At 39.9% G+C, this 72,089-nt stretch overlaps 2 protein-coding genes across 4 annotated transcripts; both read left to right on the top strand.

Moving 5' to 3' along the window:
- Positions 1-25,548: 25,548 nt before the first annotated feature.
- On the top strand, positions 25,549-32,487 carry ncam3 (neural cell adhesion molecule 3). The gene is given in 13 exon segments (XM_034207656.1): positions 25,549-26,321; positions 26,415-26,612; positions 26,734-26,765; positions 26,768-26,876; positions 27,038-27,181; positions 27,358-27,475; positions 28,208-28,253; positions 28,256-28,364; positions 29,097-29,230; positions 29,700-29,835; positions 30,495-30,690; positions 30,801-30,935; positions 31,247-32,487. Coding segments are annotated over 13 exon segments (1,458 nt in total). The 5' UTR covers positions 25,549-26,257; the 3' UTR covers positions 31,284-32,487.
- Positions 32,488-33,017: 530 nt separating this feature from the next.
- On the top strand, positions 33,018-60,498 carry mroh1 (maestro heat-like repeat family member 1). Of its 3 annotated transcripts, none has more exons than XM_034207652.1 (45): positions 33,018-33,146; positions 33,920-34,024; positions 34,246-34,391; positions 35,776-35,907; positions 36,014-36,176; positions 37,986-38,084; positions 38,214-38,365; positions 38,554-38,694; positions 38,822-38,914; positions 40,018-40,096; positions 40,799-40,912; positions 41,350-41,423; positions 41,555-41,677; positions 41,871-41,978; positions 43,877-44,021; positions 44,306-44,346; positions 44,760-44,901; positions 45,116-45,168; positions 45,336-45,443; positions 48,225-48,344; positions 48,468-48,590; positions 48,694-48,840; positions 49,663-49,689; positions 51,123-51,248; positions 51,692-51,771; positions 51,866-52,007; positions 52,142-52,237; positions 52,469-52,573; positions 52,772-52,907; positions 53,168-53,280; positions 53,477-53,629; positions 53,720-53,776; positions 53,908-54,005; positions 54,118-54,283; positions 54,469-54,638; positions 54,755-54,892; positions 55,436-55,550; positions 55,707-55,853; positions 56,127-56,193; positions 56,402-56,523; positions 56,867-57,016; positions 57,112-57,246; positions 57,487-57,589; positions 57,702-57,767; positions 57,852-60,498. In XM_034207652.1, the coding sequence occupies exons 1-45, from the start codon at positions 33,038-33,040 to the stop codon at positions 57,926-57,928; spliced, it is 5,106 nt and encodes a 1,701-aa protein (XP_034063543.1). In that variant the 5' UTR covers positions 33,018-33,037; the 3' UTR covers positions 57,929-60,498. The 3 variants fall into 3 exon arrangements, with proteins under 3 accessions (XP_034063543.1, XP_034063544.1, XP_034063545.1); XM_034207654.1 differs by having other exon boundaries at positions 33,042-33,178; XM_034207653.1 differs by lacking the exon at positions 49,663-49,689.
- Positions 60,499-72,089: the final 11,591 nt, after the last annotated feature.

The following is a 72,089-nucleotide window of genomic DNA, read 5'->3' as shown; positions in this document are numbered from 1 at the left end:
TTACTTCAGTAGCCAATCCTACACAAAATACAAAAACATAATTGTCTCATATATATAGGAAATTGATCATAGACACACTATGCATCATCATTTTATATTCCTGCACAATGTTCTATTATGTATTCTGAAACGGAATAAATGAAAAGGTAGCATTTTTATGTTTTTCAGATACATAGATGTGTTCAATCAATCAATCAATCAATGTTTATTTATATAGCCCAATATCACAAATGTTAAATTTGTCTCAGTGGACTTTACAGTTTGTACAAAATATCAGTATGACAATACGACACCCTCTGTCCTTAGACCCTCACATCGTACAAGGAAAAACTTCCGGAAAAAACCCACAGTTTAAAGAGAAAAATGGGAGAAACCTCAGGGAGAGCAACAGAGGAGGGATCCCTCTCCCAGGACGGACAGACGTGCAATAGATGCCGTGTGTAAATTGAAAAGATAATACATTTGCAACATAGGTAGTCCAAATGTTTGGAAATGCATGTGTGTATAATAGGAAGATGAATCCACGAGGATATCCATCCAGGACCTATGATCCAGGACCACAGCCACGACTCAAGATCCAGGGCTCGCGATGCAGGACACTGGACCGCAGGATCATCCATGACTCCGGATCCCAGCGTATAAAGACACCAAAAAGAAAGAAATTTGGGGAAGCTGGGTTAATCGGAACATGAGAGTACACAGGTATAGACAGAGAGAAGGAAGAAGTAAGATGTCCCCCGACAAACTAAGCCTATATCAGCAAAACTAGGGGCTGAATCTAATCAGCCCTAACTATAAGCTTTATCAAAAAGGAAGGTCTTAAGCGCACTCTTAAAAACGGATAGGGTGTCTGCCGCCAGAACACAAACTGGAAGCTGATTCCACAAATGTGGAACTTGATAAGAAAAGGCTCTGGCTCCCATTGTACTTTTAGAGACTCTAGGAACAACCAATAACCGTGCATTCTTGGAATGCAATGCCCTAGTAGGACAGTAGGGTATAATGAGTTCTTTAAGGTAAGATGGCGCCTGCCTATTAAGGGCTTTGTAGGCGAGAAGAAGAGAAAAAATGTGTTGATCACACAATCAGATGCACTATGTGCTCTTTTTTGTCTCTTTAGAGAGGCTTTTTTTCTACAATTTGTTTTTTAAACAGTGTTTGTTATTGAAAAAAGTTTGAGGAACATGCAATGAGAACTAGACTGTACAACAGTTCACCTGGATGATGTACAAACAGCCAGTTAAACACACAATCAGCAGAAAGCTGGTTTCTCAGAATAAGTGTTTAGCTGCAATTCAACTAATCAGCTTTCAGCCATTATCCTGCCCACCGCTGGAATCAGCTCCACCTGCAAATATAATGCTGTAATGTTTAAACCAAGCTTAACACTGTTCTCTTTTAAAAACATTTAATTAAAATAGTTTATAGTTTATTTTATTAATTAGGTTTTAAATGTATCTGTACTTGTTTTTACTTATATTTCTTACCTTTTACCATCTAAAGCCCTTTGAATTACCTCTGTGTTTCATAAAGTGTTGAATAAATAAATTACCCTTAACTTAAAGTGGACCTATCATGCTATATTTTAATAATATATTGTAGGACCATATATAAAACATGTCTGCAAAGTTTTTTTTTTTTTAAAACAAACAGATCATGCATTTTAGCCATGCCTCATTTCGCTCTATTTTCTCTTTTTTAGCCCTGTTTTTGCAAGGGCTGATTCTGAGAAGTCTTCTTCGCTGCTTTTGTGTTCGATTACAGCGCCACCTACAGGCCTGGCATATGTACTAAAGCGTCTCCAGCGCAATGGCCGTGGCTGTCTCCTCCTGATCAGAGCCATATAATAGAAGAGTTACGACAACGGAAGTCCAAAAACGGTTATCGTCACGTGGTTCATGTAGCAGAGGATCGTTCTCCGGAAGTTCATGGCGGGCAATGTGAATGCATTGATAACAGGAGATAGAACTACGATTTTTGGTAATTATTAGTGAATAAAGGTTTTGATTTGCAATATTTATACAACAAATCGATATGTGTATGTATTTACATCAATATGTTTTTAAAATAAAATAGAATTTGCTAATATTAAGTGATAATATTAGGATTAGTGTGAACAACTAGTTTACATGTTAGGCTAGCAGTGCCTTGGTTAAAGAGCCTGTTGCTGTTTATTTATAGCTTTGAATTCTTTAAAACCAATATTATCTTCTTAAACTTGTATGGTAGTCAGGAGCATCACTTTCTAATGTTTATTGATCTATTTAGAGGGAGGGGATCTAAAGTAATGCTTTAAAATTCAGATTAGATTAATTTCTACCATTTTCTTAAATTCATGGTAGTTTCAGTAATCCCATGGTAATTGAGGACACAAGTTATCTAAATGACTAATGTCATCTTTATGGCTTTCAGAAAGGACAGGAGACTATCAAAGGACTAGCAGCAGCAGCATGATGATGATGATGTTAAATGTGTTGTTTTAGGAACATCCATTGCAAATACATGGAATTCAATAAATATTGAATAGCATATCATGCAGTTTGTCTGTGCCTTTTCCTCCTTGTTGTCCTGGTTTGCTGTGCTGCCTCCCAGTCGCCACCATGATTTGCTGTGCTGCCTGGGGATGCTCCAATCGCTCAGAGAAAGGAGTACGACTGTACAGCTTCCCCACTGACACAGAGCGGAGGAAGCAGGAGCAATTTCACGACCAGCAAAACAATATGTGATTTATATACAAACACTGCATTTGCACTTTTTCACAAAACGAAAACCACACCATTGGGAAAGCTTAATGTTTTGTTTAATACAAAAAACAGGGAAAGGCTTGAAAAACACTGAGAGTTGAGACTCAGGGTGCAGGGTGAGGGTCTCAGTGCAGGTATTCAGGCTCCATTGAATCCCCCTCTGGTTCTTGTGCTGAAAGAAGGATAAACAGACAGGAGAAAGGGTTATACACACCTATAGCACACCTATTGGATGGGAAATTGCCTTGGGGAGATAAGGTGTGGTCTTTGTTCCCAACTGAAGTTATGGAACTTTATTATTTGTGAGTTTAACAAAGTATGACAAATGGCATCAGTAACATATGTGATATGAATTTCTATAAAGTTGTCTCACATTCTTGGTCATATTGTATATACAGTATGTAATGAGTATAACATGTCCAGTAAGTATAAAGTGTTTCCTAATACTGTGTATTCAACCACTATGGAATATGTATGTGGGCAGACAAAACTGAGTTGTTCTGTGTGTGAAGTAACCTCAAGTCACTCCGCAGGCACATTTTGATGCAGACCAGTTTGTCAAGACAAAAAAGGGCAAGACTAGGCTGAGAGCAGAGGCTATACCCACCATCTTCGTGCATCGCCCTGTGGTCAAAAAGAGAAGGGCCCCTGCACCACGATTCACCCCGGGACCTGTATCTACAAAGCCCATAGCTCATGATCACAGCGATAGTGTGAAAGGTGACACAGGTATAATAAGTATGAACTCTTAGTAACAAAAGTAATATTTCTTATTTTTAAGTGGTATAATATTTTAAATGTTCGAACATTTACAGTGCCATGTCTTCTACTTACATTAGTCTCAAAGATTGAGGGAAGAAGGGAAGGGATCACTGCCCTCCACCTGCCAGAGGAGCGCAAACAACAAAAACAAGCAAGGTGTCCCGTCATGTACCTGGAAGTTTGGGTTGGCAAAATGGAGTAAGAGAGGGACTTGAAAAACCTTGGTGGCTGTCTACTCATGTTGTTACAGTTGTCTTGGTTACAGCTCTCAAGTTTTTTTTGGTGCCATTTCCACATCTTTAGAAAATATGAAAAAATTGAAGTGAAATCAACCTCTTCTCTGGAGAACAAACTTCGATTTCTCTGTCTTGTGAGTTTGCAGTCTTGCAGTTTTGCTCCTCCACCTGTAACATCACTGCCCCTCCACCTGCCATACAGTAGGTTACTAACAAGATTACTTATATAATACAGTGATATAATACATGTTTAGTATGCTTACTTATATAAAACAGTAGTATTAAACTTACCTTGTGTGTTCACTCTCACTTAAGTTCCTCTCCCTTTGCCATCAATCCAAAATCAGCTGAGCTGCAACATTATACACACAGGTAATAATCAACATAATCACAAGGCCACAATATGGCTCTGCTAAAAACACTCACTCTTACACGCACCAAAGTTATATTTATCTAATATTTAACTCCCTCCACCCCCGCATACAATCCCGTTTAGAAGCCCCTCTTCTCTAATTCAACAACGTTGGACCAAATGACATTAAGAGAACGGAATTTACAATTAAAAGGCTGTTCAACGTGTGTTGCTAACTTGCTTCGGTATCCTAGCTTGATCTGTTATCTGTAAACGTTCCCTAAATCTACTAATTTAGGGATAATCCACTGACATCCTTTAATACACATGTTCAATTGAATCAGATGTACTGATAATATCCGCAATATAAATCTTTAAACTTCTTCTTACCTTTAAAAGTCCGTCACGAACGGTCTATTATGCTGCAACTCCACAGCTCTGCTAGCCTTGGCGCTAACTTCCGGGGAACGAATGAGAGGCTCCACGATCCGCCATTGCTGTAAAAAAGTGGTCCATTGGAGTGAACGGAGATGTCATAACTCTTCTATTATATGGCTCTGCTCCTGATACAGTAGGTGGAGAGTTGCCCATATAGGCGGAGCTCCTCGTTTCTGACGTCAGAGATATTTCAAATCTGTATCAGTCTGTATCAGATCCGTTGCAGCCCCATTTTTAGAGATTTGGGTATGGAGGAAAAGAGAGAGGGTTGTGTTTTCTGACACTTGGTGAGTTCCCTGACACACCGGGGACACATATTCATGTATAAAAGACGTACAAAAGTGCATTTTGCATGATAGATCCCCTTTAACTTATCTCATCATAGAGATAAACCAACATTTTAAGGAGCACAGAAACACAGAAAGTTGATGATGCAAGGATCATCACACTTGCAATTTTCATGCAAGGTTTTTCCCTGACACTCGGCATTACGCTATGAAAAACACTGAGTGGAAATAGAGGTAAAACTGACTTTGATATTTTTGTACAAGTTTGTCTTCCTTTATATCTAGCGTTCTTTTCAGTTTAAAAAGCTTAGTAAAATATCAATAACGATTTTACTCAAGTAAACACATTTTACAGCTTCTTTAAAGTCATTTAGAGATAAGATAAAATGACAACATAAGATGATATTATGATGATATATATTAAAATATATAAGAGTATATGATCTCTATGATTCAATGATCTTTATTGACTGCTAAAGCACTTAAATGTGTAATACACAGCCTCAATCATTGCTTTTGTTTGTAATTTTAGCTTGAAATTGTATACATACTTAATATTAAATGTGTGTTTGTGAGTCCTTCCCATCTCTTCCTCCCCTGAGTTCTGACACTACTTCAATTACATGGTGGCCTTATGTACTCGGGAGGGTTGGGATGTGTGTGTGTGTGTGCGTGTGGCAGACGGTGTGGTGCCTGCTGCAGGACACCCACCTCGCTGCCGCCTGGTGCCCATTGGTCCTGCCCTGGGCTGCCCACAGGATGCTAGCCAGCATTGATGCAGACATACACACTTACGCAAGATAACCAATAACTCATCAGAAGATAATCTTTTTTAAGTAAAAAAAACTCAGTCATCCAAGTCTTCTTAAGTCTGTTGACATCCTCCGCCCAAGCAACGCTCACATTTATCGGATAAAGCTTCAGTCAAAGACAACCAAATGTTTTTGATCAGTTCTGAGGTCTTCTGAGGACTTTTCCCACATGGAGCTGGATCTAAACAATGTCACTGTAACCTTTTTTTTCTTCTCATGAGCTTATCCACTACTCGCAAAAAATTACTGTTTGCATCCCAAAAACAAATAGAATACACAAGGGATCGGATAGGCAAGTGAACAAAGAAGGGTTAAAACCACACCAGTTGGAGTAGATGTGAAAATTAGCACCAAACTCCAACAGTAACCCTTGCTTTCTGGGCCAAGGTTTTGTGTATCATAATCTGCTTTTGTAAATCCTCTGGTTTAAAGAATATTTTGTTTGATGGGAAGATCAATGCCATTCTGTTGTTTGTGATGTAAATGTGAAGCTATAGCTAGGTGCAACTGCTTAGCTTAGCACAAAAACAGCATGTTTTCTTGGCCCGGTGCCAAATACATAAAATACACATTTTATCTTCTCTCAAGCTCTAATACATCTTGCTTTGTGTGCTGAAGTATTTCATGTCCTGGAGTAGCCTACTAACTTCCAACATTTTAGCTAAGTGCCTGGAAACTGCTCCTTCAAACACAGTGGCGAGCCGTGACTTGTATACCTAGGCCCTCTGACCCCCCTTCCCTCGAAAAAAAAGAAGAGATATTACGTCACAGCGTATACTTCAGCGGAATATCAAAACAGCGGCCCGGGGTGCAAAACGCATCAATGACAGCGACCCTCTACCACACAAAACAACACCATGTATATAAACACATATCATGACAGGCTCCCTTACTTACAGCGAAGTAACAATTGCAAATGAATTAAGTCGGCACGGCGGCCCACATTGAAAATGACTTAGGCCTACCTTTGATGATCAAATCACTTAAACACAAAGTCCATCCTCCTGTCCTTTTGGATGAAGCACTTGATGGCGGGTCATGCAGCTGATCCTTTGCCACTCCAGTTTATCATTGTAAATCAATCTTGAAAATGACTCGGTTAATAATTTCGCAACGATGTCATCACTATCACTGAAGTGAGCCATCATGAACGAATTTATGCTAATTATACATCTATCGATCATAAATCTATCTTTTAGATTTATGATTCAAAAATAATAAAAGTAGGGTAGACATGTGGATATTATCCGGCTGAACAAAACGTGTATTTATCTAACAGGTTCGTTTTCCACAGACCTTATTTCGAGCTATTTTCCAAAATCCTATGGAGAAATCCCACTGCTTTCTGTCGAGGGAATCCGAGCGAAACTTACTTCCGGGTTATAGGACGCGTCACTGCACCACTTGCATAGACCTCACAGCGGGCGGAACTTGTCATAAAGTCCGCGAAAATAAAGCCCGCCCATTTAGAGGAAATATATGATTGGTCAATTGTACTGTCATTTGACATTACTCTCTCGTTGAGTTACTATAGCGGGCCCTCTGTGAATGTAGAGAGGGACCAACAAGCTCTCCGGTCTTCACATAACTCGCAAAGACGGCATTTAACCCTTCACATTCCAACAGAAACTGAACAGGCAGATTCGAAGGATTTATTTCTTTGGAAATATTATTTTAAATACAATTAAATCAAGTTATTTTGGTAAAACTAATGAAAAATGTAACAACAACAACATATAAAAAAAATATTTTAAAAAAAATGTTTTTTTCTTAATGTTTTCAAATATTATTTTTTAGAATATTTAGGCCCTCACAGAGGGCCCTGACGGCTCGCCACAGTTCAAACAAGATATCATGTGTCAAGGAGTTTTATTTGTTGTTACCATTGCAACAGAGCTAGGGTTGCTGTTTCTTGTTCTATCATGTCCTAGCTAGCTAGGCTGAGCTAACATGAGAGTATGTACAATATCGAAGTGTCATCTCAATCTTCTCTGCTGACAATACATTACATTGTTACATCTCAATACTTTTTAGTGCCCATAGTAATCTCTTTATACCTGCACGCAGGGCCGCCTTAATGCACGGGCTGACCTGGGCTGAAGCCCAGGGGCCTACAGAGATCGGGGGCCTATCATGAGCCAATTTAAAAAATAAATAAATAAATAAAAAACTTCTTTTTTTTTATTTCGGGTGTTTTTTTAAATGTTTAAATAAACAAAGTCTTGGCTTTCAGAATATGAAACTTTTATTTCCAAAATCACACGATAAATACATTTTTGAAGCTTGTAAACGGAAGAAGACAGCTCTCCCTCCACTCTGCTGTTCCACAGCGCCGCTTTCCCTCCCTCCGCTGAAATTATTAATGTAAGGCGTATAGTGGCTTTCAGAATATTAAACTTGTTTCAGCAAATTTAGATGATAAATACAACTTTGAAGCTTGTAACGGCATAATTACAAGCGGAGAACAGAGTAACTTGAAACAGCCGGTGTTTCTCGTGAGTGTTTTCCCCGGGAAACAAACACAATACACACAAACGAAAAAATACACAAACACACACACACACACACACACACACACACACACGTATACACACACACAGACACACACACACACACACACACACACACACCCACACCCACACACACACTCGTGAGCTTCCCCCAGACCAGTAATCCAAACGAAAATATCTTCCCTCCTACGATTTTGATCATTGGCTCCGCTAATCAATGAGAATATGTTTCACATGTGACGTATCAAATTGTGAGTGATTGAGTGACAGATGAAGGTTGTTTAGGAGAAAATGTCGGAGAAGAAAAAGTTTGAGAGTGGCGCTCGGAAAAGGAAAAGGAGTTTCGAGACAAGCAGCTATTACAAAACATGTCGAAGCTTACAGGTTATTTTAAACCTGTAGGCCAGGATGAGGAGGAAGGACAGATTAGTTCTGTACCGAGCAGTAGCGGTGCCGGCCTCAGAGCCAAGTAGGCCGTCTGGTTCTGATGGCGATGGAGTAGCAGGAGAGGAAAAACAGACAGGATGGACATTATCTGTAGGAGGAGATGGAGAGGACGACGAGGACTTGCTACGTTGAGGGGAGCCAACGGCAACCGGACAAATACATGAGGGAGGCCCGATACGTCACTCATCTGGAGGAGAGGACCAGGCGCGCGTAGAGCAGAGTGGAGAAGTGAGATCACAGAGCCTGCCGAGGAAATGACTTTGATTTGTTGTTTAAATAGGGGGCCTACAAAAACTATCAGCCCCAGCGCCTGATGGCAGGTTAAGGCGGGCTTGCCTGCACGGTGGTAATCGTGACAGGAGTCAGGAGGAAATCAGGTGAGGGACAACATTTGTGTAGGTAGAATGGGTCAAACAAACAAGACTTTCACCCAGCTGTTCGTGTGCCAAGCGAAACCAAAAGTCAACATTGAGTTATTTAGATGTAACTACCTACTATAGGTCGTAACATACATAACTTACATCGCCTACATACCAACTAATTAATTAGTTCCTCAGACCATTTTCTTTAACCAACTGAGTACTTTTGTTGCCTAAACGTTACACCTTTAACAACATGTTTGAAACTGTGAAAGTTATGTTGAGGTATGAGGATGTGTTGACCCCCTTCATCTCGATGTTAGAAAAAAAACAACCTTTGGATGGTAGGCTAAGGGGTTGGAGGACATTTAAGGTTTTTAACAACACAATAAAGATACACACACCACCTTAAAAGCCTTAAAATGGGCCATCAATCTCCTAATTGGATTGTTATTTGTTTTGTTCTTCATTAAGCCTGCTGTAGACATCTGCAGATAGACCAGTGATAACATACAGTGTCACATATAAACATCCTGCCCTTCATTATTGTTAGAAACAGGAAAGTCATCAAGTATGCCAACCAGGTAAATGCATTACATGACATCAGTGTTTCTCTTTATTCTTCTTATGTATATATTTTTTTACCAGATACCTCAACACAGTGTTCCGACACTTATCATATTTTGCTTCAGGGATAAGCTTACTTTCCCTTTGTTGATTAATTAGGCACATATTTCTTATGTTGCTCCAGAATATTAACCTTTTTATAACACTACTAATATTGTTTTGTGACTTTCTTACTTACTTTATTGTTGCTGTGTCCTTAATATAATTTGTTTGCATTGAGTAACTTATAAATCTGTGTGATAGCAATGTAATTTGTCTTTAGATTTAACATACCATCCCTTGTATAGTTATTTCCTAACTTACGTCAGTTCAGAACTATTAAGCCAGTTTTGATGATGGGCCTTTCCTCTTCCGCTTGATTATAGACAACATACACGCTACATACATACTTAGAAAAACATATACATTATGTTCGGCTACTTATACTATCGCTCCGATCCATCTCTCCACTGTCTGCACACTCAATATAATTTTTTTCTGTTTATTATGTATGACACAACACATCACCCATATGTTTGCCCAATTACAAGGGACATAAACAGTGATACATTCAGCCATGTAAACAGGTATGTAGCATTTACAAACATGCAAATAACCAACATTTCCCCCACACACACACACACACACACACACACACACACACACACACACACACACACACACACACTTTTCAGTCACGCCCCACCCAGGGTGTCTGACGATTCCGGGCCAGGGGGCAATTAGCAGTAATGGCAGGAAGCTAGTTAGTGTTATCTGCTAACATGGCGGCCTCCATTGGCACTGACAGACCCTGGGCCGGTCACGTAGATACACAGACAGTCAGGCAGAGAGCCTGGGGGGAGTGGAGTAGGGGAGGAGGTGGATAGGGCAGAGAGCCCCCAGGCAACAGTACTGAGAGGAAATCCATATTATTCACCTGCAGGGAAGCAGAAAATACTGTATTCTATCCCATTTTATATAGGGTATTGCGATATATCGTTAAACCTTAAATGTTGATGTAATATTAATGTTATACACAAGAACACTGCCTCTAGAGGGCTTTAAGATAATGATCTGTTACATACTCATCCTGATTGGACTAAGACTACAGGTGTGCCCAGGTCTACTCATGCTCATGGTGAAGTTTAATTTAGTTGAAGCCAGTACATTTAGAGACAGACCTGCAGCCAACTGTCTCCAGTCCTGCTCCCCTCAGGCGTTACTGACAATGTGAGTGGACATTACTGTTTGAATTATGCTTCATTTATATGCCTACCTCATCCATGGATCATTTGATTTGCTGTATTATATATGTTGACCATAGATGTATGCATCTGTTTCTTTCATTTTACTGCAGTAAGAAGTAAAATGAGGACAATCATTTGACTACTGTTACAGAGCCTCCTCAAGATCTCTTTTATTTAAGAATTTTAATTGGATTACTATAACACCTAGCATAACAAATCTAATTCATTTCGTGAAATCTACTTCAATAATATTGTGTAAATAATTCAGGGCCTCTTAATTCATAGTCTGAGGTCATCAGGAACACTTTTTTACAAGCAAAAACTGCAACATAGACACATACAAAGCTATTTAACATCAATAAATAAACCAGTTAAAAAATATTGCATGTCATTTAATGTATGTTGATTAGCAAAATGACAGACTGCACCACTGCTTTGTCTGCACGGCGGCTCCTGGCTGTAGGTAATATGTTTCTCTTTTGTCTCTGCAGCACGTCTCTCTTGCTGTATGCATGACACTGCACACATGCCTCGGGTTGGGTGGCTGGATGTGTTTCGGGGGGGCAGTGGATGACGGTATAAGTTGCGCTTTAGAGTGTAAGAGGATGTGATGATCAGGGAGGCTCAGAAAAGACTCAAGAAAATAAACGGCAGAAATCCCTGAATGAGGCCCAGACACAACAACAGTCACGTAGGTCAGAGCAGCTCCAGGTCACATCGTCAGACTGGCAGGCGTTCATCACCACTGTGATTGTTCTTAATGCACCATTTATATCAACATCCGGCAGGATTGTTGTCATACAGCAAGCCAAGAACCTTCAAAGACTGAATAAAAAATAATGAAGTTGGGGTTATCATGTGCACAACAGCTACAGTGTAGTTTTGGCAATAATCATAAGGAGGCTCCTGCAAAAATTCAACATAAATAAAAGATATGCAAAATAAGGATAGTGCAAGAATAAACAGACATGGAAATGCAATAGTGCAATAAATACAACTGTGTGGGCACCATTGCAAACATTTAAAAGAAATGCTGAATGTTCCAGTGGTCTTTTACTTACTTGAATGTCAAGTATGGATTAATATATCATTCATGATGACACAAATACACAATAGTCTATAGCTTCATAAACTAAAAATATTTAAGTTAGCATAATCTGTAAAAATGAATGCATAATAATTAATTAATAAGTGCAGCCAACCTTTATCTCAATAGATTTGGTTACTAAAATAAAGTGTAACCCTTTTCAGTATTTTTAGTACTAACTTTCCTGTGTGTGTGTTACTATTAATACTCTGCTCTGTAAAGGAAGACTGTCCAGACATAGACCACGTGTTAGGGCTGTACAAGGGCGTGGAATCAAATGCACGATGCAGAGACAAACAAAGTATCAAAATAAAGTGTTTTAATGTAGACAGGTCATAACACACTGAATACATAAAGCAACAAAACAAAAACTACTAATACACTAATCTAACTCTATGGACGATAACTCTGGACAATGACAAAAGGATCTTACGCTGGAAGGCTTGGAACACACAAGACAATCTGGCAACGAGACAGGGGAAGACGAGAACTATATATATTAGACAGACAACACCAAGTGAAGACAATTAGACAATCACAACCGTGGGAAAACAGACAAGGCAGGAAACGTACTTTAGACACATGAGGGTAGACAAGACTATCAAAATAAAACAGGAACCTATCTAAACACATAACATGAAACCTAAACTAGGGAACAATCTTAGCAGAGCCGTCTACGCACAACACCAAGGAGACTGGGAAAATGTTTTCTTACATCCGCGTTTGTTTTGGACAATGATAATTATATTTAGTAACATCATTTGAAAATATAACTCTGTTTATATTCATTGTTTTACTTCTTAAAATTCAATAACAGACACCAATTTTGAAAGATCTGCAAATCATTTTTCATGGTATCTTTAGACACGTTTTTTTGTATCTGTTTTCTAATCTATACTGACTATTTGATGAATATCAAACAAAGGATTAAAGGCCCTGTCACACTGTCCCGAAATTGACACCCGATGGACACACGATAAAGGAAATGTTCAAATTCGGCTGTGATCGTAGCAACATCGGGCCATTCGTGAGGGCATCTTAAGCCATCGTATGACCGCCGGTGGAGTTTCTCACCCCCTAATCGCACCAGGAGCGTCTGCGCTGCGGCTGCGCCGCGCTGCGACTGCGCCGCGCTGCCACCTCCTCCTGCGTCATAACCCACCAGGCGCGTTTCAAAACGTTGCGGAAGCGGAGCGTCTTGTGTGCAGCCTCGCAGTTGTTGGATGAACATTCCACTTCCTGCCTGCGCCGCGTCAAAAATAGGATTCATCCTATATTTTAGAAATTACTTGCGGCGAGGAGCTTCTGGGACGCTTCGAGCCGCGGCGCAGCGTGGCGCAGCGTGTCTGGTGGAATAGCACCCATTGACTAGAGTGGCCGCGATCGCTAAAAACGCCGCAGCCGCAGCGCAACGCAGCGCAGACGCTCCTGGTGGGATTAGGGGGTCAGGCTCCGGCAGCAACTTTGTGAGCGGCAACTTCGTAAGGCACTCGTGAGGGCATCTTATCAAATCGTGTCATCTTCGTGTTATCATCGGTGCATTCACCCTCACTCTGATCGGGGCGAATGCCCGATGGCACCGATGATAACAAGATGCCCTCACGATGGCCTTACGAAGGGCACAATTGACACACAAATTCAACACGAAAATGAACCTTCGCAAGGTCCTTCGGCAATTTTTTGGCATGCCAAAGATTTTGCCACCGCTCACGAAGTTGCTGCCGGAGCCTGAGAAACTCCACCGGCGGTCATACGAAGGCTTAAGATGCCCTCACGAATGGCCCGATGTTGCTACGATCACAGCCGAATTTGAACATTTCCTTTATCGTGTGTCCATCGGGTTGTTTTATTGCACAACAAAATCATGTAAATATATTATGTAAATAACCCAATTTGTGTTCTGTGAAACTAAAAAGGATATAATATATTATTTTGAAGGACAGTTGACAGGAAGTTGTTGTTGTTATGGAAACAACATTACGGAGAAAACGTAATATTTTCTACATATAACGACGGATAAAGTAAAGAAGAAAGGCTGAAGATATCAGTACAGTATCATAGTACTGTAACATAATTGTTTTTGGTACTTTCATTGCAGTTGTATGTCTTAAATGTAATGTAAATGTTGCCTTCGTGTGTGGTTCGGGTGGTTCACAATTCCATATTCGTGTGTCCATCGGGTGTCAATTTCGGGACAGTGTGACAGGGCCTTAAATGACATGTACACAATATCACAAGTTTGTTATGAAGGTTCTGGACCAGGGGATGGAGCACTCTGGACCCCCCCCCCCCCCCCCCATCACCAGGGTCAAAGTGTGTCCAAAAAAAAGGACTCTGCATTCAATCTGTACAAGTTGTCATAAAAATATCAAATTTGCATTTTAAGACGCCCAGAGAAAGGCATTCTTTAAACAAATCACTATAAATGGGGGGTAGACACAATTCATCAAAAACATTTTTATATCAAAAAGGAGTATAAAAAAAAGCACCTCACCATTTCAAGGTATTTAAATTAAGTGCTACGATAAATTGGGCATAAAAGGGCATTATTGTTGAAAAACAACAACAAAAAACCTTTAAAAAACCCACAGGTACATGCACACGTGCAATTGTATTGTGACGTGTGCAGGCTAATCACTGATTACTATTGTTGTGTGTACACTGAGTACTTCCTGAATCTTGATGTCACAGTAATACTATAGAGCAGGGGTTCCCAACCTTTTTTCCCAATAGCCCCCCCAAATGACTCCTGTTGGAAGTTGCGCCCCCCCCCCCCCCACACACACACACACAGTAATTAAAGTTTAAAATTCTCAAAAATGCTACAACTACTGTCACAAACTGGATGAATGTGAAGTATTTTGTTAAAGGAGGATGAAAGCGTAACTCAGGATGAATTCATTTGGATTCCCGCTGTATGAAGAAATTAAAGGACGGCGCAAGTGGAAACAATTCACGAAGGCATTCAACTGTTTAAAACCCATGCTCAAAGTAAGTCGGATTTTGCCGATGTGTTTATGTGGATTCAAAAGTCGTAAAATAATCTACAAAGTGGAGGAGACCGATCTGATCGGAGTAACTGTGACAAATAATATGAAACCGGCATGGACAATGACTATGTTTTAAAAATGCGCTTATTCAGAAAAGCCTGGTTTGGACACTTTACGGGCAGAAGAAACATTTCTATTAAATAAATAATTATAAATGTCTGTCTTTTTATGCCTATAATAGCCACTAACTTCAATTTGTATTCAAATTAATTAATCAATTATTTTTTATATTTTATTGTAATGTAGAGACAAGACTTTTAGTGACAATCATGTATTGCGTTACAATTATATGTATAAAAAAAATAGGATATTTGGCCTCAAATCATCTGAGGCTTGGCGCCCCCCCTGCGATCTTTGGGCCCCCCAGGTTGGGAACCACTGCTATAGAGGGATGAAAAGTCGGCACTGTTTTGGGAGGCTTGGCCTGTTTGCTCTAAATTCTGATTTATTATCATTTAAGTTTTTAACTTTGATATTGACTTTGATATCTCTTGTCCTGTCAGCTGTATAGGTACTGTATACGTTTTTTTTAAAATAGGAGTAAAGCTTAAGGAATATTTGAATTATTGGCAATAGTATTTTCTGCATAATGCACACAAACACCACTAGTCAGAATTCTGTTAAAGTTTGATGTATGCAGATTTTGCAGATGAAATTGTGTGATTTTTATAAATTCCAAAAGGGGACAAATGTTTTGACAATAACAGTGAGAAAATACTATCACATGTGAACTTTAGACAGCACTGACTAAATAAACTAATGAGTCAATTTTATCCGCATAGCTAGGATTCTTGAGGACTTACACACACACACACGGTCTGTATTATGTTCACAAAGGGGTGAGTGAGGGAGGATTCTCTGTTGTCACGAGAGTCCGTCTGTCTCTCTCTACTTACTGCCTGTCTCCTCTTCACTTCTTCAGCTGTCACATCATTGTTACTTTGTTTTAGTATTCATTATATCGATACAAAGATACAAAAATGTGTTATATAATGTATTATATTTCAACAACATACAATGTATTTGTGTTTTGTCTGTGTATTTGTTGAAAGAGTTGAAAACAGACAGAGTAAACAAGTCCCTGAGTCCCTATGCTGAGACCACTTAAACAGAATTTCATATGTACAGTATGTGTTAACATAGCAACATAAGAGTTTTTCTAAAACATTCACAGTTAAAAATGAATCAATGAGGTTTTTAAATTTTTAAAGCCTGTTCGATACTAATTTAATTTACCAAAGTATTGGTCATTCAAGTCATTTTGTCACTTTGTAGAAAAGTCTCTGTGAGCTGTAAGTCTTGTCTCTGTGTGAATAGATGAGAGTGTCAGTTTGCTGTGAGTGAGCCTTGGGCATGCACTTACACAATGTCGACAACATCAATTATAAACATGAGTTTTGTTAATTTATTCCATTATTACCACAGTTAACAAGAGAGGAAAAAGCCACTCTAAAGAATGTGATGTAGGGCAGCGCTCAGAGTGCCCGCCCTTGTTAATGGCCCTCGTTTTCAGCCTTCATTATGAGCACACTCCGTTGTAATGAGCCATAATAGCGATTTCTGATAAAATGGCCGCTCTGGATTATTTTCAATCTCTCGACTCGTTTCAATTGCTGATAGGCTATCAAGGCGAAGGTGGGAGGGAAAGGCTGGCTCTTGGCCAATAGAAGTGATAGGCAATGTAAAATCTGCAGAAGTCTTGGCACAAGTGAAGGTTAACCCCTGTTTACAGGCTCGTCTCTGTGAACCCTATCTGAGACTCAGAATGTGAATCTAGATCCGTCCATTTGTTAAGCACAGTAATACAAACACCACTGGTCAGGGACAGTCGAACTCAAAAGAACACAGGTTGCTTGTGTTCAGTTCCAGAAAATTCTATAAAAAAATGGTATGACTGGCAGTATACGTTTAAATAATTAAATTAATTGCCCCATTGTCCCATTATCAGGACTTAATGGGACACTTTAATAGAACTGCGCCAGTGTTAATGGTTATAATACCTGTACTTTCACGGAGACGTCAACAGGCCTATTTTCAGTTTAAATGAAGTAGATTACATTTTATAAAGCTTTTATCTACTTGCAAAATTTGAAACTTTGAATCAAGTGTTTCTAAGCGTAACTTTGCAATTTATGTCAGTTCCCTCCTAATCAATTGACGACAAATTTGACGTTTCTTTTAAGTTGTGTTGTGGAGACTTTCACTCGTCAATGATCCGGAGATGTACTAGTAATAATAATATAATAAAACTGGTCCTGTCACGATCTGTCTGTGTTTTGGTTTGTCTTGTCTTTGGTTTCCTGTTTTATTTTTGAAAAGTGTTCACCCCCTGGCTGCAGTCGAATAGTCCATTTAGCTTAGGAACCTTCCTAACCGAGTGAAATGACTCGGAAGTCCCTCAGTGGCAGCCATGATAAGTGCCGTTCGAATTCTTTACATGATAGGAAAGGAGGTTTCAAACTTCCTTTATAACCTCCTTTAGCTTAGGAACCACTGGACCTCCCTTACCGAAAGAAGAGGAGAAAATGCTGCCCCACAGCCGCAGCATTTGCCGTCACACAGCAGTCGGGCCGTTCACGGAAACAACCGATTATGACGGAGAAATTATATCATGAAGTTACGGTGATTATTAAGCATTTTAAAAACGTATGTGGTAAGTTGCCAAAGTGCTTTGTTTGAACGTTCATCAGTATTATAATCAAAAAGATAAATATGAACGTTTTGGGATCATTTGTATTAATGTGGACCGGAGGGAGAGGGTGACGATCATAAGTTTCACTTTGCTTTTTTATTTCAATTCCAACTTTGGTCATGAAGAATATGTTTCTCTGTTGTCCACGTTCATAAAGCATAAAACAACAGGATCAGAGCACGGTGCAGAGTCTCTAGATTAGTTTACAGTCCCTCGTTCTGATTAAACATCCATGTAGTTCGTTGTATAGAAAACTGTAGTTTCCATAGTTTTCCCCACAGCAGCAGACGCACAAAATGACGTCCGCTGGCGCATCATAAACACGTTGGATAGTGAAAGTGCAGTCGGATTCTCTAAAGTACCGCAGTCTCTTCTCCTAAGTCCTTTTGAATTCTCCTATCCACTATCCCTTAACCCCGTGACGTTTCACTCAGAGGCCCACACAGCCATGGTTCCAGCCTCAGTCCTGGCCCCAGCAGCCATGGTTCCGGCCCCAGTTTCGGCCCCTGCTGCCATGTTTCTGACTCCAGTTTCGGCTCCAGTACTGGCTCCCCGGCCGACGCCAGCCCCCCGTGTTATGTCAGTGGTTCGGCCCACTCCAGCCCCTCATATCCTGTCAACGTTTCAAGTCACCTCTCGAGTTCCCTCCCGAGTCCCCTCTCGAGTTCCCTCTCGAGTCCCCTCTCAAGTCACCTCTCAAGTCTCCTCTCGAGTCCCCTCTCAAGTTCCTTCTCAGGTCCCCTCTCGAGTCTCTTCTCAAGTTCCTTCTCAGGTCCCCTCTCGAGTCTCTTCTCAAGTCACCTCTCAAGTTCCCTCTCGAGTCCCCTCTCGAGTCCCCTCTCAAGTTCCTTCTCAGGTCCCCTCTCGAGTCCCCTCTCGAGTCCCCTCTCGAGTCTCCTTTCAGGTCACTTCTCGAGTCCCCTCTCAAGCCACCTCTCGAGTCCCCTCTCAAGCCCTCTCTCAAGTCCCTTCTCGAGTCCCTTCTCGAGTCCCCTCTCGAGTCCCCTCTCGAGTCTCCTCTCGAGTCTCCTCTCGAGTTCTCTCTCGAGTTCCCTCTCGAGTCCCATCTCAAGTCCGTTCTCCAGTCCCTACTCAAGTCCCTACTCAAGTCCCTACTCAATGCCCTGTGCCGTTGGGGGTCCCGCCGACTACTGTTCTGCCAGGGGTCCTGCCAACCCCATTTCCTGTCCCGTTGGGGGTCCCACCGACTACTGTTCTGCCGGGGGTCCTGCCAACCCCATGTCCTGTCCCGTTGGGGGTCCCGCCGACTACTGTTCTGCCGGGGGTCCTGCCAACTCTGTGTTCTGTTCCGTTGGGGGTTCCGCTGGGAGTCCTGCCAACTCTGTGTCCTGTTCCGTTGGGGGTCCCGCCGTCACCTGTCTTGCCAGGGGTCCTGCCAACTCCATGGGTCCTGCCAACTCCATGTCCTGTTTCGTAGGGGGTTCCGCTGAGGGTCCTGCCAACTCCGTGTCCTGTCCTGTTGGGGGTCCCGCCGACTACTGTTCTGCCGGGGGTCCTGCCAACCCCCATGTCCTGTTCCGTTGGGGGTTCCGCTGGGAGTCCTGCCAACTCCATGTCCTGTTCTGTTGGGGGTTCCGTTGGGAGTCCTGCCAACTCCGTGCCCTGACCTGTTGGGGGTCCCACCAACACCTGTCCCGCCGGGGGTTCCGCCAACACCTGTTTCGTTGGGGGTCCAGTCGACACCTGCTCAGCCGAATTTCCTGCCAACACCAGATCCTGTCCTGTTGGGGGGTTTATTTTGATAAGTGTTTCACCCCCTGTCTTGCCTGTTGCTTTCTGTCTGTGTTCCCTCCTGTCTGATTACCCGATTGTGTTCACCTGATGCCCCTATGTTTTCTCCTCCCTCCTCACCTGTCTCTTGTTTCTTTGATTAGTCTTGTGTGTATTTAAGTTTTGGTTTTTCTGTCTGTCATTGTTAGTTCCTTGTTTGTCCTGACTGTGTTCACTGGGAAGAGTTTTGTTGTTATATTAGCCTTGAAATAAAGGTATTTTCTGTTTAATTCTGCATTTGGGTCCTGCCTACTTCACTCTCCCTGACAGGTCCGATGCAAACAGAGTTGTCTTTGTGGTTCTTTATTCGAAGCTTCAACAATACATGTCATACAGAGTATAGAACAGTCTACAGGAATGCACAAAGAGGTAAATGTGTGTGTGTGTGTGTGTGTGTGTGTGTGTGTGTGTGTGTGTGTGTGTGATTTATAGAGGACTTTTGCTGTGCAGACAAAGAGAGATAATACTTTCTGCTGACTGTTATCTTGCAATATTCTTTTGAGGAACAATAACTGTACTGTTCAAATGTGACCTTGGCAGGAAGCATCTTGGTGAACAACAAGTCGAACAAAGAGACATATACTGAATACAGTTTTCATCATATAAGCGTTGCATTTGGTTTTACCAAAATGTATGTTAACAAACGAGTGTGAGTGTAGTGTGAGAGGAAGTAGAGCAGCTGCCTTTGCAGCTGAGTCAGCAGCCGCATTTCCTAATGAGACGGGATCAGTGTTGCAGAGTACTTACATACTGCAACTTCAGACGGGAGTAGAATGGCATCTAATAAGCCTGCAATGAGTATATGGTTAAGTACTGGTTTACCGTCAGATTTCAAAAACGTCCTACACTTCCAGATAGCCCCAAAGTCGTGCACAACTCCGAAAGCATATCTTGAGTCAGTGTAGATCAGGGGTGCCCAACCAGTCGATCGCGATCGACCGGTCGATCGCGGGGAGATTCCCAGTCGATCGCGAGATGTGTCTAAAAATAGAACAACAATATTCTGTTTTATCGTTAATGTCCTGCAACATAATCTTCCTGTGCCAGAATAATGCACTTGAACGCATCAAAGCTTTGTGATTGGCCGGCGTGACCCCATGTGTCGGGGCGTGGCTGGTGAGCAGTGGGCAGTGCACTAGTTCGCTAACGTTGTCCGTGTCAACAGGAGTGACAGTCCGCACACACACAAGACCGCAATTATGGCAGAAGCAAAACATATATAATTTTAACTCCGAGTGGGAGGATGATTATTTTTGTATCTATTCCAATTCAAAGTGCATCTGTCTCATCTGCAATACGAGCGTGGCTTTATCGAAGAAGGGTCATTTAGGAGCGGCATTTCAAAACAGTGCACAAACGCTACGAGACGGAATTCCCTCCTGATTCTGCCCTACGCTCCAAAAGGTGAGGGGCCTGAAAGGACAGCTAAATGCACAGCAGTCCATTTTCACCAGGCCCAACAACAAGAGCAAGGCTGCTACCATAGAATCTTATCGTGCCAGTCACGTTCTTGCGAAACACATGAAGTCTTTCAAAGACGGCGAAGTTGTGAAAGAAGCATTCCTGGAGGCTGCCGATGCGTAATAAAAATAACAGAAGCATTTCAACAGGTTTTTGATATGATAAAAACTCAAGTTAGATATCGTTATTAATCAGCTGTAAGTTTGAGTTTGTTTGAACTTATTCATTATAATTATTGTACAAAATGGTATAAGAATGCAAACTTAAATTGATTATAGTCCATTATCAATTCAGGTTAAGAAACTAGTGTTGCTTGCATCCTATTTTAAAGGCATTTATTTTTATAATCTACTAAAATGCAACAAAAAAGGGTTTGATTCTATTAATGTTGTCTTTTGTATTGCACTGTTGCAGCAGATTCCTGTGTAGCTTCAGATCTGATCTTATTAGTAAGCCTCATTTATACTTTTGTAGCAACACTATCTTTATATAATGGCAAAGAAAGGGTTCAGAGTCTTTTCTTTTTTTCCTGTGTCATATGTGGCAGCACTGTTCAATGTTTCTTGAATACATTACCCACTTATAACAACACTGTTGTGTAACTTCAGTTCAATACTTGTATGTGTGTAGATTAGAAAGAGGTAAGATAAAGGATCTGCAGTGTTTTATGAAGTATTCATCGTACAAAGGTCAGTTTTATACAAGTAGAAGTGTGTATTTACCTGGTTGTAGAATGTCAGTAATGGCTACGCCTCTCTATTTGGACTGGTAGATCTCGGCAGACTGGAAACTTTAAAAGTAGCTCTCGGTTCAAAAAAGGTTGGGCACCCCTGGTGTAGATAGTTACAGATTTGCCTTTTGCAAAAGTGCAGGCCTCAGTGAGTGCTACGAGCTCTGCTGCCTGTGCTGAGAGGTGACAAGGGAGTGGTCAGGAACAGAGGACAGCAGAATCTGAAACAACAGAGAAACCCACCCGATTAGTACCCACAGGGTCGCGAGAGGCGGACCCATCAACATACAAAAACATCGGGGTTGGGCAGGGGTGCATCTTTTAAGTCAGGTCTGGGAGATACATACAATAAGAAGCTCTGCAACACAGTCGTGTTTGTCACTGTTTTCTGGGAGAGCCATAAGAGATGCTGGGTTCAGAGTGATACATCGTTTGACTTCTACATTAGCAGGCATGTGTGATACCTAAGATGACGTGCAGCAGAGAGGTGTGATGTTCTCTGTTCACAGAGGATGAGAGAAACAGCATGTGGAACCAACAGTGTCAAAGGTGCATAATCTACAATGTCACGTGCTTTTTCAGCTGCAGCAACTGCACAGAGACATTTTGGGAGGCCAGCAGCTACAGGGTCTAGCTTGGAGGAGAAATAGGCAACAGGCCTCTGTTTTCCCCCATGATCTTGAAGGAGAACTGAGGTCATACACCCATCGCGTTCATCCACTGCCTGTGTAAAAGGCTTGGTAGGATCAGGTAGACCTAGCGTCGGAGGGGATTGGAGAGCCAGCTTCATGTTAATGAAGGCTTTGTCGGCTTCTGATGTCCATATAAGGCGATCTGCAGGTTTCAAACCGGTGACATGCGTGATTGTACGGAGTGGCTGTTCGAGCGGAGAATAGTTAGGAATGAATGACCTGCAGTACGAACACATACCCCAAAATGACATCATCTGTCGCGTAGTGACAGGTTTTGGCAGAGCAGCCAATGATGCAATACGCTTATCTGAAAGCGTTTTTCCCTCCCCTGAAATGATGTGACCCAAAAATGTAACGTATGTTTTTTGTACATATTGGAATTTAGACAAACTGGCCTTGTGGCCCTCGGCTGCGAGGTGTTTTAACAAAGCAATGGTGTCGGCTTCACATTGTTCAGCTGTGGGCGCGCAAATCATAAGATCATCAACATACTGTATGAGTGCGGTGCCTTTAGAAACTTGTAGAGAGGCCAAACTTGTACACAACGCTTGGTTGTACACAGTGGGAGATTCGCAGTAGCCTTGACACAAACGTGTGAATGTGTACGGCTTACCATCATATTCAAATGCGAACCAAAATTGACTGTCTTTGTGTACAGGGACACTGAAAAATGCATTTGAGAGGTCTATAACAGTGAAAAATGCTGCAGAGGCGGGAACTTGAGAGAGAATGAGATAAGGATTTGGAACGAGCGGCGCGCGTGCATGTACGGCTTCATTTACAGCTCGTAAATCCTGCACAAATTTCCATTCGTCAGGGGGTTTGTCACAGATCTTTTTAACCGGAAAAACAGGAGTGTGGACTGGAGAATCATTACATCCAATAATTACCCCTTGTTTAAGCAGGTCGAATGCCATCAATGGCTTCACGTTTTAATGGGTACTGGGGTTGGTTGGGATGGTACGTAGACTTTGGAGTGATTACAACAGGTTCAGCAGAGCGGATTAAACCTACGTCATATTTGTGAGCTGCCCAGAGTGAGTGTGGCACATCTGAAGCGTGGCAGGAAGCTCAGAAATATGAGAATATCCCGTAAAGGTGTCATCATCCTCAACCAATACCAGTGTACGCAGGACATATATTTGAGTGTGGACTTCAGTTTTGAATACGTCATGTGACATCTACATAACCTGAGGTGTGTGTGTGTTGGCGCCAAATCAGTGACTGACTCCCATTCTTTAACGAGTGGACCCAAATCCCTCCATCTATCAGTGGGGCCCCTGGCTAGTAAAATGTGTGGGATTTGATACAACTTGTGTTGTGCGGGTGTGACAGAAATAGCGCTGCGCAGGGAGCTCCAATACATTGTTTCAAGCATGATGTTATCATTTACACATTCCAACAGAAAACCCTCTTCAAAATATTTGTCCGGACTATCTGTTACATGTGCAGTACAGTGTAAGTGATGAGAATCCATGAACACAGCTTGTGAGGGGACATTTTGACATGCCAAATGCAGCAGTTCCTGTGATACGGGAAATGCAGCAAGCCATCGGCACACAGACAGTAGATTGTCATCAAAACTTAGTTTTTGATCCATCGTTGGAGATGGGCGCTTGACTTGTAAACCCTCATTTGTAGAAATAAGGTAGAGGCCAAAGCGAAGAACAAGGTCTCTGCCCAATAAATGACAGATGATAGCAGAAAACTATGTTTTACTGTTGTGGGGAATGGGTGGATGTCATCGCCATTATCCCTGCACTGAACCGGTACTGCAAATGTCTCCTTCACAGTTACACCTGCGGCTCCCATAGTATTTACAAATCTACCGCTGAGTTTACAATTTGGCAAATTTGCCTTTTTGATAACTGAATGAGTGGCCCCTGAGTCAACCAGAAAAGTTAAATCAGTGCCCATAATTGTCAGTGTGAGTGTAGGACATTTCTTAAATGAGGCTTCGTCATAATTTACATATGTGCTTACAGTGGGTGTAGGTGCACGCTCTATTCTCTCAATAGCTTTCATTTCATTTCAAACCTTTATTTATCCAGATTGTCCCTTGAGATCATAGATCTCTTTTTCAAGGGAGACCTGCATAATATGTGTGTGTGATTTATAGAGGACTGTTGCTGTGCAGACAAAGAGAGATAACACTTTCTGCTGACTGTTATCTTGCATTGTTATTTTGAGGAACAATAACTGTACTGTTCAAATGTGACCTTGGCAGGAAGCATCTGGGTGAACAACAAGTCGAACAAAGAGACATGTACTGAATACAGTTTTCATCATATAAGCGTTGCATTTGGTTTTACCATATAAAGTAATATAAGAAATTGCCACTACAGTTGACTTAGATTTCTTTAGTTTGGGGAAACTCAATCACGTAGATGCTTTATTTCATAGCAGACGTGTTTACTTTACATAATAGGAAACACAGGTGTTGGTGTCAATATGTCAGCTGTACACATGCATGCTCAAATAGAAAAACTGCCAGTTAAATACAGCAGATATTTGTTTTACTGTTTAAAATAACACCTGAGCTTTCTGCGCAATGACATGCTGAAAGGCCTAGTATGAGAAGGCCTGTTGTGCTTATTCAAAAGCCTTGGGTATATTTGTTCATGTGACTGAATTTAATCAAAGATTTACTTCAAAGTCTACTTTGATGTGACTTTATACAAAAGTTTGAAATATATGATTAAACGTACTAAACTTAGTTGACAATCAACACCTTCAAATATAGTTTTTCTTGCAATCACTGAGTATTGGCTGTTTTTCTTCGTACAGAAAACGTTTTCTTTGTAGTAGAACGGGTGTGACTGAGGTGCGCTGATTTCAGCATCCTAAAGGATGTACATTCTCAGGAAATGTGAATGATGGGGCTGAATTTGGCAGACTGTGGTTGCAGGCTGTTTGTGTGGATCTGAACCAGAGAGGAAAAACCGATGTAGTGATAAAAATATCTTTCTCCATCTCTTACTCCCCTGGGGCGGGCTGCCTCCCCGGGCTTTCATCCGGTAGCCTGGAGGGAGAGAGAGAGAAATTAAACATAATGTGTGTCAAGGAAGAGAGAGAACTAGAACAGATAAAATGTGGGATGGACGTCATCCAGCCACAGAGTATCTCTGTTGGGGCTAAAGAAGGATGAGAGAGCAATGCATTCTCTTTCTCTCTTTCTCTGGCCCCCACCCCTCACTAATTTCCTCTCATCTCCACTGCTTTTGTGCCCCTATATAACCCCTGACACAGACCCTCTCCCCATCATACTTACAGCATGTTTGGTGGATAGGAAAACAGCAGGTCAGCCTGATACAGAGATATTTGTTATTTATAAACTATATTAGTTTTTCTCTCCAGCTGTGTTGACACAAAAACCAAGACAGACAAACTTCAGAGTTGTGATTTGAAGTCGTACAGGATTGTCAAACAGTAGTCAGGTGAACATGACGGCCCTATCAGCTCTCATCCTAAAGATGGCCTTTCTGCTGCTGCCTCTGCTGCACTGCACAGGTACGATTTGTAAATAACTCAAGGTTTTGTAAAGATACGGTTTAATACACACTGCATGGCTGAAATATGTTATTTTGAGCAAGGTATGTGTTGTATAGTGTAATGAGGAAATACATTAGGCAATAATCAATGTATATGTGTCTGTATACAACTAAAAAGCATGTTTCAGTTGGATCCTGCCTGTTAAAACAGTTAGAAAAAACGTTTTCTACATTTAAAAGTGACATCTATTTTACTGCTCTATGTAACTTAAAATATAATATTGTGTTATAATATTTTTTGTCACAACTATTCAATAAAGAACTTAAGTATGTGGATCATAAATCATTAACTTAATTGAAAGTCTCCCATAGAACAAGAAGCAGGATCACATATTGGTTTATAAATGCCTTTTGGAAAGAGCAGAAACAGGTGCAAAGTATTTATTCTCCTCTAGATGCAAAGATGGACATCATCACGAGTAAGCAAGATGTTCTGTTGGGAGAAGAGATCTTACTGCTTTGTAAAGGTGAGCCTTTTTATTTTCATGTGATCACAAATCAATCTAGATGAAATTAAGCATTTATATTCACTCTGTCTTTTCCTTCTTTCCCTCCTGAAGCTGGGGCAGAGGGAGAAATAATGTGGCTCAAGGATGGGGAAGAAATTGTTGATGAAGAGAAGGTGACAAAGCAGGATGAGACTTCTTCTAAACTGCGCATTAAGAATGCAACGATGCAGGATGTGGGCAAATATAGCTGTGTGTGTGACTTTGACAGTGGATACCAAGATGACGTTTTTACACAGCTGTATGTTTATGGTAAGTACAAATCAGCACTTGATGAACTTGTCTAGAAATGAGTAATATTCATTTAATAACAAACTCATTTTTTCCCTTTACTGCAGAAAGTAAGCATCCTTACCTTCTACTTTTTTCTTAGAGGGTCCATCATTTGGAAGCACAAACACCTACAGTACCATGAATTTCTGGAGGGCACAGATGGCATTATGCCATGCCTGGTGATGGGCCAGCCAGCCGTGGATGTGCACTGGCTCAGAGACGGAGAGGAAATCTCCTCGAATGGTAGGATCCTTCCAAAAATATTTCCACATTTTCTCAACTTGCTAAGCTTATACTGTAAACAAATTAATTGGTGAAAATAAGACTGGGAAACTAAAACAGCATTGCTGAATATTGGACTTTAAATATAACCCTTTTTTCTGTGTTCTTGTCTCTCGCTTCAGGAGGAAAGCGTGTGCGTCGGCTGCCTGACAACACAGTCCTGATTGAAAAAGTGAAGAGGAAGGATGCTGGGACGTATGTGTGCCGGGCCCAGATCAGAGGAAGGCCCATCTATCAGCAACTCCCTTTCTCTGTTGTCGTCAATGGTGGGTATCTTTCACTCATAAGGATCAAGAACTTTGAAAGATAAATTATGACACAAATAGCAAATTCTTGGATGCTCAGTTTGTTAGGCACAGGCGCATGTAGTCATATTTAGATACGAGGATGCCAGGATTAGAACTATAAATGATCAAAACGTTCTATAATTTCCCTTCTGCAGCTCCTCCTTCTGTGCGTCTGAGAGAAGAGGTGAAAAAGGTTCTGGCCGGACCAGAGACCAACGTTTCCCTGCTGTGTTTGGTGGACGGTCTACCAAAACCCAACATCACCTGGAACATGTGAGTCCTGACATGGAGACATATTTTTAGTGTCACCATAAAAAGGCATATTGTGTACCCATATGTTGATGATGTGAAATGCCTTCAAGTGACCTCAAGTTTCACGACTCAGTAATGCTCATTTTCAGCAAGCATTCAAATTGTAGTGCATTACTTTACTCGATTTCAGTTGAATAACATGTTTTTAATATATTTTGGGTTAGTTTTAAAGGGCAGACCCTTCAGGTGAAAAGGGGGAAATATTGTATTTATATATATTATAATTTTTTTTGTTGTATTGCAAGTTTATCAAATTACTATAAGTGAGACATTATTTCATTATTACACTGGAGGAAATAAAGAGAAATCAACAGATGCAAACAGACAAAGTGTAATAAAATAAACACGTAGATGTGGTTTTTTTTAATGTTTTATGTCCACTTGTCTGGGAGAAGAACTCGATTTTGACCATTATATGAATTGGTAGTGTCTTTCCATGATTACAACTTGGTTTCGGACAATCTACAATCAGCATTGTCATTATGTCTTTTAGTGTGTGTGTGTGTGTGTGTGTGTGTGTGTGTGTGTGTGTGTGTGTGTGTGTGTGTGTGTGTGTGTGTGTGTGTGTGTGTGTGTGTGTGTGTGTGTGTGTGTGTGTGTCTCCCTCCTCCTCCTCTGTCTTTGAATCCTTTGAATCCATATGAATAACAGCAATAGTAAGTTTGTATTGAGCTCTGCATATCCTCCTCACAGGCCGGTGACCTTTGACCCCTTACATCATCAGTTTAACTCGGACCGTATAGCCAGTTGACTATAAAGTTTGTTGCCAGGGGCGACTACGGAGAGTACATCTGCACCGCCACCAACAAGATCGCTGAGAGCACCGCTACATTCATGCTTCATGTTTATGGTCAGTTCAAGTGTAATCAATCTTTTTCTTCCCCGTTCAGCAAGTCCCTGAAACACAACAACAGCATAACCCAAAAGGGAATATATGAACCATTACGCAGCGTCCACACGGTGGCGTGCGTTGAAGCTTGCCGGTGGGCATGTCTGAAACTCGACCAACAACCAATCACATGAATCTCCCGTCCCGGACACACAAGCACGCGGTTTGATTGGCTAGAGCTTGTACTGGCATATTATTTGATTGGCTGACGCTTCCGTCGAAGCTTCAAAAGTTGAACTTTTCTCAACTTTTTTAGCTAGCAACGCGAAGCGACGGAACCACAATGCAGTTCGGCAAAGCGTGACGTTACCCCATTCAAAGTGAATGGGAAGAAGCGTTGAAGCTTCATGCCGGCGGGCTTGTCTGAAGCTCAACCAACAACCAATCACATGAATCTCCCGCCCCAGACACACAAGCACGCGGTTTGATTGGCTAGAGCTTGTACTGGCATATGATTCGATTGGCTGACGCTTCCGTCGAAGCTTCAAAAGTTGAACATTGCTCTACTTTTGAAGCGAGCAACGCGAGCAAAGCCACAATGCAGTTCGGCAAAGCGTGACGTCACCCCATTCAAAGTGAATGGGCAGAAGCGTTGAAGCTTCAAGGGGCCGTTGAACATGCTGCATTTAACCCATGATGACATGTTTACGTCATGCATTATGTACTATAATGACACTTGATGTTTTATTTCAGAGGCCCCAGAGGTGTTTGTGTCAGCAGAGCAGCAGAGTGTGTCAGTGGGCGAGCGTGTGTCTGTGTCCTGTAACGTCTCCGGTCATCCTCAGCCTGAGCTGCACTGGCTCAACAAGCAAAATGGACGCACACTGGTAAGATCTGAGGAATCTGTATACAACAAACAGTATCATAATACAGGGGTTGTGATTCCGTATTCTGATACTGTAAGCAATGCAATATACAAACCCCTGCACTCTCCATCTAACATCTAACATCATAGCACTACTTATACAAACTCAGCCACTGTTTATCACAATTCTTTGCATGTAAATAATCTTAACGCTGAAGTGTACATTTTCTTACACCCGTTGGTAGAAGTTTATGGATCCATGCATCATCTGCCCGCTCTACATTTGCCACAGTAACCAAAGCCCATGTCAATCAATCTGGCATAGCAAGTTTTGATCAACCCATTAATCATGTGCTTGTAGACTGGCACTCTATACTTCTATCTAACTCACTGACATATTTGCTGCGTGTTGACTTTAAACACTTATACACACTAATAGTACTTGGTACCATATCTGATTGCATATTTCCCTGTGTGCCTCCCTCCGGCAGGACTCTGGCTCTGGTCATGTCCGTGTTGAAGATGGTGCGTTGGTGATTGATGAGGTAGTGCCCTCTGATGGTGGACTGTATTCCTGCATGGCTGTCAGCAACTCGGGAAACGCATCGAGAGACATTGCAATATACAGTAAGAGTTTATGTTCTCAATATATAGAATGAAGGAAAAGCAAGTTGAATCTCTACTTATAAGCAACCATCTGACTCACCTCCCTCCTGCCTCCTGATTCACAGCCCAGCCCGGTCCTCCTCACTACCTGTCAGTCTCACCTGGACCCACCTCAGTCCTCTTCTCCCTCAAAAGCCCCCTCGACATGGGCAGATTATTAGACACAGGCCCCTATGCCCAGACATGTAAATGCCTTCTCTTACATAGAAGCAAAACATGCCTTGTGTGTTGTGTCACTTTGTGGCTGTTTGATTTTCTTTTTCTTTTTTTTAATCAATTTGAGTTTTTTGGAAGTTGTTGTGCTTCTCTTTATTCATTGTGAGTCTCTTTGAAGTAATTTTGAGCCTCTTGGTCACATTTTGAGTCTATTTTTAGGTGTCTCTTTGTAGTAATATAAGGTGTTAGTTTACCTTTTGCAGTTGTTTTATGTTCCTCATGCTCTTTAGTGTCTCTTCCTAGTGACGTATCTCTTTGAGTGACATTTTTCAGCTGAAAGCCATGGGGTGGCCAGCTTGTTTTGGTTCCATCCATGCCTGTTAACCAGGAAATGTAGCCTAAAGCTAACCTGGGGGTGGTGGCAAAATGAGTTCTCAGATTGACTTTGTTCTCTCTCCTTCCAGCCAAAGTGAGCAGCATGACAAAAGGCACCGTGTTTGGCATTGTCATGGTGATCTTCCTGGTTGTATTCCTGGTGGTGGACGCCACCTGCTGCTACAGAAACCGCTGCGGCCTGCTTATGTCCATCTCTACGAAACTGTTTGGACAGAAGGTCCCAGGCCTCAAAATGCTTGAAGAAGGAGAGGGAACCACTAATGGGTGAGTTTGTATTGGTATATTCATTTATCTGTTATCATGTTCACATAATAGCACTTTGTGTGGTTGTCCGTCATCAAGTTATTACATATGAAATCTTTGTGTGGCTGCAGAGAAGTGAAGCTGAATGGCTTATCCACTCCGAGAGGCAGTGTGCAAAATGCGGGGGTGCAGACATTCCCTAAGGAGGGGGGGGGGGGGGCGCTGCCAGACATCACCTGCGACAAAGCCTCCCTTACCAAACACGAGTATGTTCATTCACTCCCCTATACAGCAAACACGCTGCCATGAATGTTTTCCAAAGGCAGTGCCTGCGCCCATCCCCAATATGCAGAGCTGATGGCTGGAATTCATAATTTAAAAAAGCAGTTGAAAATAATAAGTTATTAAAGCTTTTGAAATACTTACTCTGGCAACAACAGTATTTGACTTGAATAAAATAATTAAACTCTGGCAATTGCTGCTTAATTAGGCGTAGAAGTAAAGCAAATAATTGATGTTCTTTACACTTGCATGTTTTATGCAAATATCTAATTTGTGAATTATTTCTTTTTCACAGGAAAAAACCGCCAGGATCAGACACTGCCGATGCATGAGGCCAGATTTCGGAAGAAAAAATAAATGAAATAAATAAAAGTGTGAATAATTTATAGACCCAAAAAAAAGATCAATACAAAACAAGTCTTCACTGACAGACTGGAGGGGAAATCCTGATTGTTGAGGTTTGTTAACACTTGGTGGTTTCACACATCTGTGCTGTTAAAGTGAGACGACAGCTGGTTAACTATCTCTTAAAGTTAAAACTAAAACTGACACAGACTTCATGCGGGAGGTGCCCTTTGTTGTTGTTGTTGTTGTTGTTGTTGTTGTTGTTGTTGTTGTTGTTCTGTGTACTTTGAATTATATTAGGAAAAAGGAAAAGTTCATTTACAGGGTAATCGTGATGTCTGTGTTTTACAGGGTAAAATGATTTGTGTTAGAAAAAATGAAACATTTTCTAAAAGTCACAATCAATGTTTACCTTCAACATTTTAAATGTTGCACACTGACAGATGGTCTCATTTTATTTCTACTCAAATGCATAGAAAATAGGTTTTATATGTTAATGATGCTTTTTATATCTTTATTTTCTTAACTATTTTATTTACATGCATCGTGGCGGCTCTTCTGATATAAATGTAAGCATTATACATCTTGTTCTTTTAGATTAAATAACACTGTTTATTCTGATACTGACATGTATTTTCAGCTTGAACTAAACATATATTACCTTTATGTAATCATCAAGCACTAATATGTATTGTTTTAAACCGTAAATGAGAGATATTTATCATGAGAGGCTTTAAACTGAAGCCATATTTGACTTAACCAGATTTACAAAGCATTTTTTGTGTGGAAGAACTTGTATAAATGGTTGGCAACTACCACTAGAAAGGACTTGTACTATACATTTATTAATTAAATATTTTTGGAAATATCCATTTTAAAGTAATAATAGGCAGCATGTCAAACGTATACACAAAACACATATATATTCACTTAGTGAAGCTCTAAGGTATTTTGGACTTGTATATTCATATGTACAGTAAACAAATATTCAAAGGAAAATTGTCAAAAATTGAACCTGCAGCTTTAAAAAAAAGAAAAAAGATACTTTGATATAAGTGACCTGGCCATTTTAATGACGTGTTTTGATCCTGTTGTAATATTGCAGTGATCACTATCTATATAGTGATCTATATGTATATAGGCCTATTGCTGTAGATACACATGTTGTTACATCTTTGTGATTCATAAAAACCTGGACTGTAGAAAAGATTCATGTCTTTCTGTGCTCACCAAAATGAATGTTTGTTTTCTCATTTTACTAGCATTCTTAGTTTGACTTTACAGTTTACAAGTAGCCTACAAATGACAAGAACATACACTGTTGCCCAAAACCCTTTCCAATTACACAATAAAATAACTTATATAACCCTACTAATTATACTTAAAATAAGATTCTCTTTATGCCATTCCTGTTTAGTAAGTTAAACTTGTTTACATGTTTAAACCTGTAATGGATCATTTTTTGGATCTAAAACTTAATTCACTACTGTTGGCTTGTGTCAGAATGAAACCTGGTTTAAAGGTACTTGTTGATACACAGAGAAATGAGAAACACACACCACGAGACAAATAACTTGATTACGAAGTGAAGCCATGCATAATAGTCTCCATAAGGGAGTTCTCACTCTACTAAAGCAGACTAGATCATGGTTTGTAGGTTGAATAGCAGCTCTATGTGCTTCAGTTCTATGACTCTCTGACCACGCCCCCTGCCTGATGCGCTCGTGCTGTCCACAAGCACATGACCAGGCATGTTTACACCTCACCTGCACTGACAGACAGGCACACAGCGACCACACTGACTGGGAAAACCTATTGTTTCAAACCGAGAGAAGAAGCAGTCGTCAGAGGTAATTATTCAGCCGACGTTTACTAAGACTTGGTAAGTTATCCTAATTAGCAAAGCTCTTGTTTTCCTTCATTCTGCGGTGTGAAGACGCTGTCTTCCGTAGCAACAGATGCTAGGTTAGCATGCTAACAAGTCTGCAGCATCATCTCTCAATGAGGTTAAAGACGCATAAACAATTATAACACAAGCTACAAAAGACATGACGTCAAGAATATACTTGGACAATAATGAGAGCCGTTTTCTTTCAATGTCAGCCTCATATAGCTTTGTATTAATAATATGTTGTTTTCTACTTCGTACTGGTTAGTGGCTAAGGAGGTGGCGTAGACAGGTAACTAAAGCGTAGACAGCTGAAAGGATAGTGAGATGTTAAAGCATATTCAGTTCATCCAGATATACTTCGATAGATGTTGGTCAACGACAAACATGTGCTTTAGTGAAGCTATTATTTATCAGCTCTAAACCATCTTCTTCTTGTTGTCTGCTGTCATTAGTCAACCTGCTTTTTGGTGTCACACATGACGATGAGAGAAAACCAAAAGTTGTGTCAGAAAGCACCAGTGCCATGACGTTGTAGCAACACAAAAATCAGATATTATAGATAAATATATCACTGACTATACATGTTTAATTTGCTCCTAACAGGAGAAGATTAACATTTCAAGGGGTCCAGTAAAAATAAAAATAAGAACATGGCGGCCTGCAAAACCACTGAAAGGGTCAAATTAATTAATATATTTACTTAGTATCTACATATCGTATTATGTTCCTTAGCTCCACGCAGCCTCTGCCCATCTGTATCCCAGGAGGGAAGCTACATCCTCGGCTACAGGAAGCCATCCCTCTGGCTGTACATCATGGAGGACACAGATGTGGAACGTGAGCTCTTTTTTCCCGATTTGTATGATCTCCGCCTCTATTCATCTACAGTTGTGAATTTGCTCTGATTGTTCTAAACCATGCATATTGTTCTCAGGTTGCCCTAGGTTTTGCGGCACTGGTGTCTCAAACTGTTTTCTAGCCATTTTGTTTAGGGCCTCTCTTTCTTGTGTTTTACATTTGAATCTCCATACTCATCATTCTGTTGTTTTCCCCTCTAGAGGTGACCCTGGCTCTTCTAGACGCGGCCACTGATAAAGACTCAGAGGTCCAGGAGCAGGTCAGGAAGTCCATGTTGACCCTGGGAAAACAGCAGCCAGACAGAGTGTTAGCCATGTGCCAGGACTACTTGCTGAAACACCCTAAGGTAAATCCCCAGGAAACAGCTCTATCCCACTACTTCTACTGTGTGTGTCTAAGAAACCATACCGTGGTAACCAGTGGACATAATTATCAGAACACACTCTTGTAGCCCTTGCCAAAAGAGCCAGATTGGCATGACTGCTATACATGAGCATGCTTTTACTACCATTTACTCTCCTTTAGTTCTGGTATTGCCATTAGTGTCAGGTCAACACCATCTGGGAACTTCTCAACAGTTAAAGTGCTCTTTTGCTGTGACTGCAGTCTGTAACCCCAGTGTACAGATTAGAAGCTACAGGGGGTGAACACCATTAACTTCTATGATGGAATTCTCTGTGTTTTGATTGAATTTTGGTCATGTCATTTTGGACCCCCTGTTGTACTGCTAATCTGTGGAATCTGGTCATACCTAAAGGGCCTCTAGCATGTGGTTTTGGTTTCCCACACATGCAAGATGTAAACTTGTGTGTATTTGTGGTGCATTTCTGTCACAGAGAGAATCAGATTTTCCGCTTGAGGTTTGACTAATGAGAGTCAAGCAGCATAAATCACTATTGATGTACATTTTCGATTCATTATCTTGATATATCAATCACTAATCCTGACTGCTTTTCTGTTTTGTTTCTTTTTGGTTTTCTTTGTTTGTCTACCCTCCCTCCCAAATGTAAAGCGTCTTTGGGTTCAAGAAAAGCGCTATAGAAATATAATTTATTATTAATTGGTCTATGAATGATGGAACATAATGAAACTGTTTCACCAACTGTCCAAAAACAGCAATATTTCAGAATTACTTAAATGATGAATTGTACAAATATTCAAAATAGCTTTCTGCCAATTGAGCTTAAACTTGAGTCTTAATGTTACAAGTCTTTAATCCACTGGAGTTTCCAAAAAACATACACATTTTTCTTTTTAAATATGTTTTGTCAACATAATTTCCAGAAGCTGTACTATAATACAATTCAGATATTGTATGACAAATATTGCTCAATTCTTCCTCTAACCTGCTTAGATTTGACCTGCATGGGCCTATAGAAAAAAAGGTTAATTTCCTGGTCCTTATTTTATATTTGTAACACATTAGCTCCTAATAAATGTCCCAATAGAGCTCTGAATCAGCTTGTATCTTATCATACAGTCTCAGCCCATGACTGTGATTACAGATGATACACTGGGGAAATATGTAGGGAAACATCAGTGACACTGCACAACGAATGTCCTTTTTCATTGAGAAGTTGTTGAATATTGTGTATTATATTTAGCCTACGTTGCAGTCAGTTGAATACATTGAACTTGACATTATTACTTCTCAGTTTTGTTTTAAAACAGATATTTCCTTTATTTGCTTCTCTTGTTGTCTCTCCTTTCTTCTCCTCGCCTCTTTGTAGTTGGTGGTGAGCCACAGAGTTGTGATTCTTCAGACTATTGAGCTGATTGTGGGCTGCAGGATAGAGGAGATCAGTAACCCCAGGATCAAGAGTATCATCTCTCTGGCCTCAGATGAGATGACACGATCAAAGGTCAAATGTCAGATTTAAATGTTTTCTTGTTTTTTTTTGTTTAATCCAGAGTGAAGATGATGAGCTATGTTCCTTAATGTTTTTTCTGCCTTTCTGTTTCCCTCAGGAGGTCATCCCTGATTGGCAGCAGGCAGCCAGTAATATTTTGGTCGCTGTGGGCAACAAGCACATCAATGACATCATGGAGGAGATACTAAGTAAGTTTCAGCCGGGGCTCCTTCCTCACTTCTTCGTGGTCAAGACACTAGCCAACCTTTCAGATTCCAACGGTAAGAATATATTTACTTAAGGAAGTTCAATCAGTTATTGAGTGATGTTGAGAAAGACACAAACATGTTAAACCTGTTTAAAACAGCTTTTATTGGACAAAATGTTTGCACACCACCAGATTTTATTTGTTTAGAAGCACACAACATTGGTCCCATACGACATCTACTGCTTCTGCGTCCTTTACACATTTGTATGCATGTCGTCTTTATTCTAAATGTGCATTTACTGTGATGTAAAACCAGCGTTCAGTTATTATGCTCCAAAATGCAGATCTCCTGCAACTCTTGCTTATTTTAAATCAGGGCTATATAAATAAACTTGCCTGGCTTTGCCTTTAATATTGGAAAATATATATATACTATACAGTAGGGATGGGAACGATTAATCGAATATTCGAAATTATTCGGGTATTCGAATAATTATTCATGTATTCGAATATGAGTTATGAATATTTTTATACATTTTTTGTTTTTGGGAGTGATGCCTAAGTTGATTACATATTATCAAATTGAATAATTCAATGTATGTATATATATATATATATATATATATATATATATATATATATATATATATATATATATATATATATACGACAGTGCCATAGTTTTGCTCCGCTCACCGGTCCCTCACAGCGAGCAGAGCTGCAGGTGCTGATCTCTCTCTCTCGCGTCCGGTTATACTTCACTCGCGTTTATGTCCAAATCCATCAGATCTAGCTAGTTCTAGCCAGGCTCTGGTTCTAGCCAATGATATGGCTGCTGCCCCTCCCTACACGCAGATCACGCAGACTCAAACCTCATCTTAGGCCCAAATGCGCTCCGCAGCCGTTGCGAGGTTCCGGCGCTAACGGTTCATGAGCGTGCACCCCCGCCCCCTGTCAACACTCGCGACACATGAGTGGCCAGCCTAAACAACAATAAGCGCTGCTTGGCAACCGTGTGTGGCGGAAAAGTACATAGACATTTTGACTGGAGAGATTTAGTTTTGCCGGTATTCAACATATTTTACCAGTCATAGTCCGGTAATTATTTACACTCTAGAAGAGTCCTACACAACAGACATGGCGTCAAAAAGGAGTAATGTGTGGAAATATTTCGACCAGGTTAGTGAGTGCGGTGTAGAGGTCAAACTATGCCAAATTAAACTTATATACTATAGCCTACCTTGTTATACCCGCAACCTCCGTTCCAGCTGAGATGGTCTTCTCTACAGCTGGGCTGATTGTGAATCGCCTCCACACATGAAAGCTGTAGGACTATAGCTGTCAAACTGTGATCACCAGTTCAATACATTTGACAAATTAGACTTGGTTTCTACACTTATTTGAACATGTATTTATTTATTTATTCCCAAAAGTTATTGAAAAGAAATTGGGTAAAAAAAAAAAAGATTCTGAAAAATGTTCTGAATTGTTTGTATAGGATATGTACATTTCGGTTAACCGGTTAACCGTTTTTTGGGGGGTCGAATATTCGAATATACATTTGCTTTCAAATTCCCATCCCTACTATACAGTATATAATAGATATCAAATCATGACTCCTTATGAACATTCTAAATGCTCAATATGAAATGACTTGTATCAGTGGCTGCTTCTGAGTAGCTGTCCTTGTAGTTCTTTGTGTCAACTGAATTAAGATTTATGTTGACTTTTTAGAGGAATTAGCTAGAGTAACTCTAAATCAATGACCGATACAGAGTTCCCTCCATGCTTTTCTGTTAACAATTGGTACAATTTCTCCTAGCACGGAGGAAGTGAGAGCTAATAAGGTCTCATTTATGCTGTATTCTTCCTTGTTCTCTAGTTTATGGAATGGTACCCTTCCTCAATGCTATTCTGGGCACCATGCTGCCAATGCTGAGCATGGCCAAACAGGACAACATGAAGTGGGTCTTCTCTTCAGGTAAGAACCTCCCTACAGGCTTTTATCAAGTCTTCATAAATGTTGAATAATATAATATCCTTCTCCTAAAACACTTCACATGGTTTTTCCCCTCTCCTAATTTCCCTTTCCCTCTGTTTGTTTCTGCAGCTCTGTGTCACTTCAGCGACAGTATCTTGGAGTACCTCGCCAACCTGGACAAAGCTCCAGATCCCACAGTCAGGAAGGACACATTCTCCAGTGAAATCTATGCTGCTTTCGACATCCTCTTCAATAACTGGTTACAAAGCAGGGAGTCAAAGGTGAGCTCCCTGTAGAAAAACATTGTCTATTATCTTTTGAGCTTCATGATTTCTTCTTCACCTTTTTCCATGGCTTCCCTTTTTATGTATTCCCTATTCACACAGTTCTAGTAAAGGTTACTATTTAGTGAATCTGTCACATCATCTCTGTAACGCCTGTCACCTGACTTCCTGTCTCTGTGTTCCAGTTGAGGTGGACAGTAGCGGAGGCGGTGGGCTCTATGAGCCATCTCATGGCCAGTGATAAACTGGAGGAGCAGATTCCTAAACTCATTCCTGCCATCCTGTCCCTGTACAAGAAAAACAACGAGCACTATATCATTAGCAAGGTGGGTTTGTAGTGCAGTGCATTTTGTTTCATGGCCATCATTCACAACTGTCTCCTGACTTTTATGGGCATTCATTCTTTATTTCTGTCAATTAAACTTTGTTTCACTTCTTTATTCTGCCTCTTAGAGTCTGTGCCAAGTTCTGGATGCTTCGGTCAGCATGAGCAGCAGAGTGCTGGAGACACAACTGGACAGTTTGCTCTTTGCCCTGCATCAACAGGTACACACATACTAAATCAAACAATGCAGCACATCACAGACACATGACACAGACGCTCATAAAAAGGGGACAATTTGCAGAAATCATACTTGTAAAGATGTTCTGCTGTTCTCATATATATATATATACCTCCAATTGTCCAATTCTAGATGGGCTAGTAGCATACAGTATATTGTGTCTGGGTTCCTTTACTAACGTTTTGGATAGCCTATTGGGGTGTAGGATATCTCCATTATGTCATATGATGTGAATAAATGAATTGAACTGAATCCACACCAGGTACCGTTGGTCAGACCATCAAGCTCAGCTAATGCATTTCTTGGAGACCTAATGTGAAACGTTTGAAATGGTTAATAACTAACAAAAAAAACGGAAGTGAGAGTGCTCAATAACATCCCTTGAGCAAACCACAAGCATAACATTCTTACATTAGTACATCACATCACCTTCACGTGGATCTGTGTGGTATGACCACTGTCGGTTGCTGGTTTCAATCAGCACTTTCTATCACAATACTTAAGTCTGTGTCATACTGGCTGTAATGCAGTCATTGTGCAATGTCAAAATCCTTCTGTTTACTGACAGAACGGTTCACCTCATAAATCACAACTCTGAGGCTAAGCACTGGGCACACTGTGTTTGCATCTCACTGTAGGTTCACCTTAAGCGGCTTTCTTTTTGACATGTGTCAAATGACTGTCAGGGGCGCTGCAGTCAGATGTTTGCATAACCTTGTGACTGAGCTGGCCCTATGCCTTGCTATGTCGCAACACGTTACCACAATGAGTCTTACAACCATCTGTGAGCATGATCTGGATTGTCTTGTGAGTGTTTCATCAGAATGTTACAGCAGCATAATCTTAACCACACCTACAGATATTCCTATCACACTGATCTGACTCAAAACCTTAAAACTGTTTAGCAGGTCAAAGGTATTTTCCTCATTATTATTATGACTGCTGCAAAGGTAATTGATTGAGGTAAACATCTGGCGATTACCATTGAGATGTAATAAACCTGTTCTATGTAATTATTTAGACATGTCAGAGCTCACCAGAACTTGTTTGTGGGCTCAAGTTGACACATCTCCTTTCTCCTCCCAGGTTTCTGCACCAATAGACTACAGTAACCCTCCTACTGTCAAGAACCACAACGAGGTCCTCCGCTGCTTCAGCTTACTAGGTACTGAAGCTTTCATATACAATGTGGTTCATTATTTATAAAAGAAGAGTCTGTGATGACCAGGTTAAGTGTTTGGTAATAGCTGAAGGTTGTTTGACAGCATTTCTATCTGTTTTAGTTCTATGGAGTCACAAGATCAGTAATGCGATCAGCCATTAGCCGGACTCAGCGTCCAGCACAACATAATCATATTAGCTGTGGCTGATGGTCCACTTCTCTTCCCTTCAACATCTTGCTTTTCTTGTCTCAATGGTATTTGTGTTTTGTCTTAAACTCTGTGTGAGTAAAATGTAAATTCACAAATAGAATTGAGATCAACAAATTCTTTTTGATAACACAAATAAAAACTGGACTCACGAATGCCTGATCGCAAGATGTAAATGTTGTGATTTTCAAAAATGCATTTTCATATACCTGTAATTTATTTAATGTATTTGCAGATTATCTTATTTTTACTTGGACTTTTTTTTTTTAATTGGCAAAATATTTTTCCGCATCCGTTTTTTTTTCATTTGTGGAAGGGGTTTTACATTTACAGATTACACATTGACACAAAGATTGTCAATCTGTTCACACAAACTGAGAGACAGAGACAAATAGACCTGGGGATTCCTGTGTTCCTGATTTTGTATGAATGAGAAAATTATGGGATTTTACATTTTAATCTCTTTCTTTCTAACTCCTCTCCACTCGTCTCTCCAGCAAACTCCTTCCCAGACCGGCTGGTCATGTTTGTTCTTCAGAAGTTGGAGAACAGCAATGAGCGCAGCAGGCTGGGCTCCCTGGCCGTCCTTCGTCACTTCATCAATTCCACCAGTGAGAAAACACACTTGAGACTTTCATAAACAACATTTTGCTGCACTCAAAAAATGATTTGCCTTCCTTCTTGCCGCATATACAAGGAGTTATATTCGTTGTAGAAAGTTAATTTAATTAAGAAAAAGAAACTCGTTTTTTTTCTCATTTGAATTGAGAATTTAGTTTCAGGGTAGGCCAACAGACATTCAAAGCTATATTACAAAAAAATCTCAATAGAAGTTTAGAATAAAATAAGATTCTGCACAGCCCACATGCATCCCCAACAGCTCCTATTATCCGTTACTACACACACATCACTGATTCATTTGGCATGATTAAATGAGTCATTCAGTCGTCTTCTATCATATCAAACTCATGTAGTCTACACAACCCTTATTATTTATCCGTTAATTCTTATGTAATTATTTGTGTTTGTGTCAATTGTGTTATTGCAGCTTCCACAATGGAGAATAAGAAGCTGCTGATTCTGGCCAGCATCAGACAACCAATGGCTGACCACAGCAACAAGGTAACACACATGCCGACACACACTCTCTATGTGACCATTGAATAACACTTCACAGTTTCTAACAGTTGAGTTTTCCTTTTGGTATGATTTTTGTTGAGACAATCATAAGAATGTATCTCTGTGTGTCTCAGGTGAAGAAGCGCGTGGTGCAGGTGATCAGTGCGATGGCTCATCACGGCTACCTGGAGCTGGAGGGGGGGGAGCTGCTGGTTCGATTCATCGTACAACACTGCGCCTTACCTGACACATATCAGGTACAACTTCTGTTGGATTTAACCTTAATCAGTGGATTTGTTTGAAAGTTCATATAAAGCTGAGCGTTTTATGAGAAGGTGTAGACTTACAAGGCTTACAAATCAAGTGGATCAAACTTGAAGCCTATTTACATTTCACGATAACATACTTAAGATTAGAATCTAAAACATGAATCCATCTGTGTGTCTCCAGAGAGGCCAGAAGCCCGCAGATCCAGAGGAGGTGACCAACGAGGCTCTGAGGTCGATGTGCGACAACACCCTGCACCTCCTGACCACCACTGTGGGACGACTCGCTGATGTACGTAGACTATCTATTAGGGCTGCTCAATTAATTGTATTTTAATAATTGCAATTACGATTATGGCTTGCAACGATTACGAAAACAATGTAATCGAAATATAACGATTATTTTTTTTATTATTATAAAAAAAAAAAAAATGGTATTATTAATTTGGTTTTTCAGTTGAGTTATACTTAAAGTTCAGGGTAATCAACTGTTAAAAACATACTGTTCACATTTTTTTTCTCCAATAAATTGATGTTTTCAAAGTAAATGGATAATCGTTTTTAATAATCGTGATATCAATTATTGACCCAAATAATCGAGATTATGATTTTTGCCATAATCGAGCAGCCCTATTATCTATTGCTGACGGATTCATCTGGGTTCCCAAAAAAAATGAACGACTGATGTTTGTTTCACTGTTGCATTTTTTTTTAAGCTGTAAAACAGATTATTTCAGGTTAAATTAACTGCAGTTGTTGTCCATTGTATGTGTTTAAATTAACATTGATTAGAAACTTAAAGAGCCTGTGACAGCCTCCCAACAACTGTTGTGCAATGAAATATTGGGCTACTAGTCATCTCGAACCGTCAGTTTAAAAAAGAAGTTGCGATACCGTTCCGATAAATATCAATAATTTCGAACATCGCGGGGAAATTCCTTCGACTCATTTTGAAGTTTTGGGGGAAGCCGGAAGTGACGTCAATGCGGGAACGCTTCACTGCGCGACGAGAGAGCCAAACACGGACAAAGTGTGTTGTCATGCGTAGAAATGGTGAATTACTGAGTTTAGGCACGTTAATAACGTTGTAATGAAGTTGACTACAGTATATTCATATTTGTCAGTGCTTTCATGTCAATTCGGCGAACATAAACATAAATGATCGTGGTGAAGATGATTACATTAGGATTACAAATCGGTAGTGAGAGCTGCTGAATTTCCTCCCGTCGGATGTGATATAAAAACAAATCGATTATTTTTGTAGTTGTAAACTCAAGTGGATGAAACTACATTTATTAGTGCTTTCATGTCAATTCGGCGAACATATGATACATTAAATGATCGTGAGGATGATGATTAAAAATCGTTTGTTTGTGCCGGTCTGCATTTCCTGATGAGAAAACAAACCGATGCTTTTTGTAGTTGTAGTACACCAACATGGATTAAACGTGTCGTTTTTTCACCACAATGTTGGGGAAATTAATGGATAAAATGCACGGATTATTATTATTATTATTCCCACTCCGATCGGGACACTAGGTCCACCGTTTCCCCGCAGCGAGGCTCCCCCCGTTGACAGTTTACGTGGGCTGGGTGCAGTGGCGGACTGGCCATCGGTAAAAAAACACCGGTACCGAAGTGGGCCGGTCGGATAAGTCACTAGCACATCCCCCACTCCCCCCGTTGACAATTTACTAGCGGTACCGAAGTGGGCCGGTCGAGAGTCCCGGGATGAGTTTTAGTCCCAGTCCACCACTGGCTACATGACCGTATGATCGCCCATATTGACGCACCTAATTCCTAAACTTCTAACAGATACAACATAAAGCGATCCTTCAGCCTCATATGAGCTCTCAGACACGTTCAAAATGAAACTGTCTGAGTTGTCTGAGCTTGCTGCTGTGTGCACCATCGTGCGTTTGCATGCAGATGCTGGGATCCTGAACGGTGCAGCTGGAGCGCTGTGCCCGCAATGACGTCACACATCATTTGGCGGGACTTTAAGAATCCCCGAGCAGATCCAGAAAATGGTCAACATTGAAGGGCAGATTAATGGTTATCAAAGTACAAATATCCAAAATCAGTTCAGTAACGGTTTTCAAGGGGACAATATTTACTCAAATTGATGGGTTTGGATGATGGGGGAAACTCGTGTCACAGGCTCTTTAAAGTATATTTTGTTGTTTTCAGGTGCTGTGGCCGAAGCTGCTGTACTACCTGACCCCCCCTCAGTTCAGCAATGCCACCACGCCTCTGTGTAAGAGTCTGATCGTGCTGGGCAGCAAGAAGAAAAGTAACCAGGAGCCCAACTTCAACATAGACTTTACTGTGGAAGGTAGGGGCAATATTTACCGACCATGTACTGTTGGGATGCAAATAATCCATTATTCTGGTGATTATTTGGTCGATAAAATGTCAGATAATAGGGAGAAATACCAAAGTGATGTCTTTGACTTCCTCTTTTGCATGACATCTTACTTAAACGATTAATACATATCCAAAAAAGTTGTTCCATTTAGATACAAAGACAGTCCTAAAGAGCAGCTTTGAGAAAGTTACCATTCTTATTGTTCTGCATGATCACAACATCAAGTAAAATGTGTCTTCTCTGTCCTCCAGTCAATCTGCCCTCTCCTCAAACACTAATGGTCAGGCTGCTGGTAAGTAAATCCAACTCTATAACTAGAACACATTTCTTGTAACTTTATATGGAGCCAAACTGTCACATCTTTTTGTGACTAGAGTTTAAAGCAAAGGCTTACTGAACATCCAGTCATAAACAGCTGAAGAAATAGAAATACATTTAGTATAATATAATGAAATCCAGGGCCTGTGTTAGACAACTATTTGTCATGCCTAATAATTATCATCCGTTGTCGAGTCTGAAGTTCACACATTTTGACTTAAAATATTGTAATTTTAATATTTAAAGCTGTTCTTTCTGTATATTCAACATACAACAGGGATGAAAAGAGTAATATACTAATCCTACTCAAAATGTACTTAGTAATCTGAACACCCCTGTCTGGTATTTGTGTGTCTTTGTGTGTGTGTGTGGCGGTTTGTGCTGCAGGTGAATGCAGCGTTCCCGTTCAGCAGCAGAGGTCACGGAGCTCCCTCCCTCTCTCTCCTTCAGATCCTCAGCATCAACATCCACCCCAACACAGAGATACTCTGGGAAAAAGAGATACCTCCTCTGCTCTCCATTTTAGAGGGTATGAACATATGTGAACATGATCATTTCTATGTTTATATTTATGAAATAGCTTTGAAGGAAGCCTGCTTTCCTGTAGGAGAAACCGAGTGGATACTTGCTGTGCTTTTTAACAGCGTTTACGCATATGTAGGGTGCAGATGTTTTGGGATCCTTTCCCTTTTTCTGTCTCATGAACATTAGTTTTAGTCTGCCTGTGTGTGGTTTGTTTTCAGAGTCAACAGCAGAGAGCCTGGATAAGAAGCAGTGGGGTGAAAAGTTGCTGAAGGTGGGCTTGTTTACTCTATATGAGAATATTATCCTAAATATACTTTGCTCATAGACAGCCCATGTCTGACTAAAGATTCAAAAATGTTCCTGGAAAGATTGTTTAATTGAGTAAACATTACTGTCTGACTCGATTAAGTGGATTTTCTTCTAAATTCTTGTCTCCAGCTCTTGTCTAAGACGCTGTCTACTATTGATGATGACAAGTGGGTGTGTCAGCTGGCAGCAGAGGCCACGAGATACCTCTCGACATATAACAACGCCTTGGAGGAGAAGGTAAGAGCTTCAGCTTTTTTTTTTTTTTTTTTAACTTTCTTTTATTGATTTTTTCACAAGGTACAATTACACACAACAAATATTACATTTCAGAGAGAACAGTGCCTGTACGGAGACGATCTACATAGTTATCAAATATTACTTGTTCTTTTGTTATGTACCTTAACCATTTTTCCCAGCCCTTAAGAAATTTGTCTTTCATTACTTTCAACTTGTATGTGATTTTCTCCATTATTAGGATATCACCAATAATATTAACCCATTGTCTGTAGCTTGGTGTTTCCGCCTTTAGCCAGTTTTTAGTGATAGCCTTCTTTCCAGCAGCTAGGAGGATCTTGATCAGGTATTGATCTCCGACATGTACAGATCCTTCCATATGTCCCAGGTATAATACCACACATGTTCGAGGGATTCTATAGCCTAATACCTTGCATATAACAGAGTGTACACAGTCCCAGAAAGGTTGCATTTTACTGCAGCTCCAAAACACATGTGTATGGTGAGGGTCCTGATGTTTACAAAGTCTCCAGCATGATTGTTGAGTGTTTGTTTGTTTTCTAGTGATTTTGGGTGTGTAAAAGAAAGGAATTTGGTTTTTCCACAGAAATTCTCTCCATCCGTGTGACTGTGTAGTGGTCTGGTGCATTTTCCACATATCATACCACATCTGAGATCCTTTCGTTTAGTTATTTTTCCCATTTAGTTTTTACATAGTGTTGAATCTGTTTTGGCTTCCATCAAGCACGAATACAGGGTTGACACAACTTTGCGAACATCATCATGGTAAGCTCGTGCAATAATCTTTACAATAGGTTGTATGTCATCTTCATTTTTCTTAACCTTTTTTGTATAGTAGTCCCTCATTTGCATATATCTGAATAAGTCTTTGTTCTCTAGGTCAAAGAGGTTTTTCAGGTCTTGAAAGCTTCTCATTTCTCCCTTCTGGATAACCGTGCATATGGCTGTTAAACCCTGTTCTGTCCATTGCTTGAATCTACAGTCATAGCTTCCTGGTTTGAATCCTTTGTCATAGGCTATCCAGTCTAATAGTCCAAGTTCCCTTCCCAATTTCAATTGTTTAATAATAGAATACCATTTTTCTAGTGTAAATGTTGTTATTGGGTCTAGGTCTCCCTTTTCTTTAATATGGGGAGGTATTTCTCTTTGCCCTATGAGTGGTTGAATTGGGCACTCATATGTAAGTATTTCGATGTCTTTCCAGCGGGCTATATAATCGGAGTTTCACCAGTAAATGAGAGGACGTAGTTGTGCTGCATGATAATATTCCTTTAAGTTTGGAAGTGCCAGTCCCCCTCTTTCTTTAGGCAATTGCAGTGTGGTATATCTTATCCTAGGTCTTTTACCCCCCCATATGAATCTTGATATAAGCTTATCCCAGCTTTGGAACTGAATCTGCGGTATATTTATCGGCAAGGATTGAAATAAATACAACAAGCGTGGTAGAATATTCATTTTCACTGTATTTATCCTGTCAATAAAACTCATCGGGTAAGTTGACCATTTTTCTAAATCTTTCCTTATATCTTTGTCAATACATTCATAGTTGCTTTGGTACAGCTTTGCTACATTTTTGGTTATGTTTATTCCTAAGTATTTAATTGATTTTGCTTCCCAGTTTAAATGTAATTCTTTTAGTTGTTGATTTGGAGCGCAGTTAAACATAAGGATTTGAGTTTTAGATATGTTTAATTTGTATCCTGAATATTCACCAAATTGTTCCATAATTTGCATTAGCTTTATAAAGGAGCTTACTGGATCTTTCAGCATGATCATGACGTCGTCTGCGAAAAGGCTAATAACATGTTTTTGTTGCCTAATTTCTATTCCTGCAATAGCACTTTCCTGTCTGATCATTTGGGCTAATGGTTCTATAGAGCAAACAGGGTAGGGCTGAGACAGCAGCCCTGTCTAGTTCCTCTTTCCAATGTAAATCTGTCTGTTAGTGAGCCATTAACTTTAACTCGAGCTGTTGGTTTGTTATAAATAGACTTAATGCATTTAATTGTTTTATTACTGAATCCAAATTTCTCTAATGTTAGATATAAAAATTCCCAATTGACCCTGTCAAATGCTTTTTCCGCATCGAGACTAATCAGTGCTGCTGGTATTTTATTTTTTTGTATTCTATGTATGATGTGTAACGTTCTTCTGATATTATCAGCTTCAGCTTTTTCACCTACAAATCAAACAAGTGAACTCAATCTATTGTTTTGTCCCCAGTAACATAAAATAATTTGACATGGTTTTGTTGTTTGTCGTGTTGCTAGGCCCTCACAGTGAGCCTAATTTAGAGCTTCATGTTGATCATAATAAAACTCAAGATGCCGACTGTGTTCAGTGGTGATTCCCATCCTTTAAGGCTCATGACCTCCTCAAACAAAGCTATGCCTCTTTATGTGAAGGGGCAGGTACAATAAGATGTTCTTCTCCCTGCTCCTTTCCACCATGCGCTATAGAAAAACAAAAGACCAGTACAAGTGTACAAGTGTACATGTTTTGTTTTAAAATAACTGCCATGTGTGGAATAAACAAACAAATGACATAACAGCCCCTGAGGTGAACAGTTAACCTGAGTGTAGAGACTTAATGCTGTTTATTTAACAACAGTAAGTTAAAGATTATTTTAAATGTTCAGTAAAGAAAAATGAGATGAGAACTGTCGATGGTGAACATAATATTAGACTAGAAACCAGCACTGATCACATTTAACATCATATATGTAATTACAGTAATATAATTTGTATTTTTCATTTTCTCTAGAGTTTCCTGTATCAATGTATCGGAGTGACTCTCAAACAGTGTTTCAATAAGGAAGTGGTTAAAAAGCAGCTGCAAGAAATGCTCCTCACAGCAAAACACAGTGATGCCATCGAAAGAGAGGTACAAATGTCATACGAGGATTTCTCCTGTGTTGTGAATTTGATATAAAAATGAGCATTTCTCAATGATTGCTATTACATTTTCATGCCTGGACTTCTTGTTTCTGTTCTCTCGATCTGTCAGGGAGTTGCAATGGGGGTGGGTCTGTGTGCCAACAGCCACTTAGAGGGAACTCTGGCCAAACTGGAAGAGTTCGGCAAGTCGGACGCCTTCAAGAAGTCCCCGAGCATCTTCAACCTTCTCAAAGTACAATAAACATTTATCATATATCCGTCATGTGAAGATCCTGTTGTGTAACTGCTGGTGTTAAACACGCTTCTGTTGTCTGTCTTCACTTTCCTTTCCTCAGGAACGTAACGATGTCGAGGTAGAGAAAGTGAAAAGCACATTAATCTTGTGTTATGGTCATGTGGCGCTGAACGCACCACCGGAGAAGATACTGACTCGCATCGATCAAGACATCCTCCGCGCCATCAGCAAACACTTCAATACCAAGGTAATGTACATACAAAGGTAACATGACTTTGTTATTAAAGAGACACAAACTTGCAAACAGGGAAGAATGACACTGATAATGAGGACAAACAAGGGTTGAAGTACAGAAAATATTGTAATAAAAGCTACTTGTTAAATATGATAAACAGGTCTGATTGCAATTCAGAGTTAAAATAGTTTTCTGTTTTCCAAATGGATCCATAGTTTGAAACTGTACCATTTATAATATCAGCTCACTGATTGGTCCTCTATGTTTGCTAGTGGGCGGCTCATTTTAAGACTTTTTCAATGTTGTCAGTTCAGGTTTGTTGCTTGAAGTGTTTTTCCCAACATTGCCCTGAAATAGACCCTGTGATGTCTGTCAGCTTGTTTATTTAAACCCATTTCTTTATGTGTGTATCTCGCTGTGTTAGGGAGCAAATGGTGACTTTTTCTTAATTTGGAGAAAAAAATCTAAATAATGAATGAATTATATTTTTATTTAACACCTAAATAACGAAAACATTACTTTATTGGGGTAAGCATTAAATCCAGAAAAGCAGTCTGCATTTATTTTTTAAAAATATGTCCAAACATGCTTTATACCTTGTGAAAATGTTCCTCTGTTGAATGAATCCCTATAGCAACGGGGAGGCAGCAGTTAGTATGTTGGTAAATCTGCAGATTTCAGAAGTAACACTGTCGTCCGCTGTGTTGACTTTAGTTAAATCACAAGTAAAATGATGCCATTCTCAAAAACAGCCACACACGCACCTCTGCACACATCACCCAGTTGAGTTATTTGTATGTGCTCTCATGACTTTATTAACTCTATTTCACACAGGTTCTGGGGATTAAAGTAGAGACAAAGGTATTGTTGAAGGAACTCCGGGGCCCTCTCTCTCTCCTTCAGCTTTCTCTGTCTCACTTGCCAGTTAACTTTTCTTTCTTTCACCTCGCTCTCCTTCCTCACTCTTTTGTGGATTTTTCTTACAATTCTGCACATGTTGTGGTGATATTTACTAAAACTTTTACGGAAAGTGTCTTTTAGGGAAAGAATACACACCTTACTACAATGAAGTAACTGGTTTTTCCAAAAGCATTTACTTTGCTGTATATTGTATTTCACACTGGTAGAGCAATAGATTTCACAAGTGTCTTAAATATATGGTTAATTTGATGACTGTATTTTTACTTCAAACATGCACAGTTAATAGAGTTGACTGGTCAGAAGTGAAAATGCTCTTCCTTAGTGAAATATAGTTTGATGAACATGATCCAACAATCTGTGGAGTATCAAACCCCTTCAGACTGAAAAGGTGGCTGTTTAAAAGGGTCAGCATTGATTGAGAACAGTGGCTGTGATCAGTTCAAATGGCCGATCATCGCTAAAAAGAAAACAATTGAATCTTCTTTTGCAGCCACTTTTATAGCCTGCAGGAAGTGAGGCTTTGATACTCTAAGCTTCTCTAGATTTGGGTGAATGAATGAAAATACATTGCCTTCGTTACTAGATGGTGTTTCTAACCTTGCATCTAAAGCAAAGTGTGTTCCTCTGGCCGTTACTGAATCCTTTTATAATTATTTTAAATGAGCTACATTACTAGCAACATCCTCGCTACATTACTTATGTGTAAATGGGTTTGAGTAAAAAGCTTCTTGTCAAATAGACATGTTATGGTTTCATTATTTGGCTCCTTTTTAAAGAGCTGGTTTACAATAATGCTGCATTATGTATGCAGTTGTACGCTGTTAGAATGACTTACTGTTTTTTGTTTCACTGCTACAAACTGAGATTGAACTGAGATTGAAAATGAGCTTTTTATCCCAATTAAAATGAGTATAAAAATCCTTCCCCTTTGGATCCATCTCCCTCCGGTCCAGACACGGTCATTCTTTCTTTCCTTCATTGCCTGATGGTGGATTTTTGGAGTGTGAAAGGGCTTTTGTAATGTCTTGCTAAATCTTAACTGCTCTTTTGTGACTTCTTTAAATAATAGCCTGCTGGTGGTTTGCTGTCAATCGATCTCTAATCTCTAATCACACAACTCTGATTCAAGTGTCTCTCCATACAATAGGCATGGAGGATCAATCTACAATATCGCTTTTTGGATTGATTTCATTGATGGCTTTGTTCTTATACTGCCGGAATGATGATTTTGGATTGTGTTTGCTCAATCGCTTGTAGAGTTGCATCTGCTAAACTGGGCTCCAGTTGGCCTTGTTGTTTGCATTCCTGAAAATGCAAATAACCCATTTTCTTCATATTGTGAGCCTACTTGTTTGTGTCTCTCCCTATAACAGGACCTGACTATGAAACTCAGTTTGGTCCAGAGTGTTGGGCTCATAGCCAAAGCCATCAGTGAGTGTGTGAAGAAGAAGCAAGGCTACGTCTTCTCTCGCAAACAGGAGATCATCAATGTCTTGCTGGTCAGTAGTCAATTCAGTTTGTTTAACTTTAGGGTTGCAGAATTAATCCAACACTTGTTGAGATTGCAATATGGACTAGTGCAATATTCAAATCGCAGGAAGCACAATATTAAGTATATATAAGGCTAAATACTGTATGTGTTGAAAACACATTATGATATCGCAAAGATATCCCTGCCTACAGTTTGTACTTTACACACTTAACAAAACAAACTTGTTTGGAACTGATCCTCTTAAAAACTACTCCATTAACATTTAATATATCTTTCAATGAAAAATAAAAGTTAGGTTTAAAAAAAGATCAATCACTCTAACATCCTGAATGGTATTTAAATTACTTATTGTTTTAAATGGTATAGCCCCACAAGTCACAAATGTTTAATTGTGGATGAAACTACAATTTCTCTGATCTGTATTCATGCTGTTATATTTACACTATTCAGGATTTCATCAAGGCAGAGCCAGCTGACTCATTGAGGACTCCACTACGCCATCTTGTGATGACCACCTTTGCCAACCTTATGTATCCTTCAGCTTCAATGTTTATCACAAATGTCCACAAAAACAGGACATCCCATCATTTTCCAGTGTTTCATCCTTGACTTGTAGTGCTTCAGGCCTCTGGACCCTGCACTCAGTGAGAATGAGAGCTTCGAACTGCTAAAGGTGTGTGTGAACACTGTGTTCTCTCTGCCACCCGAGATACAAACTCCAGAGAAAACCAAAGACGAGGAGACACTGGACCCCAAGCAGAGAAAAGTAAGATAGAGATGTGTGCTCGCACTGTTTAAACTATTTACACATGCATTCCTCTCAAGAAAAACACATACACTTTTAAACATGTCATTTTGTGCAATATTTTTCTAATTCTGTTATGTTGTATTTCTGTGCAGGCGCTGTACAAAGACACTCTGGCTGCACTGCAGGATCTGCTGAAAAGTTTTCTGGCCAGGGACCCCACACCTGATGGCCTGCAGAACATCTTTAAGGTGATGTTTCAGACTAATCATTCAATTAAATATTTGCATTATTCAATACCAAATCCCACCACCACTATTTGTTGTGTCTCCTGTCCTTTATACCCTTGACTTGTGTTTTTAGGTTGTCTAATTAAAAAGAACAATTGGATTAGCTAGATGTCCATTGGCTGTGAAGCTTTCCCTGCTGTATGACTGCAGCACAGTGTTGTCTGACATGATGTGTGTTATTATGCTGTGCAGCACATTGAGTCGTGGTTGAGCTCCGGGCAGGACCACGAGAGAGAGAGGTCTGTCAAAGCTATTTCCCATCTGCTGGCTTTCTACCTGGACAACCTGAATGTCAAGGTACAGACACACAACACACACATCAACCCTCAGTCTTTGTCTCTCAGGTTTGATATTTAACAGCATTCTTGTAACTCATTCAAATGTGTAATGCACCTAAACAAGGATCTTATCAGTGGTAATGTTTGTTTCTTTACCAGCTATTCAAATGTACATTTTGTGACTTTCTTTTCCGGTATTTCCCGCCTCTCTGTGTAGAACATGGTGACTTTCCACAACCTTGGAGCTCTGCTGGGCCGCCTGTCTCCCCGATGCTCTGACCCTCACCCTGCTGTACGCACCGCTGCTGTGGACTGTATCTACTCCCTGCTTTACATTCAGCTGCGCTATGAAGGTACACAAATGTTTACTATGTGTGTTTTACAGTCACTGCATGAAAGTTCACGTGATGTATCCATTGTTTGTGATATAACTATGTAAAACTAGAATGTTTATTTATTTAAGACATTCCAGGAGGGTAAATTGAAACATTTGTATTTCTCACTCAACATATATAATCCAGTTTTAACCTAGATGTTTTACGTTTATGCATTCAAAAAACTAGTTTATGCAAAGCTTGCCGTTGACCCGATCTAATTTTTATTTTGTGTGCAGGTTTCTCCCTAGATTATAAGGATGAAGGTGTGGACAGTCTTTTGCTGCTAAAAGAAAAACTGGATAACCCTGACCACTCGGTCCTATATAAAACCTGCTCCGACCTCACCAAGGTAACACTCAGCACGGCTGTCTTAGACCTTCTCCTGTAGTACATGTATTCAATCCTTCTGTTTCCCTGCCAAGGAAGATATCTGTTCATTCAATATTGTTTTGTTGTTTTGCCTTTATTCTGCAATCAATATTACCTCTCTTCACTGTTTATGTCAAGATAGTAGGCAAACCTAGTTGCATCTTTGTGTGTGTCAGGTGATGAGCAAGCGCCTCCCTCAGCAGCAGCTGACCACGCTGGTGTTCATGTTGTTTGAAGGGCTGGTTGACAGTCAGGCAAACTGCTGCAGAGCCTCGTCTGTCATCCTCAATACTCTGCTGAAGAACCGAGGAGGAGGACTGCAGGAGCTGGTAGAACACACACACACACGTCACACACACACACATATGTCACACAGGCCTTTGTTGCACCAGCTAATTCATTGCCTGTTTGTATGTCAGGTCCCAGAGATGCTGGAGGTGCTACATGTGCGTCTGCAGAACATCACAGAGGAGCAGGTACCAACTGACAGTGTTTGATATTTAGCATAACGTGAATATTTTTTATAAATGTTTAGCTAATATGTGAAATTCTATCCAATCATCAATGAGCTATCCCTGCTAATCTGTTTCTTTGTACCCATGCTTAGGTGCGAGTGGCAGTGGGACAGACGGTACTAATCCTGGCTTCTCAGCATCTACAGACTGTCGTCAATACACTAGTCAACCAACCACTGCCGTATGACAGGTATATATATCATTTATTATATGTTTTGCCTTTGTAGGACAAAGGATTTCTCACATCTCTTAGAGCTAAGAGTTTATTTTTTAAATGACTTTTTATTTTTCTCTCTGTCCAGTTGGACCAGTGAGATGTGGATGGCCTTGGGGGCGGACCCCATCGTAGCCAATCAGATCATGGAGATGGTGATGGAGAAGCTTCTCATCATGGCGCCCTACGTAGACCAGAGGGACTCAATGATGAGAGGAGGGACGACGAAGGTGGCAACCAATCAGCCGCTCGCAGTGAGTCTCAAACTGAATACATCGTACTGCATCAAGCTTGAGATAAAAATTCAGATTTATTTTATCCTACACAATTCCCCTCAACATAAATATGAAAGCAATGCTATTAAAGGGAAATGTTTAAGTAGCAAAAGAGGATGATTCACATATGTTTGCATGTGTTTCTGTCTTTTCTCTGCTTCCAGATGACATGTGGTCTCAAAGAGCTGTTATTAAATGGCCAGAGTCAGGAGCCGGCACTCAGCCGGTTCCCTCAGCTCTTCTCCTGTCTCACTGTCCGACTGGGAGCAAGTGTCGGGGTCTCGGCACCGAAGGACAACAACAATAAACACACTGCCTCCATCCACGTAGCAGGGTGGGCTTATTTTTCTCTTTAGAGCTGGTCAAATGTAAATGGTATTGTCTGTTCAACTTGAATTTGAAGTGTGTCTGTGTGCTAACTATTAGGTGTCATTTGTTTTTGTGTATCAGGGTAGCAGCTGATGCTCTGCGGATCTTGTTAGCACGGGCTCAGTTAGATGAGGTGATGAAAAGACTGGATGAGGATAAAGCCTGGGATGCAATGAAGGAAGCAAATGCACACGTAATTGGAGTCACACTGCTGGCAAGGTACCATACACACACCAGCTGGGTCACTTTGAGATCTCAATCTGAAATGTACAGTTGATAAATGCTGTTACCGACGAGTACAACTATTACATTGAACAGGAGTCAAATCATTTTCAAAAATAAATATGTTAAGGTGTTGCTTGATATGAAAAACACCATCCTTCTGCTTTTGCACTATATCTAAAATGAGGGCTGATTTTAGATAAGAAGACCTACATTTTTATTTTATCTTTTAGATTAAAATGTCATAAAAAAGCAAAACATGTCTTTTAAATGTCTTTTTTTTTCAGTTTAAAACTAAAAGATATTCAGTTTAATTTGATGAAAACAAAAAAAGCAGATACTATTCACATTTTACAAGATAAAAACAGCCTTTTTGGTTTTTGCCAATCGATTAATCATTGCTGCTACAATTTAAATGTATGTCCTCACCAGTACTCTAGCTAGCGTTTCATATAGTCTCATAACTAGTAGAAAATGTGTTCCAAATAAATAATTCCTCAATATATAAGGCTAGAAATAAATGTGTGTGTTCGTCTGCAGGGCGATGGCTAAGCATGCTGGTCCGAGGCTGCCCTCCATCGTGGAGTGTCTGTGTCCGTCCCTAAACAACATCTACGAATGCCAGAGAGTCACCGTTACTGCTTTCTTTTCTGAGGTGATGCACTATGAAATATTGCACCTCATTTTGTTTTTCTGTGTTCGAAAGGGGCAGCTAACCCCATGAAGTGTAAAAAAATAGCCACAAATGCCACTAAAGAATATCATAACATAGGTATGACACCTCTCTTTTGCTCTCGTTTCCTGGATCCAGCTGTTAAACCATCATGTGGTGACGGAGTTGATGTTGATAGATGTGTTGATGAACAACATGATGGAGAGGATATCAGATCCCTGCTGCACTGTGCGCATGCTGGCTGTGCGAGGGCTGGGCAATATAGCCTCGGGATCACCTGAGAAGGTACTGAGCTCTCACACACACACACATACAAGAGAAGGGCTGCACAATTAATGGAGATGTTAACTAAATTGCAAAATGAACTTGGTCAATTGTAATTCACAGGAAGCACAGTGTTTGTTCAAAGTTAAAATGTTCTGAAATAGCATTTAGAATCATCATTTATTATGGAGCTGCAGAGACATACCGACCTACAAATTGTGTTCTTAAGACTTTAAAACATATTTGTTTGATTCTTGGTTCCTCTTTCTAACCCTGGCTTCCTTCTTCCACCAGGTGAATAAATATGCCAAGGAGCTGCTGGCAGCCATGAGCTCAGGCATGGAGGAGAAAGACGATCCAGGTAAAGTGACAGCAGAGTCATTTCTCATGGTGGGAAAAATGAGAAAGTTACAATAATCTGAAGTCTGGCTCTCCTGATTTATTTACTTACGTTGACAGTCCAGTGGTTTGGGGTTTCACTTTCCCTCACCACATGTTTATCTTACTCTCATTATTGATTGATTGTCATTAGTAGAAAATGTTTTTTAAGTTCTTTCTTTATCCCTCAGGTAAGCTGATCACCCTTGAAGCCATGTCAGGTCTTTCCAAAGTTCTCCTCTATCTGGACAAGAAGAACGTCCACTTATTAGTGGTCTATATCTTCATGAAGATTAAACCATTCTTGGAAAGCGTAAGTTTTGTCTAAGTTACTCAACATGTTATTTGATTACATATATTGTATGACGCCTAGAAAAATGTAAGGATCAAAGTAACTCTTTTTTGAACAGTTCTGGAAGTTTTTGCGATTACTTCAGCATAGACACTGTTTAGTTTCTTTATATTATCCAGAGCCGATGTAGGTTGGTGTTCTGTGTCTCTGTTCAACACACACACACACACACACACACACACACACACACACACACACACACACACACACACACACACACACACACACACACACACACACACACACACACACACACACACACACACACACAGCTAAATAAAGATCTTGCTTTGTGCTACTCCAGGAAAACGATGAGATCCGCTGTGCCTCCATCCATCTGATGGGAAACCTGTCCAAGTTTGGCTCAGGAGAGCCGGTCTTCAAAGACCAGATCCACAATGTCCTGGTCAGCCTGCTGTTACACCTGGTGGACCCTAACCCAGAGGTGGTCAAGGTACTGAGCGAACTAAATGAATAAACTCTGAACCTACAGGGCATACTGCTACATTGTTAAATACTGATATCTATCTTGTTTTTGCATCTGTCCAGGCGTGTAAGTTTTCCATGCGAGTGTGTGCTCCTGTGGTGGGATCAGAGCAGATCACCACCATGTTTCAGAACCACCTCCACGAGGACAAGAGCTTACACTACGGAGAGTTCATCAACGACCTCACCAAGTACCTGGTGAGACACAGACACTCAAACACATGCACAGCTGGAAAGGGGTATCCTGCAACTCCTTCGAAAATAATAAATGAATGGGATATAAAGCAGGAGGTCGGAAGTTTTCTCAGTGAAGTTAGTTGGATTTAGATTCAGGTTTTTTGATGCTATTTAACAAAAAGAGCTATCAAAGTCTGGACAAAAAAAATGATCATCTAGTTATATATGTTCAACATACACTTTATTTTTTGTGGTTCATAGATTCAGGACTTTCCCGGCATGCTGAACTTCTATCACATCTCCGTCATCCAGTTCTTCAAGAGCAGCTGGGCGGAGGTCCGGGCCGGAGCCGCCATGTTTATAGGTGAGAACATGAACATGACCGTCTCAAACTAGTGAGACTGTGTACGGACCACAGACAGTTTGTTCATGGTAATATAGTGCGACCTGATTTGTGTGTGTGTGTGTGTGTGTAGGGTTTCTACTGGGGAATCTTCAAGAGGAGCATTTCTCCCACCTCAACATGGGCACCATCACTAAAGGTGATTCACTGCACATCCTTGCTTCTTCTGTAATGTAAGGTCATTCTGTTTTCCTTCTGGTATTGACTGAGTGTTTGTCTTCAGGTTTAGTGATGCTGCTCAAAGATCCAGATCCTGTGGTGAGAGTGAAGGCTGCAGAGGCCATGGGACATTTCCACTGACACACAGAGACAAAGAGATGCATAGCAATCATGTGGTGGTAGGGCACCCCTACACAGAAAACAAACTACGATTATATATTTATGGTTTAAATAGTCAAAAAGAATTATTTGCAGTAATTAAATACAGAAACGTAATTCAAACCAAAACTATGACCAAAGCAGGAATTATGTGCTGTGAAACTTTACCAATGTTACAAAATCATTTTTAAAAAACACTGATAATTCTTATTCAAACACACAATGCACATATATTTAGCATTAGCAGCTTTGTCGAGCCTCTTTTCCCACCTAACTATGGTACTTGAAAGGAAGTGTCAATTCGTAGCTATATTTTAGTGACCAAAGACTGTTGCTGTATACAGATCACATTTATTTCCTGTAGTGTTTAGCGTTCAGTCTGAGCGACAATACCAGAGATATACTGTGTTCTTTCAAAGAAATCTACCAAGATGTTTCTAATGATAACATGCATGACAACATTTCCATATGTGTGGTCATACCAGCAAATACATTACAGTGTATTTAATGTGAGTTTTAGTTTCAGACAATCTCTTTTCAAAATGTTTTAGAGTGAAACACCAACAAGATTCATCCCTACACTCCATTAAAACTCAATGAAGCATTTTAGGTCTATTAAATGGATTGTTACGTTGAGTAAATGATGTTGAGGTCTATAATAGAGAACACGCTGAATGCACTAGAACTACAGCAGGGCTTTCATTTGTTTTATGTTTTGGAATTGTTTGTGAAAGATAAAAAACTGGATGGTACGATGTAATCGCTATGTCCAGCAGTTCAGATCATCTAGCAGATTTTGACAAATCAGACAGCAATAACCCATCAGTAACTACCTTTTACTTTTATAACCAACCAGAACAGGGTTAGGACATTTAAGCTTTTTAACCCCACGGACATGTTGGTGCCAAGCTTCCATTTCCAAGCCATAAGCTCAAACTTCGCAAACTTCCTGAAGTTGGAATCATTGCGCTCCATATTTTCATTCCACATAAGACAGCTATTAGTTTAATACACACAGTTGAACTTTTGATTCTATTTCCCATAATGGGTCGGTAAGAAAGCCCTTTTTTTTGTACCCTTTTTTTTTTTTCAGTGTCATTAGTGTTTGTTGTTGCAACACTCATTTTGGCCACAGGTGGCTGGAGTGCACCACTACTCTATATTTTGAAAGTGCTAAAAGTTATTAAAATGCATTTCTGGTAAGTTCAATAACTTGCAAATACACAATACATGAAATTCTAACTCGCCTAGAAAAAAAAGTGCTGCTTTTAGACCTTTTTAAAAGATGTCCCCCTCTTGTGGGTGAAATTAATATGACAACATTAATCACTTTATACGATCTGCTTTCTCAGTTTAAAAAAATAAACTAGTGAATGCTTATTGCCATAACATTTATTTTAGGAGGGATTATACCTTTTCATAATTACAATTTAGTTTACATTTAGGATTATTTATATGCGAGGTGATCATTTTGTTCATTTTTAGACAGGCCAGCCTTCCAGACCTAACTATTCACAAACCAGTACTTCCAAATCAGAGCCGCCATGAAAAGAGTCAGTGCCAAATGTTCATTACATAATTTATAACCGGACCAGATAGATGCTGTGAAAGATTTTCTCTCCCACATGCTGTTGTTTCCATATAATTCTTCCATTAAATGTTTGACTTTGTACAGTTTCAGGCAACAGTTGTTGGTTTGCAGGCCTCTTAATATCTTACTATGTAAATAAATGTGTGAGCGTTATACTCTGTAAGGATGTTTATACATGTTACCTTTTATGTCTGCAAATTCATTCACTCGATAGACAACAAAGAGTGATGCAAAATAATCATAATGCATTTTTAATTGAATTTCATCTAGAGACAAATGTCCAATACAGAGTCAGGTACAATCAATGCATTGTTTGTTCCAGGTTAATGATAATATCTATGTCTGAAATGTTTCTGTTGCACTTTTAAGCTGTCATGTAGTCCCTGATTTAAGAACTAAAAGGCAAAAATCATAAATCCTCAATAGCAAAACATGTGGAAAGCATCTCTATATGTTTGCCATAAGATACCTTTTGGTATTCTGGTTATTTAAGACAGCAATGTTTTCCCTAATGTGACAAGTTCTTTGTGGTTAGAGAACAGAGCGTACAATAGGCTGCTCCTGGATCAGTATTCGTTGCACTAGATGTTCTACAAAACAGGGACTCGTGGCTTCTAGCACTTTCTAACACTGGCTTGGTTAAGGGGTGAATGGTAAATAGTAATAATAAATGTTATGAGTTTTAAAATATGTTATTGACTTTATACCACTGATATGATTATCTCATGTTTTTATTAACAAGTTGAATGCTGTAAATGTATGTGTATGACACATGTTACTGGACCAGAAGAGTGTGGATGTTGGCAATCAAATGTATTTAAAATGAAGAAAGAAACATATCCATCAAAAATATAACTGCTGCATTTTTTCTTTGCGTGTTAAGTGTAGTTTTCTCTGTCCACACGGGCGTAGTCAAGAGCAATGTATTGTAATCTTTCATTAAAAATGCTGTTTCAACTTCTTGATGTCCGAGGCTTTCCCCTTATGTCACAGTGTTCCTGTGTGTGTCTCAGGTGCAGTTTGACAGCAAAATAGTAAACATACAATTTAGTTTAAAGACAATAATAAGTTCATCATTGCTTGCAGCCTTACTGCATGTTCCTCCCTTCTCTTTGTTATTTGTGTGTGTTTGGACTGACACATCTGAAACAAGAACACTGAGTGTGGCGTAGCGTGAGTTTGAGACTGCCCTTGGGTTTTTGTGCCATAACAGCAGCAGTGTATGATCCACTTGAGCTGTTGAATAACCTACAGACAGACAGTAAACACAGCTATTGTGTGTTAAAGACAGGAATGATCCTGAGCCTTCATCCTGCCTGCTGTATATTGTACTGTGTGTCTGTTTCTGTTTGTTCGAGAGAGAGACACGCACTGGCCTTCACTTGCCTCTTTTATCTCCAGGTGTGAATACAGTTTAAATAGTATTTTTCATGAATTAGAACGTCTTGAATATTGATCTTACGCAGAAGTTTCAATTAAATATTTAAGAAAATGTGTGAGTGGAATGTTACTAAGTACATTTACTCAAGTATTGTATTCAAGGTACAGCATCACAGTAGAAACCAGAGAATGCAATTCCTGAAGAAATTGCTAGTGGGAATGATTTATGCTGACGCTAAACTGCTATGCTGAAATGTAATGTGTAAGAAGAAAGTGAAGAATTCAAATTGAAATTATACATGAAAACTGGGGGCTTGAATGTGTGATGAGAGAAGAAAATAAAGTAAAAAGGCTTGGAAAAGCAGCAGAATATTTGAACTAACTTCAAATCAAATCAAGTTTTATTTATATAGCACATTTATAAACGATTTTTGGTCAATGGATGGTGAATGATCTGTCGCTATGCCAACGGCATTTGATGACACCCCATAATACGCTTAGATGCGTTGATGGCTGCATCGTTACCAAACCTGTGAAGTTTTGGGCCATTTGGAGCATTTTCACTGAAGTTATGAGAAAACCGTGTTTCATGGCGAGCATTGTGTTGCCATGACAACAGCATTTGAAGAAATCTCTAAACTGTCCCGTTGATGTCTTCACGGCTGGACTGTTAGCACACATGTGAAGTTTGAGCACTTTTTGAACATTTTCATAGGAGTTATAGCGACATCGTCTTTTGTGGAGTACTTTAAAGGGTTCATGAATAGAGGGGACTTGAATGTGACATAAGAACAAGAAAATAAAAGTCTAAATGCATGTAAAAGCAGCATTTGAACTGAAAACTTTAGAACTAAAAGCATACGTCAACAATAATGTCTAAAATATGTGGAACATGTTGAAGTCAGTATGAAGTCTCCATCAGACGGAAAACAATAGGCTGAGACAGTCTGTTAAACTCCAGTGACCACGTCATTGTTTTGTCAGAGCCAGAGAAGTGCAATTCAAAATCTGGCTCCAGTCCAGCAGGTGGAGACAGGAAGCCTAGGGTCTGTGATTCCACTGAGGATGTGGCTCAAAGGAATAGTGTGAGTCTCCTATTTAATTAGCTTAAAGGGGACCTATCATGCAAAATGCACCTTTGGACGTCTTTTATACATGAATATGTGTCCCCGGTGTTCCAGGGAACTCACCAAGTGTCAGAAAACACAACCCTCTCTATTTTCCTCCTTCGCCAAATCTCTAAAAAAGTGGCTGAAACGGATCTGAAAAAAACGGATCCAGATTTCAACACTTTCCTACGTCACAAAGAGACGTGCTCTGCTTATTGGTCAACTCTCCACCTATCAGGGGAATGAGCCACGGCCACGTGCATTGCCGGGATCAATACCAACCATCCGGGAGCAGGCCAGTGAGGACACATCCAATTTTGAAGCTGTAAGTTTTTATTTAGCGGTGTTTTTCCTGATAAAGCTATCTCTAGCTTGTAGTATGTAGCATGTAGCTTTGCCGTATCAATGTCGCCTCAAACCCAAATAGTAATCGGTTAGGTGTTTATATGTTTTTGTAACATTTTATATTGTACGCTCCGCAGTCTTTGCTTTGTCTTTTATTTTAATTATCAGGCATTTGCTAACATGTTCAGACATACTGCCGTAATGGCGATCTGTGTGAAGGCTGTAAAGCCACGCCCTAGCCGATAACACAAGTATTTATTCTCCTATTTATTAGTATTTTGTGTCCTCTAAAATCATATTGAGTAAGTTATAATAACAAACGTAATCTTCTGTAGGTAAGTGCCGTTTTTTGCAGCGTTATATGTAAAAGCTTTTGTGATTGTAGTCTGTAAGAACGATCAGATATCATCGATCTGTAAGCTAAGCTACGCTACGCTATTGAGACATGCCGTTTTTTGCAGCGTTATATGTAAAAGCTTTTGTGTGTTTACTTGTTTGCGCACATGAATATAAATGGGGGTGTGTTAGGATACAACACTGTGTGTATGTATGCGAGGGGGGACACACACCACGAGTAAAACGGAGCTAAAGCCCCGTTGGTATGTTGTTGTTGACAAGGCCTTACCTAGCAACAGGCTAATTAGTGGCTAGCACTCATTACAGTCAGTCTACTGAGCTCAGCCCCTCTCCAACATATCATCTGTATTGAGTCAGAAACACAGCATGCACGTTACGGTTCAAAACTAACTCAGATTGGAAAAGGCTAAGCAAAGAGCTTTGCTAAATAGAGAGTTTTAAGCCCCATCTTTTGGGATTTCAGACGATATTTATCCAAATAGTATTTTCTCATCCTGAATACTAAATTGAGATGATTTTGTTCCAACTATGTTTTCTTCTTTACAGGCCAGCACCTCACATACTTACTAATTAGTGACAATTTGTACATCCTTTGCTATTATTTACATTTTTTTTTCTCATGGCGGAAATGAAAGACTGTACCTGGCAGCCCTGCACTACAATGAAAACGCTGAGCGTGCACAAGCCACTACATCCCCTGGAAACCCTCTGTATAAACTGCAGTTCCCAAAGGCCAGGAAGGGAGAATGCAGAGCAAAACCAGTAAAGACTGACCCCACATTCCGTAAGTGTTTAAAATATTTATTATACAACTATTTACAAATATAAAATTAGAAAGAACTTTCAGTTTTTTACATGCATATACTAATCTAAACCACATTTTTTGTTGTGCTTTTTTTTTAACATTGCACAGGCTACGTGGCCAACTTGATGGACCTCATCTTCGACCAAGTCTTTGTGGACCCTGCACCATTATGAGCGACCTGACAGGGACGAGGTCATCGCCGGGTATGCTACACGGTTCAATTTGGCTGCTGTCTGAACCCAACATCGACATTTTGCGGATCAGGAAACTCCTGCCTCCTTGAGGACAACGCAGACCGGAATCACCACTCTGATCCTGCGTCCAAGGAAGCCCCAGCACCAGCTCACAAAGCTTCTGTAGGCTAGATACCTGTGACGCCTGAAATCATTAAAAAAAATATTTAGTGTAATTTATACAAAATACAAGTACATTTCGTTTTTTTTTATGGGTTCAAAGAACCGTTGATTTTGACAATAAAGTTCAGAGTTGATATCAAATGTGTCGTGATTATTCATGTTTGGATGGGTAAAGAATATTCTGATTTCAAAAGCATAAGGTTGTGTGTGGACTTTTTTTGTCGTACACATGGGTGTGTTATGCCATTGCTGTGTAATAATATATATATATATATAATAGTACATGTACAATGAAAGATTGCATAAAGCCATATACACCAGTATTTATTTCCATGAACAATATTAGCATTCGTTTTACACTTTCAGTCAAAACAAACAAACCACTCACTGCTCTATTTGCCTCAACTGTAGTCCACCATGTTCAGCTCTGTAAATATTAAATGCATTCTGCAGGAAGAACACATTCAGGCACACAGGCTCCAATCCAGGATGGTCCACCACAGGTTATAGAGTCCTCAAGTTCCTGCATCCATCTTGACACCTAGTGTGATAAAGATATATTGAATGACATGTTAAAAATGTATTCTCTAAACAGACAACTTAGTGAAGCTATCAAAAATGTTACCTGTGGTATCTCCATGCAGCACACATTCTCCGTTCAGAAGGCATCGTGGCGCAATTTGCACATGTACACCTGTAGAAAGAAGTCAATAACTGAGCTTTTAAAAACACATGAAACTACACACACTGCTGACAACTGAGGTGTTGTTGGAGTTATACTTTTTATCACCCTAAGTTATTGAACTTTCCAACGGTTGTTGCACGATGTTGGAAGAAAAGGACTAAACTATTAATAAACGCAATGAGGCCATTGTATATATGCTGAAAATATGAATGTCTCCCTTTATAAATATATATATGTATCGCTGTTTTTGCGTTACAAGCTCTAAGTTATAAACTGTACACATAGCATTCTTGCTAATTAGCCAAAATATGAACGGAATAAGTAGCACGCATCGTAACAGAGTAAAATAAATAGGAACAACAGCTTGTCAACTAACCATTCAGAAACGTCCTGCTGCAACCGAGATGTTTCCACCTCCACCAAAACCTCCGCTGCTTCAGGGTCAGTCTCTGGATCAAATTGATAATACGCTTGAACACATGCATTGCTCTGAGATGACATGTTTATTCCACACTCGTAATCACAGCAAGCATGTTAACGTGACTCTCACCGGCTCATGCCCCCCTCTTCTGCAGGGGGCGTGGTCAGCTGCTGCTCAGAATTTTCAAAGACAGGCTTGGAAAAGAGCGAAAATGAGCGAAACGAGGCATGGCTAAAAAATGATCTGTTTGGTATTTTGAAAAATAAAATGTATAAATATACCTTATATAGGTATGGTCATACACTATATCATTTAAATATAGCATGATAGGTCACATGTCATGGCCATTTCCACTGATCAAAATTCCATTGTTGAGGTCTACTAGATTTATACTGTGCAATTTTCCAAACTCACATTGGTTTCGCATACAGCATCTCTGTAAACTACGTGTATTCACTCTCTCCACTAAACGGCTCGTTGCAGCCAGAGCCATATAATAGAAGAGTTACGACAACGGAAGTCCAAAAATGGTTATCGTCACGTGGTTCATGTAGAAGAGGATCGTTCCCCGGAAGTTCATGGCGGGCAATGTGAATGCATTGATAACAGGAGATAGAACTACGATTTTTGGTAATTATTAGTGAATAAAGGTTTTGATTTGCAATATTTATATAATCGATATGTGTATGTATTTACATCAATATGTTTTAAAAAATAAAATAGAATTTGCTAATATTAAGTGATAATATTAGGATTAGTGTGAACAACTAGTTTACATGTTAGGCTAACAGTGCCTTGGTTAAAGAGCCTGTTGCTGTTTATTTATAGCTTTGAATTCTTTAAAACCAATATTATCTTAAACTTGTATGGTAGTCAGGAGCATCACTTTCTAATGTTTATTGATATATTTAGAGGGAGGGGATCTAAAGTAATGCTTTAAAATTCAGATTAGATTAATGTCTACCATTTTCTTAAATTCATGGTAGTTTCAGTAATCCCATGGTAATTGAGGACACAAGTTATCTAAATGACTAATGTCATCTTTATGGCTTTCAGAAAGGACAGGAGACCGACAGGTGACTATCAAAGGACTAGCAGCAGCAGCATGATGATGATGATGTTAAATGTGTTGTTTTAGGAACATCCATTGCAAATACATGGAATTCAATAAACATTGAATAGCATATCATGCAGTTTGTCTGTGCCTTTTCCTCCGTGTTGTCCTGGTTTGCTGTGCTGCCTCCTAGTCGCCACCATGGTTTGCTGTGCTGCCTGGGGATGCTCCAATCGCTCAGAGAAAGGAGTACGAATGTACAGCTTCCCCACTGACACAGAGCGGAGGAAGCAGGAGCAATTTCACGACCAGCAAAACAATATGTGATTTATATACAAACACTGCATTTGCACTTTTTCACAAAACGAAAACCACACCATTGGGAAAGCTTAATGTTTTGTTTAATACAAAAAACAGGGAAAGGCTTGAAAAACACTGAGAGTTGAGACTCAGGGTGCAGGGTGAGGGTCTCAGTGCAGGTATTCAGGCTCCATTGAATCCCCCTCTGGTTCTTGTGCTGAAAGAAGGATAAACAGACAGGAGAAAGGGTTATACACACCTATATAGCACACCTATTGGATGGGAAATTGCCTTGGGGAGATAAGGTGTGGTCTTTATTCCCAACTGAAGTTATGGAACTTTATTATTTGTGAGTTTAACAAAGTATGACAAATGGCATCAGTAACAGATGTGATATGAATTTCTATAAAGTTGTCTCACATTCTTGGTCATATTTTATATACAGTATGTAATGAGTATAACATGTCCAGTAAGTATAAAGTGTTTCCTAATACTGTGTATTCAACCACTATGGAATATGTATGTGGGCAGACAAGATTCAGACACAGTTGTTCTGTGTGTGAAGTAACCTCAAGTCACTCCGCAGGCACATTTTGATGCAGACCAGTTTGTCAAGACAAAAAAGGGCAAGACTAGGCTGAGAGCAGAGGCTATACCCACCATCTTCGTGCATCGCCCTGTGGTCAAAAAGAGACACCACAATTCACCCCGGGACCTGTATCTACAAAGCCCATAGCTCATGATCACAGCGATAGTGTGAAAGGTGACACAGGTATAATAAGTATGAACTCTTAGTAACAAAAGTAATATTTCTTATTTTTAAGTGGTATAATATTTTAAATGTTCGAACATTTACAGTGCAATGTCTTCTACTTACATTAGTCTCAAAGATTGAGGGAAGAAGGGAAGGGATCACTGCCCTCCACCTGCCAGAGGAGCGCAAACAACAAAAACAAGCAAGGTGTCCCGTCATGTACCTGGAAGTTTGGGTTGGCAAAATGGAGTAAGAGAGGGACTTGAAAAACCTTGGTGGCTGTCTACTCATGTTGTTACAGTTGTCTTGGTTACAGCTCTCAAGTTTTTTTTTGTGCCATTTCCACATCTTTAGAAAATATGAAAAAATTGAAGTGAAATCAACCTCTTCTCTGGAGAACAAACTTCGATTTCTCTGTCTTGTGAGTTTGCAGTCTTGCTCCTCCACCTGTAACATCACTGCCCCTCCACCTGCCATACAGTAGGTTACTAACAAGATTACTTATATAATACAGTGATAGAATACATGTTTAGTATGCTTACTTATATAAAACAGTAGTATTAAACTTACCTTGTGTTTTCACTCTCACTTAAGTCCCTCTCCCTTTGCCATCAATCCAAAATCAGCTGAGCTGCAACATTATACAGTCAGGTAATAATCAACATAATCACAAGGACACAATATGGCTCTGCTAAAAACACTCACTCTTACACGCACCAAAGTTATATTTATCTAATATTTAACTCCCTCCACCCCCGCATACAATCCCGTTTAGAAGCCCCTCTTCTCTAATTCAACAACGTTGGACCAAATGACATTAAGAGAACGGAATTTACAATTAAAAGGCTGTTCAACGTGTGTTGCTAACTTGCTTCGGTATCCTAGCTTGATCTGTTATCTGTAAACGTTCCCTAAATCTACTAATTTAGGGATAATCCACTGACATCCTTTAATACACATGTTAATTTGAATCAGATGTACTGATAATATCCGCAATATAAATCTTTAAACTTCTTCTTACCTTTAAAAGTCCGTCACGAACGGTCTATTATGCTGCAACTTTACAGCTCTGCTAGCCTTGGCGCTAACTTCCGGGGAACGATTGAGAGGCTCCACGATCCGCCATTGCTGTAAAAAAGTGGTCCATTGGAGTGAACGGAGATGTCGTAACTCTTCTATTATATGGCTCTGGTTGCAGCTCTTGCCCCCCCCCCCCCCCTGTGAGTCCAGTGTGCTCCGATTGGTCGGGACCAGTCGGGACGTTGTGAATCGCGCTAAGCTCCGACGAGGTGTGATTTCCTTGTTTAGCGATACACAGCGAAACACAGCCAAACTCACCCTGAGCACACACAAAGTCACAGCCGAAGTAAAAACAATAAGTGTGGCTTGATATTGAGTAAGAAAGGTGTTGATAAACGCTGTGAGAATGGGTCTGCAGAGAGAATTTCGCCGCGATCCCAACTGTCTGTTATCAGCCTGCAGCCAGGGAGGAGAGATCAGCAGAGCTGCATGCACTGAGTGTGTGAGGAAGTCCGTGGATTGGTCAATTTGGACCAATCAGCGGGGGCTTAACGTAACGGCTCCGCGGACGTAACGTAACGGCTCCACGGATTGGTCCATTTCGTTCCGGGGACGACATGACATCATGATGTCCCCGGAAGAATCAAATGGACAGTGACGTATCTCCAACGAGGCGTTTTGGGGAGGTATTTTCTGTTTTAGAGTTGTACTCCCTACATGGTGTACTTTGAGGGTTTTGACTCTGCACACCGTTTACATGCATAAAAACCTTCATAACACACAAGGGGACGGGTACTAACCGGAAAAGCATGACATGTCACCTTTAATGCAACGCACCTGGAATGCACACTCAACAGAGGACAAACAATTCGCTGTGAGAGAGGAGAAGAGACTCAAAGATTCGACCAATGCTGGTGATATATTTGTAAATGTATTAATCAGTTTGAACCATGTTTGATTAGATGAATTATCATTTCTAGTCTTATGAGGTAAGAAGCTAAAATATAAGATGCTGGAATATAATTTACTTTGTTGAGATGCATTTACTTTTGATTAAATGTTAAGTTTAATTGTAACTTGATTATGGAGCAGAAATGAAAGTGCTTGTTTAAGGATGGCATGTTTTTCATTGAAATGTTTATTTGCCTAAAGTGAATGAAAGTATGTTTTGTGTTAAAGGTTTTCAACCTATATGATGCATCAGGAGGCTAACAAGAGGCTGAATGAAGAAAAAAAGAAACTGCAATAACTCAAATAAAGAGGAAAGATTCAAATTTGAGTTGTCCTTTTGGAGTGAATCAAGCCATTTTCAAGTTTAGGCAGGAGTCAATCTAGCAAACCAAATCACAACTTGACAGTCATTAGTCTGCTGCTCTAATTATGTCAGTTGGAGTTATGATGTAATCGTGTTCCATGACACAGGTGTTTATATTTGAGCTAACGACGTGTCCAGAGATCAAAGGTTTCCATGGTGATCAGTGAGAGGAGAGCATGTTCATTGTTCTGAATGAGAGATAAACCTGTTACATGTGAACGTTTTGTTGAAGAACCGTAACAGATATCGGTGAAATTTCAAAGCGTGAAGCATGTCAAGGAACTTGAGCATCTGAAGTGTACTTTTTGTGTACTTTCGGGTTAATAATGTGGCCTTTTTGGCAGATTAACTAAAGGTGTGCGGCTGCTGCTGTGAGGAAAGGTGAGGCTGAACTTACAATGGGTTTTAATGGAGACATGTTGAAAGTGTTTGTCACTTCATGCCCTCAAGAGGCATTTTGTTTAATTATTTTGCTTAATCTTTTTTTATCTTTCAAGCTACGAGATGTTTTCCTACGTTTTTCATGACAAATTATGTCTCAGGAATGTAGGGTTTGGGAATTATGGCAGGTTTAAAAGAAAACATGAAGGCAAAATTAAATCTGTCCTCACTCTAGCTGTGACATCACGCACTCTAAAATCTGAAGAAGGCCTCTTTACCAAGGTCTGAACAATGTTTAATATCTCTAAAAGTAAGAATCAGATTTAAAAGTTGTGTTACACGAATAATGTTAGAAAGATGTGTAACACTTTAAAGTTTGAATGAGGTTTCTGAATGAACAGTTGGCAGTTAAAGTCGCATGAAGATTTGTTGAAGTCTGAAGAGTTTCTCCATTGACTTCAATGTTAAAAATGTGATGAATTATGGGATGTATCTCTGGAATTATGAATGATAAAAGTAATAGCCATCGATTCCCGACCGAGCTGAACGTTTTGATGTTTGAACGGAGTTTCTCAACCCAGTCTCACAAAAAAACATGTAATAACTACGTTGGTCCACAACGTAGGACGTAGTATTTCTACAAAAACGCCTCTGAAATTGTAAGATCCCTACGTTTTTTTTTCACCATTCATTTCCAATGGCTGGCGTCTGTCACGTGATCTTCAAATTTCTCCCTGCAGAACAAAAAAACATGGCCGACATTCGTTTTATTCTCGGAAAATGCCTATTTTCAGGTTAGTTTGGCCATTAAAATACGTTTTTATGTAATTTGATGCGAGAAATATGAGTTGTTATTTCAGATTATGTGTGCAGTGGATGTACATGATCTTTAGTTTGCTAGTTGTTACGAAGATTACTTCAGGAAATTGTGTCAATTCAACGTTTTAATTGTTACCAAGGTGGTTGCTAGGGATGCTGCTATCGATATTATTTCTGTTATGTTGTGTAACTGTTTAATGGTGTTATCTTTATTGCTATCCCTTCCCCGTCAATTTATAGTGTTGGTCAGTCTATGGTTGGTCCACAGCGCAAACGTATTATAACAAAATCTGCATCTAAAATTGTGGCATAGATACGTTATTTTCCCCTGTGCAATTCTCCAATCCACTCTCACATCTCACATCACATCGTCATAACAAATACCGCAAACAGACCGAAAACATTTTTTTTTAAAATAATACTTTATTCCGAGTGTGCTTGCTTTTCTCTTTGGAAGTCGTCACATAACGGCATTGTAATACACGGTTCGGCTGCATTAAATATTACATATCTGCCGTAGTTCTCTATTTATAGAGCCCTGATGAGAAGACTTCTAGACAAACATGAGGAACTGAAAACGTGACGTGGATCATAAATATATCAGCAATTAAACAACATCTTACATTTCTTTTCACACAATACGTCTCCTTGCAGTATCAACACTAATTCGGCTTACTTTTATATTTGATCCAATTGGTAGATAGGCTGTATTTATACCATAACGGTGCACAGCTGATATAAAGGGACACCTAGTGGTTAAAGCATGTTATTGAATTTCATTATTTTTATTAATAGGATCCCTATAAAGTATATTCATTACTCGTTATTCTCTACTAATAGTTAATTAAAGACTGTATATAATGACTATTTTGCACATCCCTTTCAAGATTTCAAGATTTTCTAAGGATGATTGACATATCATATACACAACTATGGTGTAGTTATGCATTGAATTAAAAACTTGGGTCGCAGGTTCTTCAACAGTGCATTACAAGACATCTATCAATATGTGTGTATACCTCCAGCAATGTTAACTATGTTGAAGCACTTATTTTAACTGCTATTATACATATGTATTATACTCTTATATGATGTATGTAGTTGGTATAAGAAATGTGCAGAATATGACAGTTTAATGGTGGAGGTACACATTGATAGATTCTTAGATGAAAAACTTGAGTCACAGGTTCCTCAACAGTGCATTACAAGACTTGTCAGGTATTGAACAATCAATAAATAAAGAACACAGAATTGTTAAATATAAAACACAGAATTTGTGTGATTATACTAAATGATTTACAAATAAACACCACTGCATATTTACAACTGTTACAAATGCTGATGTAACAATCCAATCTCACAAAAAAACGTGTAATAACTACGTTGGTCCACAACTTGGGACGTATTTCTACAAAAACGCCTCTGAAATTGTAAGATCCCTACGTTTTTTT

This window comes from Gymnodraco acuticeps, unplaced genomic scaffold (genome assembly GCF_902827175.1).
Source record: "Gymnodraco acuticeps unplaced genomic scaffold, fGymAcu1.1, whole genome shotgun sequence".
Classification (NCBI taxonomy): domain Eukaryota; kingdom Metazoa; phylum Chordata; class Actinopteri; order Perciformes; family Bathydraconidae; genus Gymnodraco; species Gymnodraco acuticeps.
This window is presented reverse-complemented; position numbering and strand designations above follow the sequence as displayed.

What these genes read in the sequence shown, in the direction of transcription:
- mroh1 (XM_034207652.1), top strand. Translation starts at nt 33,038, where the DNA reads ATGACCAGGCATGTTTACACCTCACCTGCACTGACAGACAGGCACACA. An exon ending in ACTTGCTGAAACACCCTAAG is followed by an intron (nt 34,392 to 35,775) that starts GTAAATCCCCAG and finishes GCCTCTTTGTAG; the next exon opens with TTGGTGGTGAGCCACAGAGT. An exon ending in TACAAAGCAGGGAGTCAAAG is followed by an intron (nt 38,366 to 38,553) that starts GTGAGCTCCCTG and finishes TCTGTGTTCCAG; the next exon opens with TTGAGGTGGACAGTAGCGGA.